The 72089-nt window shown below is 34.8% G+C and overlaps 3 protein-coding genes across 3 annotated transcripts; all 3 read right to left on the reverse strand.

Moving 5' to 3' along the window:
- Nucleotides 1–3704: 3704 nt before the first annotated feature.
- On the reverse strand, nucleotides 3705–5907 carry LOC114304174 (uncharacterized). The gene is made up of 3 exons (XM_028249327.2): nucleotides 5440–5907; nucleotides 5213–5342; nucleotides 3705–4478 (listed from the first exon to the last, which is right to left on the reverse strand). The coding sequence occupies exons 1-3, from the start codon at nucleotides 5573–5575 to the stop codon at nucleotides 3782–3784; spliced, it is 963 nt and encodes a 320-aa protein (XP_028105128.1). The 5' UTR covers nucleotides 5576–5907; the 3' UTR covers nucleotides 3705–3781.
- A 5518-nt stretch (nucleotides 5908–11425) lies between these two features.
- LOC114298721 (zinc finger BED domain-containing protein RICESLEEPER 2-like) lies at nucleotides 11426–13680 on the reverse strand. The gene is made up of 3 exons (XM_082897049.1): nucleotides 13132–13680; nucleotides 11583–12987; nucleotides 11426–11490 (listed from the first exon to the last, which is right to left on the reverse strand). The coding sequence occupies exons 1-3, from the start codon at nucleotides 13678–13680 to the stop codon at nucleotides 11426–11428; spliced, it is 2019 nt and encodes a 672-aa protein (XP_082753175.1).
- A 9522-nt stretch (nucleotides 13681–23202) lies between these two features.
- On the reverse strand, nucleotides 23203–27905 carry LOC145804622 (uncharacterized). The gene is made up of 2 exons (XM_082899194.1): nucleotides 26874–27905; nucleotides 23203–26787 (listed from the first exon to the last, which is right to left on the reverse strand). Exons 1-2 carry the CDS (start codon nucleotides 27277–27279, stop codon nucleotides 25622–25624), a joined length of 1572 nt encoding a protein of 523 aa, XP_082755320.1. The 5' UTR covers nucleotides 27280–27905; the 3' UTR covers nucleotides 23203–25621.
- Nucleotides 27906–72089: the final 44184 nt, after the last annotated feature.

The raw sequence follows: 72089 nt of genomic DNA on the forward strand, positions 1-72089 counted from the left end.
TAATATTCTCAGTTTTATTGGATAGTTGATTCAAACTAATAAGTAGAAGAGCAAAAATATTTATTCTCATATTCTATTTTTTTTTATCAGTTAGTGAAATAATTGTCTAGAACATTACTATGCAAAATTGATAATATTCTTAGTTTTAAAAGTTGAAAATTTTTGATAATATTCTTAGTTTTACTAAATAGGACTTATTGGTTCAAAAAATCTTAAATAGAACCTGAGCTATCATAATAGTTATGAATAAAACTTTTAAATAATTAACTTCAATTTTAATGAAATTTTATTTTTTAATATGTTTTCCTTTTATGTTTGATTTTGTGGTTTAAATTATTATTATAGGCCATATTGTCATAATTTACGCACTTGCAGATACACGAGTCGATGCCTGTTCTTCTCCGACACACATATGTATTAGTGGCTTTAAAAGTGAAAAAAGACTCAAATTTTTAATTAATTTTCGTCTTTCTTAGAGCTTGAGTGAGCAACAACAAAATCCAAAATTTTTATCATATATTATTTTTGACCAATTTACAATTTCCCACCTCTGCCTTGACCATTTCAAATGATATATTATTGTGTGGTGTTCGTAGTTTATTATATTTTGCGAACCAACATCTATTTCGTGCAGATTATTTTTTAAAGTTCAAATTTAATAATTAGAAAGTAAAAGAAAAAATATGTATAATTTATGATAATTTAAATTATTTTTATCTAATAAATTAGTAAGCTGAGATTTAATAATTAAAAAGTAGAAATAAAAATATTATTCTCGATATTCAACAATTTTTTAGTTTACATAAACTATTTTTATTTTATAGACTGCACCATTGTGACACAAGTTTTTAAAATTAAAAAAAAAAGAAGAATTATAATAAATAGCACAAGAAAAAGTTAATATTTGTACCATCGGATAATCAAATAAACCCATATGAGAGGAGTTCGATTGTTCACACACTGAACAATACACATTTTGGTCTACATACAACGGTGGAACTTACCATTTTGGGTAAAATTATTACACATTTTCAGTATAAGATACATATTTTTTTGACCAATCATATTTTGTGTATTACGATTCAATGGTACTTTTAAAAAATAATTTTGAATTTATGAAAAATCTAAAATTTTAATTATTAATATTTGTAAAGTATAATGCTAATTTAATTTTGTAAATTTTTTTCTTAATTTTTCATATGAGGTATGCATTTTATAAAATTTTAAAACAAATAAACAGTGCACATGCTTGACAGTATTATGTTTCAGATTTTTTTTTAATCTTTTTTTTTTTTTTTTTTTTTTTTATTTGGGCGAAAATGAACTTCATTGAAATATGTTTCAGATTTTTGAATGAAGGTAACTTTCTCTAGTTTTCATGACATTTATTACTATACTATCATGAGAGAAAGAGAAAAGAAAATGGTTTCATTCGCATCCATCAAAAATTTCACAACACAACACAATGAAAAGTTTTGTTACTTTTACAGGGTTATATGTTTGTACTCTTCACCAATTATTATATATCATGTCTTTTGTTATTCTTAATTACTCAATTCAAAATTATAAGTCTCACATTCTTTACCTACCTGATACACCACGTGACTAGGGATGGAACCACACTATGGCCGAAGGTAGCCATGGTGCCCCTGTGTTTGCCATAACCTAAACATAGGCTCCGTTTGGTGTAACTGTTAAAACAGCTTATAGATTATAACTTAACAGATTATAGATTATGACTTTAATCAGAAGTTGTTAATCTGTTTGGTGTAGCTGTTGGATTATAGATTTAAGTTGCTGAGTAATGTTTGTTAAATAAGCTGTGAAATAGCTTTTTCAATTAATTTTTATTTTTTGTTTGTCTACATTTCTCATAAAAAAATAATAATAATAATCTATAGTCCATTTGAGTCTTTTTCTATTTTTTAAAAAATAAAAAATAAAAAAATTTAAGAGTATAATCATAAATTAACATGTCCACAGCAGAAGCTGATAATCAGAAGCAAGGAGTGAGTAGCTTCTCAGAATCAGTTTTTTTGAGTTAAAATAAGCTGTTAGAATCAGAAGCTGTTTGAAATAAGTTTAACCAAACAGTTCAAAATAACTTTTTCAAAGCTAAAAGCCATAAGTTGGCTCTGAAAAGCTGAAACAAACACCCCTATAGGTCTCTTTTGGCAAAGAGGTTAAAAATAGTTTTTTTTTTAAAAAAAAAAATCTCTTTTGGGTCATATCATTTTTCTATATTTTTACACTTTTTTTTAAAAAAAAATTCAAAAAAAAAACTAAAATGTTAATTTTTAACCTATGTTCTAAAACAACCCATAGTATATATGTTTAATAAAATATTATTTATTTTAACCAAATAAATATAAAATAAGTGATAAGGTTAGAAGGCAATAACTAAATTCAAAATAAAATTGTTAAATAATTAGTACAAATTCAATCATGATAAAAAAGAATGCCAAGTTCAACTTTGATGGATGTGATTGAAGGGAAAAAAATTATTTAGTTTTGATTTGTGGATTTTTGCTTTTTTTCTAAAATATCTTTATTTATATTGATTATTTGATATATTTTGATACGTTATACTAAAATTTATAAGAGCTCTGCTGGAGACCCCCAGCAGGGAAGGACCCCCAGCACCCCCACCTCCACGTGGGGGGGCTGGCAATGGAAGGAAAATCAAAAAAAAAAAAAAAAAAAAAAAAAAAAAAATTATTTTGGACCAATCAGGAGAGACCCCCAGTACCCCACTGGGGGTCTCATGCATTTTCCAATTTATAAAACGGTAAATGTAACTGAAATTAGATATACATATTTACACTTTTTCTATCTTAGAATTCTAACTCCGTCTCACACACCAAATAACCTCTCCTCCACGACAACACACAACACTTCAGAGACTGAAAGTCAAATCTGATTTCACTCACTGTCAGAGCTGATATCAGTGGTTGAACATGCTCCTTCTCGTGTCATGTCATGTTTTCATCACTGAAGAAGAAGAAGCAGTTAATCCTTGTTTTTTTTTTGACCAAATGGAGGTAGTTTTAAATCCTTCATTTGAGAGGTGAGTTAATCTTTTAATTTTTTTAGTTTTTTTGTTATTTTAATTTAAGATTAAAAATTTTCATTTGAAATGAATTTTTAGATGTTTTAAATTTTTATAAGAGAAAAAATAAAATAATTATAATTTAAATGTGATATTTTATTTTATTAATTTTTTTATTGCTGAATTAGCCAAAACGAACCTCTGCCAAACATAACCCAAATCGAAATTTTTAAACCCAAGCAATTTTCTTTCTGTTATGAAGTCGTGTTTTCAACTGATTAGTGTTTTGAAAATATGAGTTGAACTTTAAAAGTTGTGTTTTTCAAAACAAGATTTCAAAAAAGAATTTCAAATTTGAGAAATATGTTTAAAACATGATTTCAACTAATTTTTCTGTAAATTTTCTTGAAGATATGTTTTGAAAATATGACTTCAACCTCATTGTCACACCATTTTATAAAATAACTTGAGTTTAGGAAATACAATTTTTATTCAATATTTTATTCACAAATATTAATTAATGTGTGATCTAAATTTATCCTATATATTCATAAATTTCACATTATACCAATTCAATCTAACTCACTTTAAAATTATGAATAAAATTCCAGTCACTGTGAGAAATAAATTAAAAATTGCTTGGAGTTGGAGAATCTGTACCAAAAACAAAATTCAATTGGTAAAAAAACTCGTGTTACACCCATATTATTAAGACTGGAGGGTCGTCTAGTCTTAAAGAGACCTAAAAAGCCAGTCATGGCAGCTAATTCCATTACCATTGCTAATGAGTTGCTTAACTTCCTCAAGATCATACTCTAATGGAGGAATACTACTAGAACTATTCCCAAAATACCCATTCGGCTTCTGATCAGTCCATGTACCAAATATGTCATTATCACCTCCATTGTTGCCATAATCATCAGTACCAGCCATGAACTTTTGGTCTTCTTCAAGGTGCCCATTACTTGATGACATGTAACTCTGAAGAACCATGTCCTCTTGTTTGATGCTGATCTGACTACAACTTCCATCAGAAGAGGAACAACTTGCTTGATCACCTCCAAACACTGAGTAGTACTGCATGGGACTGAACAAGCTCTCTTGGCTTTGAATTTGAAGAAGAGAAGAGTTGTAATAGTTGTTGTTGTTGTTGTTGTTGTTGTTCATGAGATTAGGTTGATCATGAAGGCCTGTTATGATTGGGTTGTAATTGTACAGCGGTAGTGGTGGTGGTGGTGGTGATAGTGATGGAAGTTGTGAGTGTGGTGGTTGAAGAGGTGGTGGGGGTGGGTATGGTGGTGGTTTTCTGTGGTGGTGGTGGTTAGAGGGAAGTAATAACCCCATGAGCTTCCTCTTGAGCTTGGTGTTCCAGTAGTTCTTGATATCATTGTCAGTTCTGCCTGGTAAGTGAGAAGCTATGATTGACCACCTGCATTTTGATGGGAATAAGTTCCATAAGAAGATGAAAAACTCTGAGAGCTTCTATTAACAACTGGAAGTGAAATTTGGTGTTAGATCTAAACTGGGTATTCATTCTACAAATGGAATAATTTTAAGTACCAGACATAATCTTCTACTCAAGTTGTATTCCGATTCCTAATCAAATTCTATTTACTTAGAAAAACTGGTACAAAAATAGTAGAATCTCTTAACAAACAACTTGAAATTTTTTGCCAAATGCTCTTGGTTACCCAAGCAGAGGCTGGTAATTTCCCGCATATAAAAGTTGATAATCATAAACGAAAAGCTAAAAACACACTTTCTTAATTTTAAAATAATTATTTTTTGTCTACCTTAATTTAAGTTATTACCAAATATTTTGACACAAATTTTCAAAATTAAAAAAGAGAAGCTAAACGCAGCTTAATAAATTGTAACAAATAAGTCACTGTCGTTAAAAAAAAATTTAAAAAAAAATGCCAAATTTTACTCTCCCTTTTGGGTTCTTTTCTCCTTCTTCAAGATGGACTTCTTTAACATTAAAAAACAGATTATTAAAATGATGAAACATAATACCCAGACCAATTTGGGTTAAAACAAAGGTCTTGTCTTTCCAGAAAGAGGAAAAAAGGAAATTATTTACAAGAATGAAAATTGTACTACTCTTAATTTGAAGAAATTAAAAAAAGAAAAAAAAGAAAAAGAAAAAGAAATTTGAAGTACCTGCTACCAATGTTAGCAAACAAGGTGCAGATTATCCTATCTTCTTCATCAGAAAATTCACCATGTTTGATGTTAGGCCTCAGATAGTTTAGCCATCTCAACCTACAGCTCTTCCCACATCTCTTTAAACCTGATCAAAGACAAAACCAATCAAACACAAAGATGAGAGAGAGAAAGAGAGAGAGAAATCAAATTCATTTTGATTTTGAAATGTGGTTCATCTTTACCAGCTTTTTGAGGGAGAGCAATCCAATTTCCACCAGTTCCATATTTGTCCATGAACTCCTTAAGCTTTGTGTCTTCCTCTGGTGACCATGGCCCTCTCTTCACATTTGCCTTGTCACAGCAGGGAGCCCTCCCCATCTCTCTCTCTCTCTCTCTCTCTCTCTATAGTCTTGTGATTTTCATGGATCTCTTTTAGTTTTTTTTTTTTTTTGAATGGTGGATCTCTTTTGGTTGGTGGTGTGGTTCTAGAGCCTTTTTATCAAGAGACTTTGAGGCTTGTTTGGGATTTTAAATGAAAAATTGTTATTATTAAATAGAGAGAGATACAGAAGTCAAAATGAAAGGCATGTTTGATCAGTCTCTAACTCCTTTTGCTGAATAATTAGCTGATTAGAAGTTTTCAATCTCAACTCAAATACTTGAAACCCTATATCCAACCTTACTCAGTCTCTTCCTTTCAAGAACCCCCAAAGTCTTGTTAAGTAGTTGTATATTAATAAGCAAGCAAATTGATGGCCACATATGGGTCTCTTGAGTTGTGACATTTTCCAAACTATGTAGGCTTAGCTATAGGTGTAAACCTATATACTATTATCAATCAATTGGCTTCAAATCAACATGTTTTTGAATCTTTAAAATAAAAAAACATGCATATGAATTTACTAATCATAAATTTCTAAATAATCAAGAAAATCGTATATATATATATATATATATATGTACATACATTTATAGAAGCATGCATGCATGTGCAAAATATTGGAAGTAAAAATTCTTTTTAGAAGTGATTATAAGATTTTTCTAATTGTTGGGCTCTAGAAGATAAGAAGAATTTTAATGGATACTTGGAAACTAGTTCTAAAATAAGTTTAGAGATAAAATCAACCACAAAATTAACTATATAAAATAATTTTGACCATATATATCACTTGAATCACTATAAAAGAAATAATTTCACTTAAATTGTTTTACCAATACTTTTGTGTCCCAAAACTTATTGTTAGTTAGTTTTAGGAATACAAAATCAACCATAGAACTAACCATATAAATTATTTCTGAGCGATCCTATTTAAAACTTATTGCTAGTTAACAATAACTCTATGGACACAAAGTGACATAGAACCAACCATATAAAATAATTCTAGCCATACAAAAATAGTTTCACTCGAATTGTTGTTCCATCTATTTTCATAGTATTGGTTATGTGGTCAGATCTATGTCTTGAAACTTAATTACTATTAAATTAACAGGAAGTCTAAAGACATAGAATCGAATACAAAACAAAACACACGTAATTATTATCGCCAAACACATCCCTCCAAGAATTATTTTTAAGAGATCCTGGTTCTTTAGAGTACATGGGATGGATGGACATAGTGACGGATGAGAATCATCATGTAGATGGGTCCATTTATAAGATTCTAGGTACCTTGATTCATTTGATGAGGTGGTTTGGATTGACTAATCAATGGCTACATTTTTGAATTGTCATAGCTTGTATGCAATAGGCAAAACTATTTTAATGATCGCTCAGTACATTGAAACATTTTCTCAACAACAGGACATTTCTGCTAAATGTCACAACGAAACAGGGTCCTAAAGAACCAAATTGAAGAGAAACATACCTGATTTGTAGGCCCAATTTAATGTTGACCTTTAATCATCTTCTGGTTTGACAAATAAGCATTGCCAAGTTATTTTAGAAAGAAATTTCTTCTCATTACTACTGAATATGTTGTACAACCTTGCATTGATTGTCATTTTTTAGGGGCTAATTGGACTTTTACTCTTGTGCACTTTGCTTTATTTAGATTCCTAACATTTCAATAATGTTAATTTCATTTTCAAAATATTATGATTGCAGGGATGAAACTACACCCCAGCCAAAAAAGGAAAAGAAAAAAAAAATCCCTTTACAGATCTAATAACTTTTTTTTTTTTTTTTGTGTGCTGAGGTGTAAATTTTTTGTTTTAAAAAAAGGAAGAATTACAGTATAGTGGGACAAAAAAATTACAAAAATATGTGAAGTGCAAGTGATTCGTGCAAGTGAAAAGCTGCTGGAGTGCTTATTTGTTTTAAAAAAAAAAAAATCTGTCTCACTGAAATGTAATTCCCCCGTAAAAAAACCTCATATTCTAACTACAATACTGATGCGTAAGCTATAGAGGCCACTTCAACACACATTTAATACTTTGTGTATAAAATTGATGCTATTGAATGTTAGGGACAAAAATGACGCAAATATATATTTTGGTAACCAAAAGAGTAATTAACCACACATATATTTGTTTCTCATAACACACGGACAGACATAAGCTCAAGGAAAATGCTTATCCTGAATGCCATGGACAGTTATTGTTGATTTGTTTAAAAATCAACTAATTAAACTTCTTGTTGTTAATATAACTAAATTTAGGAGTAATGTTTTAACGGGCTCTAACATTACTCATAAGCTCAAACATTCCTTAATTTGAGGATGAAAAGTATGAATTTTGAATTTTAGTTGAAGCATCAATTTCAAATATGCATGATTTTTACTTTTAAATGTCGATCAAAATTTTGAATCTAATATTTTTTTTTTGATCCCAGACTTAGACTTGGACAAAGTAAAGTAAAGTAAATGATAGAAATAAAAAATAAATATAATGAGGCTATGCTTGGAAGAACCAAGCAGGGACCACATCAACATATATAAACCTTTTTGCATACTAAAATTTTCATCAAAGATAGATATTGACTGTAGCATATTTTTTAAATTGTCTTTGGATTTTGAATTTGAGTAATGAAATGTGAAGAAAAAATATGACAAAAATGGAAGTTAAATTTTTGTCGCTCTTTCTTTTCCTTTGTAAATTACTGCAAATTTAATATTTAAACACAGCTTAAAAAGTGTCATGAAAATAATAAAATAAAGTTTTTGAATGACTTATCCAAAAGCTTTGCATATTGGGGGGATAAAATAGAAATTTATTAAAAAACTACAAAATAGATCATCCTGGGGAGGCAGATTATCCAGATAAATTACTATTAATCTCTACTTTTCCATGCAGTCGCAGATTGAGACTTTAATCACTACTTTTCCATCTCAAAGAAAAGATGACGTATACCGGTGAAAATTATTATTAATTTTTTTAGGATTAATTATACAGATAATCTTTCAATTATCACCGAAATTATTAGTTTTAAAATTATTGTTTAGATTTCTTAATTATTAAAAAAAAACTGTATAAATGTCTTCTTTTTATAATAAAAAAATAGTGAAAATGATGTAATTTTATAATTGTGTTGTGAGGGTTGAAATGTATGGTTTAAAATTTGATGAAAAAACAAAAGAGTGGTATTCAAATTTTGATGGTATGGTTGTAATTATCCTCTTTACTATGTGTCGAATCAACTTTTTGAAATTTGTAGCTAAACCTCACTTAAAAAAAAAGGATAATGTTTGGGATTTTTTTTTGGAACCACTCCTATAGTGATATGGATTAAGGATATATTTGTATTATTTTTTTTTTCTTTCTTACTTGAACCAATCACAAGTGAGTAGGGATTGTAAAGGTGATGTTTTATAAAGGTCTGAATCATTACTGAAAAAAGAAAAGAAGAAAAAGTGAGGTGTGTGTATGAGAGAGAGAATTTGATCTAGAGCATTGCATTGTTAGAGCATTTTCATGTGAATTATATCGTTTTGCTACTTGATGTCTTAGTTAAAAAATTAAAAAGTTATTATCAGGTCTAGTTTAGAAATATATTATTTTAGTATTTTTTTAAAAAAAATTATGAAACAATATGTAAAAAAATAGAGAGATTGATGTGATAACTTATAGTAATTTTTTAATTTTTTAGTTAAAATATGTAATTAACAAACGAAACCTAAGTTATTACATCATTTTCTGTATTTTTTATACATATTTTCATAAAAAATTAAAAAATTATTAAAATAATTTGTTTGCATACCAAGCCTTATGATAAAAATAAAACTTAATTGTGTTAAGATTTGTTAATTTAGTAAGTATGTATGTACTGTAATAGAAATGTTAAAGTGTGTAAGGAAAAAAATATGGTACACTTTTAATATATTTTATAAAAATAAAAAATTTAAAAATTTAATTAAAAAATCAATGTTTTTAGGACACTAAATACGTTAAAAAAATCTAAGAGAAAGTGGGAAACGTTAATGTCTGACTTTTTTTTCTTTCTTTCTTTTTTTCTTTTTTTTCCCCATGGTTGGCTACAATATAATAATGAGCAGATTTAAATAATAATAAAAAATCAGGGGTTACTCCTTTCTTTTGTTCCCCATCAAAAAATTAAAAAAACATTTGTTTTTTCTTTAATTCATTTTTATCTTCACAAGTTTTAATTAAGTAATTTTGTTTACATCAAAACTGTTAAAAAATATTTGACTCATTGGGTAAGCCTTGTACCAATTATTCAGTCATAAGATCAATTATACCACAATGCAGCATGCAATACATTTATTGCTTGCTTACTTTGACAGTTACATTCCCACCTAACAATACAATCTTTTGACTTTCATTTTTTTTATTATTTATATAATTTGATCATATTTATCTTTAAATTTTATGGGTTAATTACATTAACGTGCCTATAATTTGTGACTTATGTCATTTTGGTCCTTGAGATTTTTTAATTTTGATACATTTGATCCTGAATTTTGAATCTTGTTTCAAATAAGAACAATTGAAGATACCATTGCTTAATTTCAATGGCAAAATCGTCAATTTGATAAAATATAAACTAATTTGAAAAAAATAAAATTCAAAAAAATATTTTTGAATTTTTAAAAATTATTTTTATCTATTAAAGATAAAATTACATTAAATTGATAAATCTTTTAGATATTCATTTATTTATTTATTTTATCAAATTAATTTTTATTATATATGTTTGGATGATAAGCATGTAATGGATAGTTGTTTTTATTTTCATTAAATTAGTTTTTATTTTTTCAAAAGTCAAATATGACGACAATTTTGATATAATTATTAAACTAATCTATTAAATCAAAAAATCTAAAACTAAAAAATTTCATGTATTAAATATATCGATTACGCATTAAAATCCTAGGGGTGTCCACGGTTTGGTTTGGGACGGTTTGCGGTTCGGTTTGGACCCGCCCGCATCTATGCGGTTTAGGAAAAAGTCAACCCGTAACCGCCCGCAATGCGGTTTGCGGTTTGTGCGGATAGGATTCGCGGATGTGCGGGCGGTTGCGGGCGGTTTGCGGATTGAACTTTTTTCAAAAATTATTTTTAAACCCTTTTTTTTCCTCCCATTTTGTCAATCTTTATTTTGGACATTTTTCCTCATATTTTATAAAATGCTCCAACATTAATAATTAATGAATTAAAACTTATAAAAAACTTACAAAATAAAAAACACAACAAGTTCAATTCGAAACCTAAACAAATCACTCAAAATCTACATTCATCATTAACATGCATTCATCCTACATTCATCATTCATAACCCAAATAAAAAAAATCTTACCTTGAAAATTCTACATTCATCATTCCTAACCCAAATACAAAAAAAAAAAAAAGAAAAAAGAAAATAATTCTTCATTAACTTACATTAATCCAAAATGCAAAAAAAAAAAAAAAAAAAAAAAATTCATTAACTTACATTCATCCAAAAGCAAAATGCAATTAAAAAAAAAAAATTGTTGTTAAACTTCATTCAATACAAACCCATGAAATAAAATAAAAACATTTCAATTCCAATCCTTCATTCACATGTTGTCAAACTTCATTCACATCCCACCCAACTTTTACCAATTCGAATTCCAATTCCAATTCTATGCATTTGGTTGATGAACCCTACACAAAAACAAATTGAAAAAATATAAACTTTAATCTTCAATTATAGTAAAAAATGAAAAGATAAACAAATGTCTATATATTTCATCTCAATATAGAAAGAAAATGTGTTGAGTATATAAAAAAATTACCAATGATCAAATGGATATTAGAGATCAATTATAGCATCAACATTATAGGTTGAAGTTGAAGATGAGTTTGACTCCAAAGTACCTAATTAGGAATCAACAAGAGAAGATTAATAAAACTTACATTAGAAAATGAACAATACAAATAAAAATAAAGATAAATAAATTCTCATTTACCCGAGTCATATTGCTCAAATTCCTCTAGATCATCCATCGCCTTTCGAAGAGAAATTGGAAGGTTGCTTCGAAGCCAATTTTGAGTACATACAAGAGCTTCAACCATAAAAGGTGAGAGTGAACTACGAAATGGGTCAAGAATACGCCCTCCCGTACTAAAAGCCGACTCCGATGCAACGGTAGAAATAGGCATGGCCAACACATCCCTTGCAAGTTGTGATAACACCCTATATTTGGTTGCATTCACCTTCCAATAATCCAGAATCTCAAATGCTTGATTCTTTGCAAAATGTTCAACCTCGGATAAATATTGTTCCAATTCCGACTTAGATCCACTAGTGCATCGCCCCTCCAAATAGGAATTAAATTGGGAGTCAACTAAAGAATAGGGATCATCATCATCATCATCTTCCACCATATTCACAACTTCACTCACACTTGGAAGTTTCTCATTTGAAGGATAAAGTGTGACATAATGGCTATACAAACGACTCAAACAACTCTTAACCTTTTCTACCATCTCTTCCACTTTCCTATTATCTCCAAGAAATAAATTGGAAAAACAAAACTCCACGTATGTCATTTTTTTGGTAGGATCAAGAACCACTACAACATACAACAACAGATTGATTTTACTTCCATCTCCCCAATACTTGCTAAACTTTAACTTCATACTCTTTGCCATTGAGCTCAAAGTATCATCCTTCTCCAAAATTAATTGGTTAATTTTGCTTTCAATAACAAACATCTCTTTGTAAAAAACATTGGAAGTAACAAAGAGAGACCTCGAAAATTTCTTAGTTGCAACATAAAATAATTTTAAAAACCTCAAAAAAATTCTACACTTTTTCCAATCCAATTCATTCGGACTTCTTCTTATGCCACCATCAACATCCATGACATAAGGTTCAAAGTTGGAATCCACAAACTTCAATCGGTTAAAAGCCTTCTCATACTTTTCGGCGGCCTCTAACATCAAATAAGTAGAGTTCCACCTAGTTGGTACATCTAGGCATACAAGAGCTTTTGAATCAAGTTTGAGTATGGCCGCACATTTCTTAAAAACATCATGGCTTTGAGGAGAAGACCTCACATATCTCACTGCAAGTCTAATGTTGGCAATAGAATCATCCATTTCTTTCAACCCATCACTCACAACGAGATTAAGAATATGTGCACAACAACGCATATGAATAAACTCATGTTGCAAAATAGTTCCCTTCCAATCTTTGGTTATCGTTTTCAAATATTGAATGGTAAGATTATTAGAACTAGCATTATCAACTGTTAAGGTGAATATGCTATCAATGTTCCACTCAATCAAACACGACTCAATTTTTCGACCCAATGTTTCTCCTTTGTGATCCTCAACTTGTTGAAAATTTATGATTCTTTTTTGAAGTTTCTAGTTATCAACAATGAAATGAGCAGTCAAACACATGTAACACAAATTCTGAATAGATGTCCAAGTGTCCGTAGTAAAGCAAATTCTACGACCCTTCATGGCCTTCTTTAACTTATCCCTTTTATTCTTGAATATGTTGAGTACTTCTCTAGACATGGTTTGACGAGAGGGAATTGGTGTGAATTTGGGTTGCATGACATTACAAAATCTTCTAAACCCAACACCCTCCACAAATCTAAATGGTAACTCATCAATGACCACCATCTCCACAAGAGCCCTTTTACAAGTATCAAAATTAAAAATTGTTGCTACAACCTTAACACCCTCTTCATTTTGTTTCGATTTAAGATTTAATGTTTGTTGACCATCTGTATCCCTATTTGGATATTCTTTACAATTGGGTGTATGACTCCTCAAATTGTTAGTCCCATGAAGTCTAGAGTCAACCATATACTCTTTCTTACAATATTTACATACGGCTCTACGTTTCCCATCGGTCCCTACAACCTTGTCAAAATGATCCCAAACTGTGGATGGTGCTCTCCCCCCTCCACCCTCACTCTTTCTCTTTGGGGGTCTAGGAGGCTTAGGTTCAGGTTCAGGTTCGAGTTCGACTAAGAGGGGATTCATTTGAGAATTAGAGGATTCCAGAGGTACAAGATTGATTGCGGGAGATTGAATACTATCCTCCATTTAAACTGGATTACAAAAACAGTCACAGATTCAACAAAAATTAATTTAATCAAACAAATTAATTCAACAGATTTAATCAAAAATTAATCCAAAAAACAGATTTATTTTTAATAACAGATTGAATTCCAAAAAAAACATCTGATTCAAATTCAATACAGATTCAACACATTTCAATTTTAATTTTCATAACAGATTCATCACAGATTTAATTCAATCCAATACCATAGATTTAATTCAATCCAATACCACAGATTTAATTCCAAAAACACAGATCTGTTGCAACAAACAAAAAATGAATAAATAAACATAGACAGATCTATGAACTGATCCAATTTATACAGATCCAATAAATAAATAAACACAGAAAGATCTATACAGATTCAATACAGATCCAATTTCAATACAAATTCAAAAAAAATTAAATAAAAATTAAACAGATTTATGAACTGATTCAATACAGATAGATTCCAAACAAACAGATAAACTAGAGAGTAAGAGACATTGATTTATGAACTGATTTATGAACTAGAGATTAAGAGACATTCCAAACAGATAAACAAAAATTAAATAACAAATTAAACAGATTTATGAACTGATTTCAATACAGATAAATTACACAGATAGATTTAAATCAAAAAATCTGTTACTTAAATCAAAAATTAAATCAAAGATACATTCCAAACAAACAAACACAGACAGAGATCGGGGCGAGAGAGAGAGAGAGAGAGAGGCTTACCTGTGAGAGAGAGCCGATCGGTGTAGATGCAAAACCAGAGAGTAAGCGACTGTGAGATGAGAGAGTGAAGGAGATGAGATAGTAAGGAAGACAGATCAGAGAGAGACAAATCTCATATGTTCGAAAAAAAACCAAAGATCGGGGAGAGCAAGACATAGACAGAGATCAGAGAGAGGGGCTTTACCTATATGCGATGAGGTCGATCGATCGGTCGATCTTGTGAGAGAGAGACTCGATCACTGAGTGCGCAGATGAAAATCGCGAGTGAGAGTGAGAGAGAGACCGAGAGGAGGAGAGGAGATACAGTTCTAATGAGTGAGTGAGTGAGTTTGATTAGATTAGGGTTTTTCTTGTTTTGAACGATTAGATGTGTAGGGGAAAAAAATAGGTTATTTTGAACGGTCAAATGATAGATCAGATTAAAAAAAAAAAAAAAAAAAAAAGAGTTTTATGCGGGCGGGTTGGGCGGGTGCGGGTCAAACCCGCAACCCGAAATTTACATAAAATCCAAACCATACCCTACCCTAATGTGTTTGCGAAACCGCCCATACATGTGCGGTTCGGATCAGGTAGGGCGGTTTAGGCGGTTCGGATGACCCTATGCCCAGCCCTATAAAATCCTAACAACCATCCATTACATGACTATTATCCAAACACATAATAAAACTTAATTTGGTAAAATAAATAAATAAATGTCTAAAAGATTTATCAATTTTATAGAATTTTATTTTTAGTGGGTAGAAACAATTTTTAAAACTTTAAAAATATTTTTTTGACATTTATTTTTATCAAATTAATTTATATTTTATTAAATTGATGATTTTGTCATTGAAATTAAACAATGGTATCTCCAATTGTCCTTATTTGAAACAAGATTCAAAATTCATGACCAAATGTGTCACAAGTAGAAAATCAAGGATCAAAGTGACACATGTCTCAAACTATAGGGACTGTTAGTATAGTTCACCCAAAATTTAATGACAAATTATATTTTAAAAGATAAATTACATTTTACCTTTTTTATGTTTGACTTATTTCTCACTTTGGCCCTTAAAATTTATTTTTTTCACTTCGGCTCTTCATATTTTAATTTTTTTTTTAAAAAAAATTTACTCATAAAGTTAACTTTTGTTCAAAATTAGATTAAAAATGCCACAATAACCCATCACATTACATAAAAAATGTATTATTATATTAGAATTTGAGTTTGTATTAGAAGCGTGAAATATATATAATAAAATATTATACCACGTGATTGTCAATGTATCATTTTTTATCTAATTTTTAATAAAAATTAACTTTAAGAGTAAATTGAGAAAAATTTGAAATATAAAAAGCTAAAGTGAAAAAATAAATAAATTTTAAGTGTCAAAGTAAAAAAATGATCAAATATAAATGGAGCAAACGGTAATTTATCCTATTTTAAAAGTAGACTATTTATTATTTTAAGACAAATATCATGAAATTATTTGACTCCAATTATCAGATCAATTTGCTTCTCTTTTCTTTTTATTTTTTCTCATAAATAATTTACTTAAAAAGCACAACAAGTGAACGGTTGAGATTATCAATGCGTGAATCCACTTTCTTGTATAGGTGATACTCTCAGTAAATTATTGATCCACTTTTATTTGGTAATTGATAAGCAATAAATAATTCATTTAGGTTTTGTTTGGCAAATACTAAATAAGTTAAAAAGTCATTATTATATTTAAGTCATATTATCTTATTTAAGGTACATCACCTCTCTACCACATCACTTTAAATCTAATTTATATTTTATAAAAAATCAAAAAATATACTTATTTAAAATATCAAAAAGTGCACTCATTTTATAATCTTTTATTTATCGAGAATTCACGTAAATAGTACTCGTACAGTTTTTTGTTTGGCATAAAAGGCTGGTTTGAAAACTGGATTGACTTTTTAATTTTTTTGATTTTTTTGATTATTTTAATTTGGGATTAAAAAGTCTTGCTTGAGAAGGACTTTTGATATTTTTGACTTTTTTGTAAGATAAATGATGTAAAGATTATGAATTAGATGTGATATTTTGTTTTATTACGTAAAAAAGTTTATTTTGTTTTTGTGACTAAAATAGCTAAAAAAAACTCCAAACTTAGCTTCCCAAACAAATCCAAAATATATATTTTCAACACACAATATGACTACCATAACACTAAGTGGGTGTTTGGAAAGTTGCTATTTTAGTGAGTGTTTGGGAAATTGTTATTTTAATAAGTTTTTTTAGTTGTGGGATATTATTGGAGAAATTTTTTTTTGTGTTTGGGAAGATAGTTTGATTTTTTGTAGTTGGATGTAATGTTTATGAGAGAAAAAGTGAAATGATTATGGGGTTTGATGTGATATTTTGTTTGGATTTATTTTTTTTTAGTTTTGCAACAAATTTGTCTTTTAGTGAAAAAAAGAAAAAACTAAAAAATTTGTTCCCAAACACCGCCACTGTTATTTTAGTTTTTGACTATTTTAGTAAGTTAAAATTTTTGTGTTTGAAAAAATGATTGATTTTTTTATAGTTGAATGTAATATTTGTGAGAGAAAAAAGTGAAATGATTATGAATTTGATATGATATTGTTGGCTACATATTTTGTAAAAGCCAGTTACAGTTCGACACGTGGCATAGTAAGGGTAATAAAGGAAGGTTATTCAAGCCTTTAATCCTGATCGTACACGTGACAATAAACATTGGTCCTCACATGATCCGAGTAACACTAGATCAAATAAACGGGATGCAAGATGACGTGTCTTCAAACGGTTACTCATATTCAAATCTAAGTACAAGAGGGAAGCTCAACTGCCAGTAATGGCGTAATGGAGCTACTTGTAAGGAAGCATGACCAGCGATCATGGAGGAGCAGTTCGACAGTTCGAAGTGCAGTTCGAAGGTCATCACTGACGAGTATAAATAGCAGGGTAGCCCCCAGAAAGAGGGACGGACTCAGACCATACAAACCAGTCATTTACTTCATATATTTTCTTTCCAGTCATTTACATTTCCAGTCCTTAAATACCTGTTCTTTAAATACCTGCACTTTAAATACTCGCACTGCACTTCGATTCATAGGAGTAGCTTCAAGTAGATTCAAGTAGATTGCTGTTGTAAACCTCTCCGAGGCTGAGTTCGGACCGTTGTAAGTGTTCATTTTTATGAAATACTTCAATTGTTCTTCATATTACTGTTATTTCTCTTAATTTCTCCTAAGTCAAGCCACCAGTAAAAGTCCTCTTCATTGAGGCTGAAAAGAACTAAAACACAATCATCTGATAATTGGTTGGCAATTATAATTTCTGTAAGGACTGATTGATCCTTGCTGGCACGCTCACATTCACAAAAATACCCTTCGAAAAGCCAAAAAGCCAACATATATTTTTGGCACGCCCGGTGGGACTTAATTAAAAATGGCTAGAAGAAGACGACAAGGAGAAAATGAACGCTTCGAAGAAGGCGTGGAAGGAGAGGTAGAAATACCAAATCCAGAGGATAATGTGGTAACACATCCTGTGGAAACTCCTATATTGTCAGAACCCATGGTCGAGCAGACCAGTACTTCTGGACAAGAACCATATGTTCATATTATTGGACAAAACCAAGGAATTGGACCGTCCACTATGCCAACAAATCCATGGGATGGTTTAGTGAATGCCATGGGACAACAACTAATGAACACAATGGAAAGGTGGGCAACATCCTTTTTGGATCGAATGAATAACCACCAACCAACAAACACAAGACAAACGGAGGAAGTTGTAAATGTCCCCCAACAAAGATTGGCTAGAGAAAAACAGCCTATGCAAGTTAATGGTCAAACTAGTACCCAAAACTTTGAAAGACCATCACCTCAGTCTTGGTATGAACCCATTTCAAGGCCTATAGCAGGCCAAAATACCTCAGCACTTAATAATGAAGCCACACAAGTTGGTGGATCTGGCCAAGTACAAGAAATTGGTGTAAGAATGGTTACAAATCCTATGTTCGAAGCCATACCTGGCACAAGAGGGTACACCAATCCCTTATTCGAATTTACACCCGGGGGGTTGGAGGGTTTTCCTACAAATGGTAGAGACACGACACCTGTCCCAGCACCTGTTGCAGGTCCTTTCGCAGGTCATGCTCAAAGAGGTTACCCATACCCTCAACAGCAACCTGCACCGCAAGGACAACCAGCCCCAAATTTACCACCTTATGGACCAAGAGGACCACAAGCACAAGTTTATCCACCAAATCCTGTGTTTGCTCCTCCAGTAGTGGTTCAGCAGGCACAAAATATGGTCCCTAGAGACCAGATTGTTGATATTGTTAGGGAGATATGTGGACCAATGGCTCGGGGGGTCCAGACTCCTATATACAGAAAACCATACCCAGAATGGGTAGATAGGGTACATGAATACCCAAGGGGATTCAGGATACCAGATTTTACCCTTTTTTATGGGACTGGAAATCAATCAACGATAGAACATATTGCTAGATTTGCTGCTCAATGCGGTGAATTCACTAACCATGATTATATGAAATTGAGATTATTTCCAAATTCCCTAACGGGAGGAGCATTTGTATGGTACATCAACCTTACACCTGGCTCCATTCAAAATTGGCAACAAATGGAAGAGGCATTTCATGCCCAATTCTTCCAATCAGAACCAGAAGTATCTATGGCAGATTTGGCTAGGTTGAGTCAAAGGCCTGAAGAAAAGGCTACTCAGTTTATTGCCAGATTTAAAAGGGCTCGAAATAAATGTAGAGTCATCCTGCCAGAGCCAGAATTCGTCAGATTGGCTCAAAATGGTTTAGAATTCAGGCTTCGAAAGAAGTTTGATTCAACTGAATTCAGAGATTTGGTCGAACTGACCTATAAGGTGTCTCGATATGAAACATTATTAGAAGAGGAACAAGATCGAAATAATGCATCATATAAGACATATTATAGAGATCCTAATTATGAAATAGATGCAGCAGAGATTGTAGGCAAAGAACCTGTAATCTGTGAAGCATTAATTCGTAAGGATACAACTATAGACCAGCAGTTTAAAAAGAAAGACTTTCACAGAAAATACTCTTTCGATTTAACAAAAGCAGATGACATCTTTGATCATTTGCTCGCGGCTAATTTCCTTAAGTTGCCTAAAGGAGTAAAACTACCATCTCCGGATGAACTGAAAGGAAAAGTATACTGTAAATGGCATAATTCTTGGTCTCACTCGACTAAAAACTGCATTGTTTTTCGAGACAGGATCCAAGAACAGATTCGGAAAGGAAGTTTGAAGTTCTCAGCTAAAACAGAAAAAGCCATGGGAATTGACAGTGATCCCTTTCCAGAAGTTGGAGAGGCAGCAGCCAATGTCATTACATCAGATTTCCAGAACTTGTCCCTGACAGAATTGGAGGAAGTCAATGTGCAGATGCATGTTGCTAATCAAACCAACGTCAAGAAGAATACTAGAAGACTACCAGTTATTGAACAAGGTTCCTCACACCAGATGGAATGTTCTGATGAAGAGTCACTGGATGATGATTCTTTAGAAGCAGCAGTGATGCAGAGAATGTGCCCCAGGTGCAGACTCAGTTACAAGTGGTTGAAGGGGCTTCCAACTGATGGGAAGCAATACTACAGGGATGTTCAGAGACGTCCTAAATCAACCAATGCTTACAACAAAAGGCCGTATCCGGCTAGTGATAGGCAGAGACCACCAGTGGTTGAGCCTGTGGTAAACAGAATGCATGACAAAGGCAAGGAACTCTTGCATGAATCCAGACCACATAACTATTATAGAATGCAGAGTAGCCATTCTGAAAGAAAGCTGGAGAGGAGTTCAGTCCATGGAATCAAAGCCAGAGATTGGCTCCCTAGATCAGTTTCACGCAGGTCAGAAAATGGTCACCCTTATCGAAGGTCTGAACCAGATTCAAAACATGAGGACAAAACCAAGCACTTACCTTCACGGCCAGTTTCGAAGATGGCTTCGAAGGTGGAAAAAGGCAGGTCAGCTTCTGAATCAGTAAGCTCATGGGTACCTGGGGTCCCGGATTGGTTTGTAATGCAAAACAAACCTAGGGAGGTACGGGCTTATGGAGATACTGTAAACCAAGGCAGGATGATCAAGCCTCCTATGGTGGCTCCGAACAACTGGGTACTGCTTAAACACCCAAAGACGAGGGAACCCGACATGATCCCAGTCATCTCAAGATCACAGAGGAGAAAAATTCAGCGCAGGTACACCCAGTACCAAAAGGATCTGAAGGAAGGTGGAGAAAATTCTTCATCAGTCAAAACGGAAGGGAGGAAGAACCTAAAATCAGACCATGCTCCAAAGCCAGTTCCACAGAGCACAGTGGTTTGCAGCCGAGAACAGTTGGCCAAGGTTCATTCTGAACTGAAAACCAGAGAAAAGGCCAGTTTGGTAGGGTTGGAGAAAGCTCTGATGGAAACAGATAGTGAGACTGAAGAAGAGATTAGCGTGAGTCAGAAGAAAGAAGTTGTGGAGGAAGAGATGTTTGAAGCCTTCATGGCTGAGCAAACGTTTCTGACTAAAGAGCCAGTTGAAAAAAATCCTTCGAAGGGATCAGTTAGTGATGAAATACCAGAATGCATCATGCAGGATGTTTCTGAGGGAGTCAACCAAAGTAACCAAGAGGGGAAACAAGTACAGCCAGCCATCCAGTTTGGCTCGTTTCCCCCAGTATCAGTAAACATGGTGCACATATTGCCACAAGAATTTCAAGCTGGAGATGAGAATCAAGAGGGGCAGGAAGCTGACCCAGTTCAGATCTCCAGTGAAGATTCACAAGCAAGTATGGTGCAAGATAACTTCGAAATGGTCATCCCGATGGAAGATGGATATGAGAGTGAAGAGGTGGTAAGCATCAATCTATCATATCCATTTGAGTACCCCTCGGATTCGATGACACAGCACGTCAGGCCCTTGTACATCAAAGCTTTCTTTGATGGGGTACAGCTGAACCGAGTCCTAGTAGACAATGGGGCAGCAGTGAACCTTCTCCCGAAATCTTCTTTGAAGAAACTAGGGAAAAAGAATCCCAGGTTGATACCAACCAGCACAACCATTGCTGGATTTGCTGGAGATAAACAAATGGCTCAGGGGATTCTACCCATTAATTTAAGTGTGGGAACCAGGGATTGTATGACAGCATTTTTCGTAATCGACAGTAATGCTAAATACAATGCTTTGCTTGGAAGGGACTGGATCCACACTAACAAGTGTGTGCCTTCTTCTTTACATCAGAAAATCATGATGGCCTTGGGCAATGGAGAGACAGAGGAGATCGACGCAGATCCTCAACCCTTCATAGCCTGTGCAGACTTTGCGGAGGCTAAATTGTATATTGAGGGAGTGACACCTCTCAGTATACTGTTGAAAGATGACAATTCAGCCGAAGTGACGGCTGATGAAGAGGTGACACACCTGAAGCACTTAGTCCAAAAAAGTGCTGGTGAAGAGGTTGTCCTTAGAGATGACAATGATGCCTGGTTATAGGCAAAGAGAGGAATCACCAGAAGCCAAGTCCTTGGCTTTGATCAAGTTTTCAGCATTGGACATAAAAGCAATAGTCCAGAAAGTTCAGGAGCAAGAGAGAGAGGCCATGATAATTGGCTGCAAACAGCAGCAGCAACAGGCTAGAGTCTTGACTCTTGGTAAGTACTGTGCCTTGGACATTGAAACAAAAGTCCAAGAAATACAGGAAGAGGAAGCCTTGTGGACAGATTTTGTCTATGAGGAGGAGGGCAGAGATATTGAACTGAAGAACTTAGGGGCAGAACCAAGCTCGAAGATCACTTCAAAGGCAGCAGAAACTAGAGGGAGTTCTCATGCACAAGATCCTTTAGAAGAAGTAAATCTAGGGGAAGGTTCTGTACAACAGCCCACTTATGTAAGTGCTTGTTTGAATGATCTGGACAGAAACCAGCTTTTGGTTGTTCTGAAGAAATACAAAGATTGCTTTGCATGGTCTTATAATGAACTACCAGGATTGGACAGGTCATTAGTGGAACATAGGCTCCCTATGAAGCCTAATTTCAGGCCCTATAAGCAGAGACCAAGAAGGATGAGTCCAGAAGTAATTCAGAAGGTCAAGGAAGAGATCCTTAGACTCCTCAAGGCAGGTTTTATTAGAACAGCCAGGTATGTTGAGTGGCTATCTAATATTGTGCCTGTAGTCAAGAAGAATGGCAAAATGAGGGTATGTATCGATTTCAGAAATTTAAATCTAGCAACTCCCAAAGATGAGTACCCTATGCCTATAGTGGACTTGCTGGTAGATAGTTCAGCAGGTCACCAAGTCTTGTCAATGATGGATGGGCATTCCGGCTACAACCAAATATGCATTGCAGAGGAAGATATCCACAAGACAGCGTTCAGATGTCCTGGGAATATTGGCACCTTTGAGTGGGTTAAAATGCCATTTGGTCTAAAGAATGCTGGAGCTACATACCAAAGAGCCATGAACACTATCTTTCATGATCTTATTGGAGGATATCTGGAATGATATATTGATGATATTGTAGTTAAATCCCAATCCATGAAAGAGCACCTGTTTCACTTAGAAGCAGCTTTTGAAAGGATGAGGAAGTTCAAGTTAAAGCTCAATCCTCTTAAATGTGCTTTTGGGGTATCATCTGGAAATTTCTTGGGCTATGTTGTTCACAAGAAAGGAATACAGATTGATCAGAATAAAGCCAAAGCAATCATCGAAGCCAAACCCCCATCAAGTAAGAAAGAATTACAAAGGTTCCTTGGACAGGTTAACTTTCTTCGAAGGTTCATTTCTAACACTGCAGGGAAAACTAAAATATTTTCTTCCTTGTTAAGGCTGAAAGATGAAGAGGAATTTGTGTGGACAGCAGAGCATCAGATTGCTTTCGAAGGTATCAAGGCCTATTTGGCTAAACCTCCAGTGCTGATGCCACCAAAGGGGAACAAGCCCTTGAAGTTATACATAGCTGCAGCAGAGGATTCATTGGGAGCTTTCTTAGCCCAAGATAATGAAGAAGGCAAGGAGCAAGCTATTTATTACCTTAGTAGGTTTTTAAGTTCGTGTGAATGTAAATACTCAGCTGTTGAAAAGCTGTGTCTTGCTTTGTATTTTGCTGCAATAAAATTAAGATATTATCTTTTGCCTACAACTGTCTTGGTAATTGCAACCACAGATTTGGTTAAATATATGTTATCTAGACCAATGTTGAGGGGAAGAATTGGCAAATGGATACTTGCCTTATCAGAATTTCATCTAGAATATGTCCCTCAAAGGGCAGTAAAAGGGCAGGTTTTAGCCAATTTCTTGGCAGACCATCCATCTCAAACTGAGAACCAGGAGATCATGGAACTTGGTATGACCAGTGTTGAGCCATGGCAAATGTGGTTCGATGGGTCGAAAGCAAATGGGTTAATTGGAATTGGTATTGTAATCAAGTCTCCACAGGGGACAGAAACTACCCATGGTTTTAGAGTGGATGAAGCTACCTGTTCCAATAACCAGGCTGAATATGAAGCCTTAATTGTGGGACTAGAGATTCTTATTGGATTACAAGTACATGCAGTTGACATATTTGGGGATTCTCAATTGGTGATTAACCAAGTGAAAGGAATTTTCAAGTGTCAAAGCATAAGTATCTTGCCATATTATGTTGTTGCATTACATTTGCTTTCTCAGTTTCAAATAGCAAATGTAACCCATGTTCCAAGATTCTTGAACAATAGAGCCAATGATGTGGCTCAAAAGGCTTCGAACTTCAAGAGAAGGGATAATACCCAAAGGGACATAAGCCAAACAACATATCAGAGATTAATTCAACCTTTGAATAAAAGGAATGTGATCTTGGAAGTCAATCATAATGACTTACAAGAACAAGATTGGAGGCATCCAATAATGCAGTACTTGGCTGGTCCATCTTCGAAGGCCAGTAGAAAAGTTAAATTGCAGTCTATGCAATATATGATATATGGTAATGCTCTCTACAAAAGGGGGGGAGATGGCTTATTGTTGGAATGTCTAGGCCCTAAAGAAGCATTAACAGCCATGGCTGAGGTTCATGAAGGCATCTGTGGTGCTCATCAACCTGGTGTAAAAATGAGATGGTTGCTTCGAAGGCATTCCTATTATTGGCCAACCATTCTTAAAGACTGCATAGAATATGCAAAGGGGTGTCAGGCATGTCAAAAGCATGGCACAATAAGGCACGTGCCCATAACTGACCTACATGCAGTAGTAAAGCCTTGGCCATTCAGAGGGTGGGCCATGGATATGATGGGAAAAATACACCCACCTTCTTCGAAACATCATTGTTTCATTCTAGTGGCTACTGACTACTTCACTAAATGGGTCGAAGCTAAGCCATACAAGGCTGTAGACCAAACAGAGGTTATTGGTTTTATTAAAGATTTGATCCATAGATTTGGAATCCCGCAAACCATAACAGTTGATAATGGAACTGTGTTTGATGGGAAGATGGTGAAGGCTTTTGCGGCAGAATTTGGAATTAGCCTTGTTAATTCCACACCCTATTATGCACAAGCTAATGGTCAAGCTGAGTCATCCAATAAGTCCTTGAAAAAAGGAATACAAAAGGTTGTGGATGACAATCCCAGGGATTGGCATAACCTATTGTTGGATGTTCTGTGGGCATATAGAACCTCACCGAGGTCAAGCACAGGGGTCACTCCTTATGCCTTGGTGTATGGACATGACGCAGTCTTACCAGTGGAGATTAATGTCAAATCTTTGAGAGTAAGATGTCAAGATCAATTGAATCCTGAACAATACCATCAAAGTATGTGCTTAGAATTAGAAGGCATAGATGAAGCCAGAATTTTGGCATTAAATAGCATTCTTTTCCAAAAGAAGAAAGCAGCCGAGAATTATAATAAGAAAGTCAAACACATTGGCTTTGATGAAGGTGATTTGGTATGGAAGACAATACTCCCAATTGGGATTAAAAGCCATAAGTTTGGCAAATGGTCACCTAATTGGGAAGGTCCATATCAAATTCATAGGGTTCTGCCTTTCGGAGCATACCATTTAAGAAATTTGAATGGTTATGTACATCCCAAAAAGATTAATGGCAGATATCTAAAACCTTATTTTCCAACTGTTTGGGAGACACAAGGGATAGAGTAAACACCATATGCAAAAACACAAAGCTTGTTCAAATTATATTCAAAATAGTGTGCTTTCATAAAGAATCAAGTACATTATGCCACAAGTTGGCCCAAAAATCATTACAATGCTTTAATTGTTTTTGTACAATAGCTTTCCTATTACTAAGGGAAGGAAATAATTGAATAGCTGCAGCCATGTTTTCTTTTCGATCAGCCAGTCCTTGATTGGTGATGTGCAATTTCTTATCAGTTCGAACCAAGGCTTGGTTTACTGCAGCTAACTCCTCTTCGAGCTGAGCTTTCTTCTCCAGAAGTTGGACTCGAAAGTGGGAGGCAGAAGAGTGTTGTTCTTTCAGAGTTGATACTTCAGTATGCACCTGAGAAACAAAACTCTGGTCCTTAACCAGCTTATCATCCGCAGCTTTAGCAGCATGGCAAATGTTGAGATAGAAATCAATAGTAGCTGCAGCCTGAGATAGATGACTTGAAACACTCATGGCAGACTGCTCAGCAATGTTACAGCATTGAAGGAACCCGTTCCTGATGATAGGCCTTTGTAGAGCCTCGAAGGGGATCCTCGAAAAGGAAGTCAACAGTTGCAAGCATGTGTCCAAATCTACTAAAGGTACAAAAGGCTTGTTGCTGGAGGAAGGAGAACTCTCGAAGATTTCCAAAAGGGAGTTAGCCAAGGCTAATGGCTCAGCTTCAGTAGTAGAAGTAGGAGAGGTAGAAGGAATGTCAAAAAGACTAGCTAGTCTTTCTTCAAAAATGTCTACCTCATCCCTTGACATGAAGGGCATAGAGAGTGTTGTGGTGGAAGACACAAAGGGCTGCATAGGGATGGGAGAAACAGATGGAGCATCTTTGGCAGCCTCTATGGTCTTGGCCACCAGCAAATCAAGTGAGGAAGGGCTGGAAGTAGGCATTGGTGATGAGTCATGAATTGGAAAATTATCGGCATCCCCTGAAGGAGAATCAACTGCCATGCGAGATGAAGTAGCAGTAGGAGGAAGAGTGAGGATCGAAGAAACAAACTGAGGCAGATCAAGAGTCAAGAAAGGGAGGTATGGCTCTAAGCCAAGGAAAAGAGATGCAGGGATACTCGGCCTCGGTAAAGACGTATCGAATATAGGCTTAGGAAGTGGGAGCGTGATTTGAATGGTTTTCACGCGTTGCATCTGATCAACTTCGACTGAAATTGGGGAAGTTTCCGTTGGGAAGATTAATGCAGTGGTCGTTGCTGTAAAAAGAAGAAAATGTGAGGTAATGTCAAGTCTTAGTCTTGAAAAGTCGACAAGAAAAGAATAAAGGCATGCAGAAACTTACTTGTCCCAAGGAATTGTTGCTGCTGCCTCTCCTCAGCTCTTTCAAGAACAACTATGGCTTTGGGATATTCTTGTTCTACAACCTCATGGATGGGATCTTCAAACGAGCTGGTAGCTAGAACAGTGATCTTCCTCCTCTTTTTTATTACTTGAGCAATTGTCTCGGAATCAGAATCTTCGGTAAAATCGGAAGGAGAAACGGTAATTTTTCTTCTCCTTTTCCTTTGAGTTGGAATCATTCGCTCCTCCATTGTCTTCTCGACCTTTTTAGGTTGGGGTCCAGACTCTTCAAAAGTGAGCTTCTCCTCTTCTTCCCTAGCGGCTATCCCCTCTTGAGCCAATTGAGGGTCTCTTTTGTTTCTTTTCAAGGGAGACTCCTGTTCTTGATCATTTTCTTCTTCCTCCATCTCTGGAAGTTCAGTTTTTTCCCTTTCTAGCTCAAAGAGTCTCTTCTTCTTTTGTTGTTGACCACCTTCATAAAAGAAGGATTAGAGATAAGATAGCAAGCATTATATGAAGAGGTTAGAGAAAAGGAGAAAGGGGTACATACTTCGAGTGACCCTGGGAGGAATTGAAGCAGCAGAAGTAAACTGAGTTGTAGCAGTTACTGTAATTGGAATAGTGGAAGAAATGACAGTCTCAGCTTCTTTGGGCTTGGGCACATCCAGCACCTCCAATAGGTTTTGAGAGGAGATGGCCAAATAAACTTCCATGTTGCTCACCCACCAATTTTGATATCTCTTCAATGCAGTACCATGAGGGGAGAAAGGGATGAACTCAAAACTGGCCAAATCATCCATAAACTTGAAGGTTGCCTCTTCTAATCTCGATTTTCGAACCTTCAAATCCCTCTTAGTAAGACTCAGATTGGTGTTGCTGCAAAGAGGTATTGGAACTCCTTGTGTGAGGCCAAATTGTCTAGCAAATTGAGCAGGACAATAAGGCTCAGCTATGCATTTATAGGCTCTGGGGTTGGTGGTCCCAATAAACAGTTCCCTAGGGATCAGTAGGGAAGCCCACATATCTTTATGAATAGGCAAAGCATAGAGCCTATCACTAAGGAAGTGATTTAACCAGGTTGGACCTATGCTAGCTTCGAAGGGACGGAAACGATGATCAGGAAGAGCAGCTGGTAGTTGATGAAAGAAGGAGAAATAAAAGGCAAAAGTAGCTGGATAAAGTGAAGCATTGGCCAGTTTTATGCCATGAGTGAGGGAGTGTAGCCCAGAAAATTTAAGACATTTGGATTGTAGTTCAGAAAAATAGGCAAAGAGCCAAAGCTGAAGAATCCAAAATGGTCCCCCTTGATTGGCATCTAGGGGTTTCTCACAAAAGAGGGAACAAACTCTATATACATGACCCAGAATGTATGGGGCTAAGGCTATTCTTTTCTGCAAAACCAAGGCTTTGGCAAGAGGAGCAAATTCGAGCATGATTCTTTGGGAGGAGGTGCAGAAAAGAAATTTGCAAAGCCAATATAATAAAAAGGAAAAGAATTCCCTATCAGTTACTGGACCCATTCTTTTGTTCTCGACTCTAACAAAATCACTGTAAGATACATTAAGAGAGGGGAGGGAGAAAGGGACTACTAAGTCAGGAAAATCTGGTGTGATGGGGGTACCAATGGGGGATACTCCTAATAGGTGGCAAATATCAAGAACAGTGGGAGCCATCATCCCACACCTAAACTGAAAGAAATTGAAAATAGGGTTCCAGAAACATAAAGCAGCGGGGATTAGAAAAGGGTCTTCTGGGATAGTTACCCTAGATAGTCGAAGAGCATCAAGAAGGCAGAGTTCTTGAAGGTCCAATGTCCTAGCAGGGACAACTCGGTCGTACCATTCTTGCCACTCTGGTCTCATCGTGGGCCAGCATCGGTGAGGACGATTGACTTTCCAGCCTTGCCAGTCGAGACCACCTTCATACAGAAGGCATTGATTCTCCAAGCGAGGATATAGGGCGGGAAGCTCGGAAGGGATCTCCTTGAAAATAGGTCCTAGCACGTACTCTCGCTGCACATGGCGACGAGGGATAAAGAAACGCCCATCGATAGCACTTTTCTCATCACCCTTGTATTTCTCACATTCAGCATCAATAAGCCGCTTCAAAGCCACAGATGAGCTTACGCGCTCTATGGTCGGAACTTTTGATGGGGAAGAAGCCATTGATCGTGGGTTTTCGGAAAATATAGAAGGGAGTAGAGAGAAATGGAAATCCAAAGGGGATTTGAATGTGTAAGCAATTCCGGGGCACAGAGTGAAAAGGTTTTAAATAACTTTTGTGTGCGGGGATACATCTCGTAAGTCATTAAGTACTAAAACGTGCGAAAACAAGGAATCTCTTTCAACATCGATAATTTCTGGAGGGAAAAGCACATTGATGCCAGCTTCGAAGCCACATTTTTGCGCTAAAATTTCAAACAAAAACGGCTTCGAAATGCAGGAGCCGACTTCGAAGCATACTGCATGCTTAAAAATGTCTGAATATTCAAAGTATTGGTCTACTTCAAAAAATCTAAAGACCTGTTCGAAGTGATAACATTCGAAGCAAGCCCTAGAACTCTTTAAGGAAAAAAGGGCATTGTTCGGAACATCCAAACCAGTTATTGGTTTGAGCAAGAAGGAATTACCATAGTTTGCCCTTCGAAGCCAAAAGAGATCAGTTTCAAATTGATTGGCTATATCAACTATGACCATATATTGGTTACAGTTAATATAAAGTCATTAAAATCAAAGTACTAAAATGATATCTGCCAGAATTGTCAATTTTACTCCATGAATTGGAAGAAGACATGATTGGTTCTTTTAGTACTTCATTAAACAGTTGATTCGAAGTATGAAATTGTTCAATTCAAAGTTATGAGTTAGCTTTTAGAGATAAAAGGAAACAGAGTCAAACAGTGTTAAGTACAGAAAGACTTTGTTTATTACATTAAGTAACTCTATCTCGGTACAAATTCAAGCTCATAAAAATAAGGAATAGAATAAATAACAAGGTCATGAAATTTTGTCCAGCAATGGTCAATAAATTTCTGTTCTTTCTTTATTATTTCTTCTATTTCTTCTAAAGTCGATTGCATAAGCTGATGAGCCCTCACTTCATAATAGAGTTCTTCAGCCTTTGCTTCGAAGGCCTCTTCCCTCGATTTTTGTTCCAAGTCATCCATAACCAAACCATCCCAGTACGTAGAATCTTTATTCCTGAAGTCATCGAGCTCTTCGATGAGATTCTCTGCTTCATATTGGGCATGAATTCGGAGAGATAAAAGTTCATCCAGATTTTGGATGGTGATCTTAGAATTCTGATGCCAGTAGAGGAGCACTGGGAGTTGGTCCAAAAACAAATGGAGCTCTGCTTGAGCAAGAGGGTTGAGGACATGACCCCTAGTGAGGATATCACAAGCCCATTGGAAATTCTTAAGAGGAATATCATCCTCAAGAACATTGAAGGGCAGGTGGGAGAAAGCCGCAAGCAAAAGTTGAGCTTGCTTTCGCTCGGCTGGAGAAGGGGGTGACGGAGGTTGGTAAGGTGGAAAGACTTTGTCCATTGGAAGGGCAAGTCTTAGTTTTTCTGTCCAGGAAAGGATGGGAGGAGGAGAAGGAGAAGATGATTCTGCTTCAGAAGACGAAGGGGAAGGAGCAGGTGTTTCTATCTCAGAGGATGCAGATGCAGAAGAAGGTGTGGATGCTTCTATTATGGGAGATGGCACGGGAACAGAAGGAGCAAAAGCATTAATATAGTCAAGCCAATCAGAAGAACAAATCTTCGCCTTTTTGGCTAAAAATGAAGGGGTATACCCTTGTGCTTCTTCTGAACGTTGGGCAGGATGCATTATCTTCGTAGGCATGGAAGAAGTATACCAAGCCACAAGCAGATTCTCCTCCAAGCTACGTCGAAGGTCAATGGGCGCGTAAGGGTAGACCACTGAGCTTCGAGCGTAGGAGGGAAACTCCAAAGGGTCAGTAAACTCAACAAAATGATGATTGATTCGCTCCCTTAGATCATAAGTCTCAGGAGAGGACCAGATTGTCCAGCCAGAAGCTCCAGAGGATGAAGAGGTCACAATTTCATCCCATGCAGAGGTCTGTGAAGAAGAGTTTCCTAGATCCATATTTTCAACTTGTCGAAGCAAAGGCTCGAGGGTAGTTCGGTCAGAATACAAAGGGAGCTTAGGGGAAGAATTCTTTGTATCTGTAAGTTTGTAAACCAAGGGATTAAAAGCAATGTGTTCATAATCCAGAGGTTTATAATCTACAAAAGCCTCCATTACCTGAATATAGAAGGGCGGGTAAAGGTGGCTAATGAATGCGTGGAGGTTCTTTCGAGGGGGAACAACATCACTCAAAGGCTCTTCATATGCTTGATCAATAGAAAGGGAAGTTGATGCAGCCATAACCTGTTCGAATACTAAGGTATTGGGATGTTCGACGAGTTAATGTAGATGATCTCCAAATGGATGACGGTTGTATTTCCAGAATATGGACTTCATACACGTTCTGGAAGCGCGGGAAAATTGCAATCCACTAATATCACCAAGTATTGGGTATATTAGTGCGGGGGGTAATGTTGGCTACATATTTTGTAAAAGCCAGTTACAGTTCGACACGTGGCATAGTAAGGGTAATAAAGGAAGGTTATTCAAGCCTTTAATCCTGATCGTACACGTGACAATAAACATTGGTCCTCACATGATCCGAGTAACACTAGATCAAATAAACGGGATGCAAGATGACGTGTCTTCAAACGGTTACTCATATTCAAATCTAAGTACAAGAGGGAAGCTCAACTGCCAGTAATGGCGTAATGGAGCTACTTGTAAGGAAGCATGACCAGCGATCATGGAGGAGCAGTTCGACAGTTCGAAGTGCAGTTCGAAGGTCATCACTGACGAGTATAAATAGCAGGGTAGCCCCCAGAAAGAGGGACGGACTCAGACCATACAAACCAGTCATTTACTTCATATATTTTCTTTCCAGTCATTTACATTTCCAGTCCTTAAATACCTGTTCTTTAAATACCTGCACTTTAAATACTCGCACTGCACTTCGATTCATAGGAGTAGCTTCAAGTAGATTCAAGTAGATTGCTGTTGTAAACCTCTCCGAGGCTGAGTTCGGACCGTTGTAAGTGTTCATTTTTATGAAATACTTCAATTGTTCTTCATATTACTGTTATTTCTCTTAATTTCTCCTAAGTCAAGCCACCAGTAAAAGTCCTCTTCATTGAGGCTGAAAAGAACTAAAACACAATCGTCTGATAATTGGTTGGCAATTATAATTTCTGTAAGGACTGATTGATCCTTGCTGGCACGCTCACATTCACAAAAATACCCTTCGAAAAGCCAAAAAGCCAACAGATATTTTGTCTTATTAATTATTTTAATCTATTTTATTTTTTAGTACTATTTTAACCAAAAAAACTTCTTCCCAAACACCCCCTAAATAAAATTTTAAAAGCTTGGAATTTGTTGTGATGATGGGAGGGATTCTATGGCTTCGTTTGGCAAGTGGGTTGTTTTTTGACTTTTTGACTTTTTTGACTATTTTAGTCTGGAGTTAAAAAGTCTCGTTTGGGAAGGGCTTTTGACTTTTTTAATTTTTTTAATCTTTTTGTGAGAAGAAGAATGTAATGATTATGAGTTGAATGTGATATTTTGCATTATTAAATTAAAAAAATTATTTTATTTTTTGTGATTATTTTAATCAAAAAAATCCAAAAATTGGTTTCCCAAACGAAGCCTATCTAGATTGCTTAAAACGCATTATTGTTATTATTATTAATTTTTTGTGTGTGGAAATAAACATAATTTGGTCCCATTTAATTATTATTAATTTGGGGAAATGAGGTTGATTTGGTCATCACAACGTAATCGGAGTTTATTTATATATGTAAGCCGCCAACATCATGCCCAATAGTTTTTTTGACTTCTTTAAGGCTGTACCCATCTTTAAAAATAATAATAATAAATAAGGTTGTAACATTTGATTAAGGGGGATAGATATAGAAACCAAATTTTTACACAAAATTTATGTAATACAATCTTTTATTTTCATTTTATTTTAAACTAAAACTATTAGAGAAAATTGTTAAAAAATTTAAGGTAAAGAGGGTATAAAACATTAAATTCAGTGAATATTTTTTATTGGTGAGAGATTTACCATGTGTGAAATAGTTTTATGAAAAGTCTTTTTGTTGGTTTTGGAGGACATTTTGTTTTTAATTTTATCCCTTAATTTATCTGTTGATTTTTTGTTGACAATCTATTCGAATTAAAATTATATCTACTCAAATTTATATCTATTTGTTCAATATTGTTCCCTTATTAGGTCAATTTTTTTACCCTATATGTTCAGTTTTTTTGCCTTATCTGTTCAAATATTTATCCAAATTTTATTAGCATAGTGCTTTGTAGCTCGAAACCCAGCGACTCGAATGGCCCGAATTCTGAGTTATATTCTCTCTCTCCTCTCCTCTGACTCCAAACCAAACAAACCAAACCAGGTGGTGTTTGGCAAGTGGTTTTGAGGCTAAAATAGCCACAAAAAACAAAATAGGCTATTTTAGCTACAACAAACAAAACATCACATCCAATCCATAATCATTATACTCTTTTCTCACAAAAAAAAGTCAAAAAAATCAAAAAGCCAAAAAGTCATTCCCAAACTAAACTTTTTAACCCAGGCTAAAATAGTCAAAAAAACCAAAAAGCAAACCCACTCCCCAAACGGAGGCTGAAACCTAGGTCCCTCTCTAACCAAAACTCCCAATCTAAAACCAAATTTCAATCACATGAAATTAGCATATAAATTTTCCAAAACACCCAATCTGCAACCAAATTTCAATGACATGAAATTAGTATATAAAATTAGTTTATCTTCTTTGATTGATATTATGGAAATTTCAAACATGAAGATTGAAATTAGTTCATCTTCTTGATTGCAACAAAACATGAATTTCAAAACATGAAATTCATGTATATAAATTTTCCAAAACTCCCAATCCGAAACCAAATTTCAATCACATGAAATTAGCATATAAATTTTCGAAAACACCCAATTTGCTACCAAATTTCAATGACATGAAATTAGTATATAAAATTAGTTTATCTTCTTTGATTGATATTATGGAAATTTCAAACACGAAGATTGAAATTAGTTCATCTTCTTGATTGCAACAAAACATGAATTTCAGTCGATGCTCCTCTCTCTACGTCGTCGTTACCCAGTCGATGCTCTTCTCTTCTCACTATTTAGGGGTTAGTCGGTCTCCTCTCACTATTTAAAGCTTAGTCGTCCTCTCTGTCTCCTTTCTCTCTACGCTATGTTCTTTCTTGTTTTTTTTCCCCTCCAAATGAAAGGTGTGGCCAAGTTGAGCAGTACAACGTTATACGAGATGTGGGTGTACAAAGAAATTAGAGGTGTACAAAAAAATCGGGCCATTCGAGCTACAAAGCGGTACTGATTTTATTATTTGTTCAATTTTTTTCACGGAAAATGCCTCGTAGATCGACTTTTAGAGGCTCGAAACGGCTTGAAATGGAGAAAGAGGGAGAGAAGAGAGGAGAAAGAGGGAGAGAAGAGAAGAGGAAGGGAAGAAGCAGAGGAGAAGCAGAGCCTCGCCACCGCCACCGCCGCCGCCGATCGTCGCAGCAGACCGTCGCCTCGCCCAGCCCCGGTCGTCTGCCCAACCCCACCGACATCGCAGCACCACCGTCGTCTACCAGCCCCGGTTGTCTGCCCAGCCTCCCCTCCTCCTCCAACCGATTTTTATAGCTCCCTCCCCTCCTCCTCCTCCTCCTCCTCCTCCCTCTCCCTTCTCTTCTTCTCCCTTCTTCTTCTTCTTCTTCTTCTTCTTCTTCTTCTTCGTTCTGCAACAAAACCAGGGAAGAAAGAAAAAAAAAAAAAAAAACTCGACACCAAAACGACGTCGTTTTGGTGTCGAGTCAGATTTCGAGCCGTGTTATTCGAGCTACCAATTGGAACCGTTTTTTCACTTATCATTTTAGACTATCTTTCAAATCTTAAACATATGTTATTGTCTGTCTGTTTGTTTGTTTGCTTGCTTGTTTGTTTGTTTTTTTTTTTTTTTTGTTGACTTTCTTCATTATTAAATGTTGCTTATTTGTTCAAATATTTCCTTTTCTTATCTGTTCAGATCTATTTTTTTTTTTTAATTTTTATCTATTCAATTGAATCTGAATATAATTCAAAATGGCATTCCCAGTTCAAAAGAAAATTATAAATAAATTCATAGAACTAGCTTCATTGATCACACCCAAACAAAATTAACAAAAATCAGTGAATAGATCTGAAACAATATCATTGACAGTAGTGGCGGAGCCACATAGGGCTCGGGGGGCCGGGCCCCCTAAGTTTTGAATTTTTTTTTTAAAATATAAAGAAAATATTTTAAATAAAAAAATTTATAAAAATATTATTTAAAATAAAATGTCAATGACATTTTTAAAATTATGAGAACAATAATGATTATTTTGATTGAAAATAAAAAGACTATGATAAGTCATATTATTATTTATGAAAATTTCAATATAATGGTGATGTCTATCATTATTGACATGTAAACATAATTAATTTCAATGAAGATATGAAATTTATTAGATTGTTAGTTACATTTGACTTGTGGAGTTTATCCACCATGTGTTTCTTTCCATTCATTACTAAAATGACCACTATGTAAATTATAATCAAGCAACACATCTTCAATTATAAAAAAATAAAAAAAATTACAACAAGTCATTATTTATATCAGAATGAGTCATAACTAACTATTACTTGATATATAGTCATAACCAAAACAACAACCACAATAAGTTATAACTAAATTATATCTAACACTATAATGTGTTATAACTAAAGATTACGAAGATCATAATTATGATATATGATAGACACTTTTTTTGCGGTATGTTTTATAGAATTTCTCTACTAAAATATATCATTTATGTCTCAATGTATTTTTTTTTTTTTTAAATTTTCCAAACCACCTATAAAATAGTTATTCCCCAATATTTGTATAAAATTTAATCTCAAATCCTTTAATTTAAATTTCACATTTATTCAAATGAACTCTTAACACTTAAGTTTAGTAATACCTCATTGTTGTTTATTATGAAAAAAAAATATATATATTGTCATTAATTTGTGCCCCCTCTTCACTGAATTCCTGGCTACGTCACTGATTGACAAGCCTATGGATCACATCATAAGACTCTAACAAGCATGAAAACAACACCTAAAACCTAGAAATGAATTTCAAAAAACAAGAAAAAAACTAAAGAAACAATCATAAAATCAACAAATTCGCAACATATTTACAAAAAACAAATCATTACAAATCTAGATGAGAAAAAAAAAAAAAAAAAACTTCGAGAGGTTTGAATCAATAACATTTCAATAGATAAAATTTCAAGAAATATGAAAGAGTTCTCATCCTCCTCAATCGCCTCATTCAATCGTCGATTTAGAGCTCAGAACTCGAAGAACCACCGTCCCCAAGGCGGTTGCTATGCCGATGCAAACGCCGTGGCCGAATCTGTTCAGATCAGCAGTAATTGTTGAGCTAACATACCAGATTGGGCCTTCTACTTCTTCTTCTTTCTCTCTTCGTCGGAATGAGGATTTATGGTCACTGAAACCGTCAAAACAGTAAAAACCCTAGCAGTGGTATGGATGAAGTGTTAGATCTCAGATTCAAGAACCACGACATACGCAAACCAAAGAAGAGAGTAAGGGTGAGTGAACAATGAAGAGAGTCAGAGAAAAAGAACAGATAAGAGATCTGTTATGTTTTTTGTTGACGACGCGGAGCCGACGAAGCTACGGTGGCTGTTGGATCTTGAAAGAGAGAAGAAAGAAAAAAGAGATGGGGAGATCTTATTCTTTAGGCCTTTGGCGGTGGCAGACAACAAAGGATGGTGAGAAGAGGTGCTGTGGTGGTACTAAAGTCTTTGGTGGTGATGAGAGTTCACCGATGGTGTGATCGCCGGTTGAGCTCTCCGTCGGCAATGAAGTCAACATCAATGGTGTCAGATGCAAAATTGGCGGTGATAGCGCCACCACAACAATGAATGAGCGGCGACAAATGAACTGTGTAAGAGAGAGAGAAAGAGAGATTTGATGAGGGTGATAGAGATTTGAAAGCAAGATATAAAACGCGTAAGAGGGGTATTTTGGTCCTTTTGCAGGAGCTTGCCCTTATGGGCAAAGTGTTTTAGGGTGCGTACCTTTGGATAAAGAAAATTCAAAATCGGATTTATGAACCGAGTGCCCAAACTGTTATTATACAGTGAATTGTAATTTTAAAAATAAATTCACTTAAGGAGTGTTTGATAATATAATTCAGCACTTAAAACTGAATTGATTAAGTAATAATCAATTAAGTTTGTTTGATAATCATAATTGATATCATTAAAAATTTAAGTCTCTCTTACAACATAAACTAAAACTTAAGAAAATTTTAAGTCATATGAAACATACTTAATTCTGATTGAATTTATAAATACTAAACATAAGTATTGATATACACTATTATAAACTCACCGCCGCTACTGCTACTGCCACTACCTCCGCCGTTACTACCACCTCTGCTACCACCACCGTCATGGCACTGCCATTACTGCTACTGCCACTGCTATCACTACTGCTACCACCATCACCACTACTACCACTATCGCCACCACTACCACTACTACCACCCCTATCACCACCACCACTACCACCACCACCACCACCACCACCACCATCACCACCATCACAATATAAAAATTAAAATATATAATTTCAAAATAATAAATTTCAAATTTGATCTTATGCATATCAAACAACTTATTTTTAATTCAGCACTCAAACAATTTCAACTTATTTTAAATTTGATCTTATACATACCCTCCCCACCACCACCACCGCCACTATACTAACTATTTAGTTTCAAAAAAATAAAATAACATGGTACTTCTTTTGAAAAAATATTATTTTAATTTCAAATGTGTTCGCATTGCACTTCTTTTTGATATTGATAGTATAGATTTGCTTAGCTTTTGGAAAATTCAAAATTAAAAATGCTAAGTTATTATTTAAGATTAATTATATCACAAGAAAGAAACTACAATATCAACTGAAAAGATATGTTAGAAAAACATGAATACAAAATTTTAATTAGTAATTTTACATTACAAAAATCTATAAAAATAAGTTCTAAATTAAAAATAATAATAATAATAATAAAAATTCTAGGTTTGAGTCTTTTAACAAAAAAAAAAAAAAAAAACCCCAAAGTTGCACGTGTTTTTAACTTTAAATACCAGTATTTCAATTTCGATAAATTAAACCCTGGAGTTCCATCCGTGTTTCAATGTGCCCCCTCCATCTATGTAAGGTAACAGAGGGAGTTTAAAATGAAAAACACTAGAGTTTAAAGTGAAAAACGCGTGAAATCTTGGGGTTTATTTTGTAATTAACCCTATTTTGTTTTTAGTGATTTTAATTTTAAAAAATGGTTAATTACACACAAAAAAAACTCTAAGATTTTACGCATTTTTCACTTTAAACCCAATCTGTTATCTTACACAGACGGAGATGGATGGAGGGAGCACATTGAAACACGGATGGAAGTCCAAGATTTAATTTGTCGAAATTAAAACGCTAGGGTTTAAGTGAAAAATGGTTGAAACCTTGGAATTTTGTTTTGTTTTGTAATTAATCCCAAAAAAAATCATGAGTTTTAATTTTATCAATTTAAACTCTAATTTTCAGATTTATTTTTATTCTAAATCATTTGCCTATTTTCATCAAATAAAACTAACTAAAAAATAGTATTTTAGTCATTAAACTCCATAAAAATGACATTTTAAACATTTTATTGAGTTTAATGACTAAAATATCTTCTATTTTTTTTACCGATTTTACTTAACAAAAATAAACTAATTGTTTAGATTGAAAACAAATCCAAAGTATAAGGTTTCAATTGACAAAATTAAAAAAATCAAAATTTATTTTGTTACATGACTCCAACTCTAAGTTTTCTTTTTGTAATTTTCTCCCCCCAAAAAATTAAGATGTAAATGTATAAAAATACCTTATTTAAATTTTTTGCCTCAAGTCCCATAAAATGTTAAGCCGCCTCAGATTAATTGTAAAATGAGTGAGGCTATGGTGGAGAAAGATTAGGAGTTGAATAGGGTGTACTAAAAAAATTGAGAAAGTTACATATATTTCAAGGCAAATTATATTAAATTCTCTTAAATTATAGATCATTTACATTTTACTTTTCTAATATTTTAAACTCAACAATTATTCCCTCAAACTATTTGAATTTGAACATTAAATCTTTTTGTTAGTCACTTGCTAGATATTTGGATGAAATTTGTCAAGTCTTAAGCATATGATGATTATATTAAATTTTTACAAACAATAAACTAGGATAATTTGGTCATAAAATTTAATATAATTATCATGTGTACAACACTATAAATTTTCATTTAAATATCTAACAACAGACTAACATAAAGACTTTAATGTTCAAATTCAAATAGTTTGAGGGGTTAATTGTTGAGTTTAAAACATTAACATGGTAAAGTCTGTTGATAATTTGAGGGGATTTAATATAATTTGCCTTATATTTTATTATTCAGGCTTTTAGAAAAAAAGACTGCACAAGTAGTTGTTGGAAAAAGGGTGTTTTATAAGGCTTATTTTGGGTCAACTTTGAGTCCAAAATTGAGTGGGCTCCAAACGTCTTTTGGGGTGGGTCCGAAGAGGTGAAGTGTTCCTTGCCGCGTGGTAAATCACACAGTGAAGATGGTTCGTCAAAACCATTTATGAGTGAATGGAAACATGACGTCGTTTTCAGGTTCGTGAAATAGGAAATTTAAGGAAATAAATGTGGGTTTCTTTGGAAAGGGTTGTCCCACATTAAAACTTTAAGAGAGATTATTTATATATATAAGCTCTAGCCTACAATACTTGGGTTGGGCCCCAAGGGGCACCCCAAGTTTGTAGAAGGGAGGAGTTATGGACAAAGTGAACCTTAGCCCAAACCACCACCATACGCGCGCCATCATCCAGTCATGCCAAGTGTGGGTGGTGGGTTGAGTCGATTCTAATATTATTTTTTTGGACAAAAATTCTTTTGAATTTTTTCAAAAATTAATTGCAGGAAAATTTAATTAAATTCAAATTTGAATTCCAAACTGTTTTCCAGACAGATTCAAACTACTGGGCAGTTATCTGTCCAAAAAACTGCCACAATTTGAAGCCGAATCTGTTTGTTTGAGTTTTGCACCTGTCTAGTTTGAATTCATACCTTTTAAGGTTTGAATTCATACCTGTTTGGCCCTATAAATACATACCATATTTCAGAGTTTTATAGATCCGAAAATCAGTCTGCTTTTATGCCTTTGCTGTCCAGATTTTGCTCTAGTGCATTTATTCTTCATATATTAGTTTTAGATTAAATAATCAGAGAGTTAGAACACAGGTTTGGTTCGCTGAACAATTTGTTTTAGAGTGCTACTACAAATTGGTTAAGATCATTGTATCTTGGGAGATAGATGCCACTCAACCGTAAGCACTGTAGCGGGGCGAATCTATCTTAAGGACAGAGTGTCACACACTCGACTTGGTCTTTTGATTTTTAAATTCGGTTCGACAAAATAATTTGTGTAATTTTTATTTTATTTTATTTGGCTTCGTTTCTATTTATTTCATTTACACAGAAGATTGTTCCAACAATCTTAATACAGATTTGAATTATTCTGTTTACATAATTTTTCGTTTGTTTCATTTTTCCTTTCTTCTTTTAAGAAAATTATTTTCTGTGGATTTACAAAATAATATCCTGGTTAGAAAAACAAATAATGATTTTATGCTATTTGACAGATAGTAGTAATATACTGTCTATTTTCTTTGACAACTAGTAATATGATACTTGTGTCATTAACAATTCAGAATATATTTTTGTGGAATTTTTTTTCAGAAATTAATTTTGGGTTTTACAAATTATTTTCTGAGTTTTCATTACTTAAAATTCTGTTTTAATATTTTAATTATTGAAGTGTTACAGAAATTAATTTTCTATGTGGAATTAATTTGGTTAAATAAAATTTTATTTTATTTCTAAATTAATTGAAAAAATAAAAGTTATTTTCTTATTTCCTTAATTTTACAGAATTTAATTTCCTGTGTGGAATTAATTTGGTTGAATAAAATTTTATTTTATGTCCAAATTAATTGGAAAATAAAAGTTACATTCTTGTTTCTTTTATTTTTACAGAATTTAATTCTGTGAATTTGGTTTAATTTTCTATGTAGTGTAAATTCTAATTATAATTTTGTTTTATAAATTAGAATTGATGGCTACTGAAACTAATGCCCAAACAAGTACTACTGTGGTGGCTGCAATGACGCCAACCCCCTCTCCTGTTGTAACAGTACCGGTAAATCACGGGGAAAAGCCAGAGAAGTTCTCAGGAACTAACTTTAAAAGATGGCAACAGAAAATGTTGTTCTATCTTACAACTCTGAACCTGGCTCGTTTCCTCCGTGAAGATGCTCCTATCTTGAAAGATGATGAAACCGACTGGCAAGTGGTTGCTGCAGTTGATGCCTGGAAACATGCCGATTTCCTTTGCTGGAACTACATCTTGAACGGACTTGACAACACATTATACAACGTCTACAGTCCTATCAAAACAACAAAGGAACTTTGGGAGTCTTTGGAGAAAAAATACGAAACGGAAGATGTCGGCTCTAAAAAATTTGTGGTAGGCAGATTCCTGAATTTTGTAATGGTTGATTCAAAAACTGTGATCAGTCAAGTTCAAGATTTCCAACTCATTTTGCATGACATCCACGCAGAAGGCATGTCTCTCAGTGAATCCTTCCAAGTTGCAACCTTAATTGAAAAATTACCAAAAGGCTGGAAGGAATTCAAAAACTACCTCAAACACAAGCGCAAAGAAATTTCTATGGAAGAATTAATTGTGCGTTTGAGGATTGAGGAGGACAACCGCAATTCTGAAAAGCGGCCTGGTAAGCATCCTATGGAGTCTAAGGCAAATGTGGTGGAACATGCTTCAAAGACCAAGAAATGAAAGTCTTCTGGAGAAAGTTCATCACAAGGCTCTAAAGGGGGGGGAAAATAAAAAGTACAAGTATAATGGCAAATGTTACATCTGTGACAAAGAGGGACATCGGGCGAAAGATTGTCGTAGCAAAGGCAAAAGCAAAAGAAGAACAAGCAAGAAGCATGCTCAAGCTCATATGACCGAAGTGGACAATATTTCCAATGGTATAGATGATATCAATCTTTCTGCAGTTGTTTCCGAGGCAGATCTTGTCGGAAATCCTAAAGAATGGTGGGTGGACACTGGTGCTACTCGCCATATTTGTGCCGACAAAAAGATGTTCAAATCTTATTCTACAGTGGACAATGGTGAACAATTTTTAATGGGCAACTCCTCAACTTCCAAAGTTGAAGGACAAGGAAAGATTGTTCTCAAGATGACATCTGGAAAGGAACTCACTCTCAACAAAGTGCTGCATGTACCGAACATTTGCAAGAATCTTGTTTCCGAATCTTTGTTGAGTAATAATGGGTTTAGGCTAGTATTTGAGAGTGATAAATTTATACTTACTAAGAATGGGATGTATGTAGGAAAATGTTACATGTCTGATGGCCTTTTCAAGTTAAACGTAATGACCGTTGTAACTCCAGTTATTAATAATAATATATCTTCTTCTTACTTGCTTGAGTCTTCAAATTTATGGCATGGTAGACTAGGACATGTTAATTATGGATCTTTACGTAGATTAATCAATATGGAATGTTTACCTAAATTTGGCATTGATTCAAATCATAAATGTGAAATTTGCGTTGAGGCAAAATTATCTAAAACTCATTTTCATTCAATTGAAAGAAGTACGAAACCACTTGAATTAATTCATAGTGACATTTGTGATTTTAAATCAATTCAAACTAGAGGTGGGAAAAAGTATTTTATCACTTTTATAGATGACTATACTAGATATAGTTATGTTTATTTAATTCGAACCAAGGATGAAGCTTTGGAAACTGTCATTCAATATAAGAATGAAATTGAAAATCAACCTGGTAAGAAAATCAAGAAAATAAGAAGTGATAGAGGTGGTAAATATAAATCACCTTTTGGTGAGTTTTGTAAAGAACATGGAATAATTCAGCAAACCACCACTCCTTACTCACCTCAGCAAAATGGAATTGCTGAAAGGAAAAATAGGACTTTAAAAGAAATGATGAATGCCATGTTAATAAGTTCTGGATTACCTCAGAACTTGTGGAGGGAAGCAATACTTTCTGCTAATTATATACTTAATAAAGTACCCCGAAAGAAAGTGAATCAAACACCTTATGAATTGTGGCATGAAAGAGTACCATCCTACAAATACTTAAAAGTGTGGGGGTGTTTGGCTAAAGTGGCTATTTTTAGTCCTAAAAAGACTAAGATAGGTCCTAAGACAATTGATTTCATTTTCATTGGTTATGCTAAGAATAGTAGTGCATATCGGTTTTTGATTCATAAATCAGAACATATCGAAATGTATGTAAATACTATTATTGAGTATTGGAATGCATCATTCTTTGAACATGTATTTCCAAATAAGACTAGACAAGAGACTAGTAACAATAAGAGATCTCATGATGCTATTACTAGTCAGGATCAAGAACATGATCAAGAACAAGAGTTAGACCAAAATAAGGAAGAAGAACCTAGGCGTAGTAAATGTAATAACCCCGATCCGTAATTAGCTACTAATCAGTAATTAAGGATGCTAACTAAGCGAATAGAATAGATTATGAGTTTATTATGTAATTCTTCATGATTTGGCTTTCTATCTGTTATTCATAGAATTATCTGTTATGGTTTCTACTTAGAATCTGAAGTTGTTAGCCTAAATACTCTTAGAAACCGAATTTGAGTTCATGGATTGACTGACTAGAATATTTGGAACTAATTTTGATTAATTGAATTGTGGGCTAACCTTGACTGATTAAGGTTACTTGTGTCTAACTAAGATGATGCATGATTTATCCCTAATCTACTCCTATTCATGATCCTAGATGTGATTAAGTGGGTAGTGTATGAAGGCATTTTGTGAAGCGAAGTGTAGAGGATTGAAACCCTTAAGTGAGTGTGTGCAGAGAATCTGTGTGGGTGTATTGAGAAGTTTGAGTTTGGCATCCGGTGATATTGAATGTAGGGAATTGCAACTCTTGAGGATGTGTTGGATTGATGCATGTGTATGCACGTGTAGTGTATTCAAAGTGTGAGAGTGTGTGTCGTGGTTGTCTAGCTGAGAATGTGAGTGTTTGTAGCATTCTTTTCTGTATTTCCTTACTGAGAGAATTCAGCCAGAGAGAGAGGATTTGGCTTTAGAGTGAGAAAGCTCAAAAGTTTGAAGAAAAGAAGAGGAATAGGAAGATTCACCTCTCATGTTTTGGGAACAAGCTCTAGGTAAGGATTCTATGTCTGAATTTTGTAACTAATCCTCCATGCATCACGATTTCATGAGTCTTGAGCCACTTTCTTGAGAGTACAAGAAAATGGGTCTTTGAGCACATAAATAGCTTTCATGAGCATCCATGGTAGAATCATCGTTGATTTGATCATTTTGGGTTTGAGTTTTAAAAGTCCTTGCATGTATGTGAAATTTAATCACATTCATGGTTTCAGAATTCGTGAGTTTGTTGATCATCATTTGCATGTTTTGAGAAAATCAAGAACATAGTTTGAAAATCTTTCATGCAAGAGTTTTTGAGTTCAAAATTCGTAAATTCATGAGCTTTGAGCAAAAGAATTTGTAAACAACCAGGTGTTCATGTCTTAGGAAAGTTTTCGAGCTTAAAAAAAAACAGGCCATGCATGAGTGTAACCATTGGAATCGCATTTTGAAGCTCAAGCTCTGTTTTTAGAAACCCAGAATTTCACAGTCCGCTCGAGCGAGGAAACCTGCGCTCGAGCGGAGAATGCGAGCTCTCAGTATTTTTCTACAGTCATGAGCTCTTCGCTCGAGCGACCACTTTGACGCTCGAGCGAACCCTTTACATGTTGTTGCTCCGCTCGAGCGTGGGAGTTGTAGCTCGAGCATGGATTGTGACCAACCAGTACTTTTTCCCAAATTTACAAGTCGCTCGAGCGAAGGAAGTCACGCTCGAGCGACCCGTCTCATTTTGCATGTCCGCTCGAGCGAGGAAGTCTTCACTCGAGCAGAGACCTTATTTTCAGAAATTTTGACTAAGTGCTCCAAGGCATGTTTTGGCATCCTCATTGTATCTTAGGCATTCCTAAGCCTTAATTAAGCCATAGTAATGAGGTTATGGATTAGAAACACACTAACAAAGAATGTGCTAAGTTCCGAGACTACAAGTGTGTGTGTGCTAGGCATTGTGATAAGAAAGAATAAGAACCAATGTAATAAAAGCTAAGCCTTAATTGCCACTTGAATGTGTAATGATAAAATGTGCTTGTGTTATGTATTTTTTGATTGTAGGTCAAGACTCGAGGATTGATTGACCATTACTGGAACCACTGTGAGTAATATTTCTGTAAAGATGTGTTGATATGAATTATGTTCCAAATGAAATGTGATAAGCTATGATTTCTGAAATGATATCTGTTTACGTGAACGAACATCCCAAGTTTGAAATCTATTATGGCATCCATAGATAGTCCCAAGTCATGGGAGACGGCATGAAAATGCGGGTCCATGACATACAAGTAATTCCGAGATCTCGTTAGCCACTTCATTGCGGTGATAGGTGTTTAATCGATATCCGGAACCGATTACTCTAGTCAGAAGATGTTCTGTGATGTGTTCTATGGGATGTACCATTATTATGTTTTGATATGAGAATGATTATGCTATGATCTGTTTTACGCTTATGTTATGTTCAGAATTCGTTCATTAACCCCTTTACCTTAATGTTATTCATTGGGCTTTAGCTCATTGTGTGTATATATATGTATAGGTGAGCATTCTGGAGCTCGAGCCTGAAAGCTTTTGTTTGGATCTGTGTTCTGTTGTCAGCTAACCATTGTGCCTCATGTGGAGGTTTCCGTAGTGTCTTGTGTTCAAGTTCTGTTGGTTTTATGTATATGTATGACTTGATTTAATTTTGTTGGTTGTACTTAAAATACTGTAATGTGTGTGGGTATAACGTATGGTTGACTACCGATTATGTATATAATGTTTTAAATATTCTGTTTCATATAAGTCAGCACAACTCATTGGACAACTATATTTATGTATTAGCTTCCGCTAGCCCCTTAATCTTGTTAATCTGTTCAGAGGCCTTCGGTAATCCAAGGATTACAAGGCAAGACTTGTAATCAAAGGATTTAGACAAAAATGAAGTCTTGATTACTTTGATACATACTCGCCGGTTACTAAAATAACATCCATTAGAATGCTAATTGCCATTGCATCTCTATACAATCTAGAAATTCATCAAATGTATGTGAAAACCGCTTTCTTAAATGGTGAGTTAAATGAAGAAATTTACATGGAACAATCAGAAGGTTTTTCTGTTCCAGGAAAAGAAAAGAAAGTGTGTAAATTGGTTAAATCATTATATGGTTTAAAACAAGTGCCAAAGCAATGGCATGGGAAATTTGACAAAGCAATGATGTCAAATGGATTTAAAATTAATGAGTGTGACAAATGTGTTTATATTAAAAACACAGACAAAGGTTATGTCTTTGTATGTCTTTATGTAGATGATATGCTCATCATAGGTAGTAATAATGATATGATTAAAACTACCAAGAAAATGTTAAATAAACATTTTGACATGAAGGATATGGGCATTGCTGATGTAATTCTTGGTATGAAAATTACCAAAACATCAGAAGGTTATGTTTTGTCACAATCTCATTACATTGAGAAAATACTTGACAAATTTAGCAAAGATGATGATCATCCTGTTAGAACACCTGTAGATGTTAATTTGTATCTTTCTAAGAATGTACAGGACAGTATTTCTCAATTAGAGTATGCCCAAATTATTGGAAGCTAAATGTACTTGATGAACTGCACTCGCCCGGATATAGCTTATGCAGTAAGTAAATTAAGTAGATATACGAGTAATCCAGGAGTAGAACACTGGAAAGCAATTATAAGGGTTCTAAGATATCTCCGATTCACTCGTAACATTAGGCTGAATTATACTAGATATCCAGTAGTACTTGAAGGATACTGTGATGCAAATTGGATATCAGATACTGGAGACTCGAAGTCCACCAGTGGGTATGTCTTTACTCTTGGTGGGGTGGCTGCATCTTGGAAATCTTCCAAACAGACTTGTATTGCTAGGTCTACTATGGAATCAGAATTTATAGATTTAGACAAAGCAGGGGAAGAGGCAGAATGGCTTCGCCACTTCCTTGAAAATATTCCAATTTGGCCAAAACCAGTGCCTACTATATGCATACATTGTGATAGTCAATTAGCAATTGGTAGAGCACAGAGTCATATGTATAATGGTAAGTTACAACACATTCATTGTCGACATAACACCGTGCGACAACTACTCTCTAATGGAATTATTTCCATTGAATATGTGAAGTCTAAAGACAACATAGCGAATCCACTAACCAAAGGGTTCGCAAGAGAGTTAGTTGAGAACTCATCGAGGAGAATGGGACTAAAGCCTATTAAATAAGAGTTACCACAACGGCAACCCAACCTAGTTGACTGGAGATCCCAAGATCTAGGTTCAAAGGGACAACCGAGTTGTGAATGACTCAGAAGGATCACTGGGGAGTCTAACTCCTACCCATTTATTTGATGAAATAGTGATGTTTGTAGCGTTTGAGGTTAAGTAAAATTTTAATGATTCTTATATCTAGGTAAACCTAGTGGAGTATGGCAGGATACTCTTCATAAGCATCACCTATGTGAGTGTGAACTGGGCCGGTTCTGTGAGATTTGTGAAGGGCTACAATTCTCTAAAGTACTCAAGAAAGACTAGGTTGTTCAGGACCAAAATGAACACAATAGTGAGAACTAAACTGTGTTTGGGAATATATTTTGTGAGTTCTATTGTCTTGGTTTACACAAACGACTGAACAGTTCAAGACATCATGTTTACTGGTTAGCTAGTAAATTCGATAGTGTCTCACAAGGGAAGGTTCAAAGCCAAAAGCTACCTATTATTTGCAAAATATTTCCAATTTCTGTACTCTCTGTATTTAGATCATGTTGTTGTATTTTCTTTCCATCAAATTGCATTCATGTGGGGGATTGTTGGAAAAAGGGTGTTTTATAAGGCTTATTTTGGGCCAAATTTGAGTCCAAAATTGAGTGGGCCCCAAACGTCTTTTGGGATGGGTCCGAAGAGGTGAAGTGTTCCTTGTCGCGTGGCAAGTCACACAGTGATGACGGTTCGTCAAAACCATTTATGAGTGAATGGGAACATGACGTCGTTTTTGGGTTTGTGGAATAGGAAATTTAAGGAAGTAAATGTGGGTTTCTTTGGAAAGGGTTGTCCCACATTGAAACTGTAAGAGAGATTATTTGTGGATATAAGCTCTAGCCTACAATACTTGGGTTGGGCCCCAAGGGAAACCCCAAGTTTGTAGAAGGGAGGAGTTTAGACAAAGTGAACCTTAGCCCAAACCACCACACACGCGCGCCGTCGTCGACGTCCGGCCGGCCGGGCCGAGCCATGCATGGTGTGGGTGGTGGGTCGGGTCGGGTCTAATATTAATTTTTTGGAAAAAAATTCTTTTGAATTTTTTCAAAAATTAATTGCGGAAAAATTTAATTAAATTCAAATTTGAATTTAATTTGTGTCCTAAATTCTTTCCTTATTCAGTCCATGACAAAACATATTCAATTTTCAAACATATATTAACTTCCGTAACTGTCCAGCAGTTCCAAACTGTTTTCCAAACAGATTCAAACTGCTGGGCAGTTATCTGTCCGAAAAACTGCCACAGTTTAAAACCGAATCTGTTTGTTTGAGTTTTGCACCTGTCTAGTTTGAATTCATACCTGTTTGGCCCTATAAATACATACCATATTTCAGCATTTTATAGATCCAAAAATCAGTCTGCTTTTATGCCTTTGCTGTCCAGATTTTGCTCTAGTGCATTTATTCTTCATATATTAGTTTTAGATTAAATAATCAGAGAGTTAGAACACAGGTTTGGTTCGCCGAACAATTTGTTTTGGAGTGCTACTACAAATTGATTAAGATCATTATATCTTGGGAGATAGACGCCACTCAACCGTAAGCACCGTAGCGGGGCGAATCTGTCTTAAGGACAGAGTGTCACACACTCGACTTGGTCTTTTGATTTTTAAATTCGGTTCAATAAAATAATTTATGTAAGTTTTATTTTATTTTGTTTGACTTTGTTTCTATTTGTTTTTATTTATTTCATTTACACAAAAGATTGTTCTAACAGTAGTATCATTGATTTGCGGATGTTTGTTTAATATTGTGATTACTTTGACTTTTACTTATCCTTTTCTTTTTTATTATTATTGTTATTATTTTGAAAGTGATAGCTGAAGCATTCAGCCAACGAATAGAAATATACGACCGTAGAAATACATGGAGCAATGGTATTCAAAAAAAAATATTCAGCATTGTTTCCAGAAAAATAATACATGGTTCAAATTCAAGTTGTATAATACAATTCACATTTATAATGAATTTGAAAATTGTGAGATTTTCAAATCAAATTTAAATAATTTACTACTCAACTTAATTTGTCCACAGCTCTGTATATCAACATACACATATGCACATACACTCATGCAAATTGAAATAGCATATATAGATGAGCATGAAAGTGGAAACCCAAACCTCAAATCTCATCTGTGAAACGAAAACATACAATAAGAAGTTAGAGAAAGAGCATTTTTTTTGACATTTAACAGAAAAGACACTGAATTTTATATATTTATTAGGTGTGGCGTCTATAAACTAATCCTATTTTTGTCTTCTTTTTGCAAGCATCGAATCTTTTACTAAAAAAATAATAAATAAATAAATACTCCTAATAGAAAGGGTCTTCATATAAATATAAAAACATAAACTAACAAATAAAGAACTAAATTAATAAAATAATGATGGATTAAATACATAGATAAAAACGAAAAGACACAAGTGTCACTTCCATTGACTCTTTAGAGGCGAGAAATTTAGACTTGTGTTGCTCTCAATTATCACATTCTCAACGGTTGGCAAACTAAAAGCTAGAAAAAGTTCTCTGCAGGCTGTATTTGTTTTATTATTTTAAAACAATTTGCAGAAACTATGAGAGTAACCCTAATAAAAAATCTAGTAGAAAAATTAATTTTGTTTTGTGTCGTTTGGGGTGTCGTAAATAAGTGTATATTTTATCTTTTTAGACTAAAAAATTGAGAAAAAAAATATGAATGTTTGGATTAATTTTTTAACTTTTTATGAAAAAATATGTATTAAAAAATTGTATAAATTAGTGTATAGGAAAAAATTAGAATTGAGAGTTGTACAACCGTAATTTTTGACTTTTGATGAATAGTGATAACTTTTTAACTTTTTTTTAACTTGTCAAACTTTACCTAGTTTTGACCCCCAAAAAAAAAGGGTTACTTTTTTGGCTATTTAAATCAAATAATTAGAAGGTAATGCATCCAATATTTACGAAAAGGTAATGTATCAAATAATTAGTAACAATCTTATTTTTAAAAAGTTACTAAAAATAATTACAGTAGTGTCAAGAGTGCATGTGATGTTTCTGATTAATGAAGTCGTCTGGTGAGATCAATAAAGTCAACTTTGTCTCTTACCTAACTGATTTAGGTAGATCAAGTCGACTTCACTTATCTTGTAACTATTGTTCTTATTAGTTTGGAAATACTATATCAATGCGTTGAGTTAGTGCTTTGATACTATTGAGTAATTTCCTAATGAATTAATCCAATATTTTTTCTTTTTCTTTTTAGCACTTTTATCTCCATCTTAGGCCCAATTCCTAATATCTCCAAATTTGCGATGATACAAATTAGGACTTAATTTGATCTAAGATGGCTTGAGGAAGACTTTGGATCAATTCTAAATCTGAAGGTCTTCAACTCGACTATCATTGAACATCTTGTTCTATTTCATACTTTTGATTTGCAGGTAATTGCAAGTATTTGAAATAATTCAATATGACCCTTAAAAGAATTTTTTTATTAAGAAAAGAAGAAGAAGACAAAACATTAAGGGAAAAACATGAAGTACAGTTACAAATAGAAATTAACTGAAGATGCTGCTTTCCAAAAAATACAATAAGAAATAAATAATATATAATTGACTTGGCTATTGTTGACTTTAGTAGCTGATATCCATATCTTGTAAAGCGAAAGCTTTTAAAATTAAGTGTTGTTATTAAGTGTTTTTCACACAAAAGACAAAGACACACAGTAAAAAAACAAAAAAACAAAGAACAAAAACCAAAAACCAAAAAAAAAAACACCAATTTAATAGAACTTTTCATCAATTTTATTATATTTTTTTAGTGTCTTATTTATTTTTAATACAGTTTTCAGCACAATCTCAATGTAAATGGGGTAATAATTAGGTTAAGTTGAGACTAACAGTAGCTCAAGTTTGCACAGGCAAAATATTTGTAGGCAAGTGTTAAAACACCACATAAAAATTTTATTTTTTTATTCAAACAAACAAATATATTGTATCATATATATATATACTAGCGTATGCCCGTGCCTAAAGACACGGTGTAAATAATATTAAGATTAAAATGTTGTTATAAAAATATATTTAACAGACTGTACTCTACAATTCCAAACAAATCAAATATAAAAACATTGAATATCAAATGAAACAATTGAACAGAGTACTTAAATGGTTGGGTTTCACAGAAAATGAAGTTGATTATCAAGTAAAATGGGCTGCTGTAAATACTCTCTTAATATTAGTTCGTCATCAGGAAGCTCGATCCAGAGTAGTAGAAGCCATGGCTTTGGGAAAGTCCGTTGGCTCTTGCATTGATATAATAGGGAACACATTAATTGACAAAGAAATATAGATATATTATTACCTTTTGTTTCTGCCAAAACTATGTGTGTGTTAGACAGATCAAAGAAAAATCTTTCAAAGTCTTCTAGTCACAGTTGAAAACTTGCTCCGTATTGTGCAAATTTTATGAGAAGTCAAGAACCCTAACAGATTACTAATGTAATTCAATTTCCTTCAAACCTGTTTTAAGACTTCAAATTAATTACATACATTCATTTATATGTTTACTCTCTCTGGTATTGTTTAGAATGTTGGGGCTAGTATTGTCGAAAATGCTTACTCACCCATTTCTTGGTGAGTTTTTCAGATACAGATGGAGCTCAAATCTAATTTTAATTTAAGATATTGTTGGTAGCTTAATAACACTATTGTTTATATTCATCTATAGTTGTAGACTCCTCTCAAGTCGTTTTGATGTTGAAGTGCGATTAAGATGATTAACAAATATCATAATGTTTTACTTTATCGGTCCCTCTTAAAAGATATATATTTTTTTTAATTCTAAAATTTAAAAAGTTAAAATAAACTTTAAAACGTTCATTATTTTTTTCCTTTAATAAAAAACGTTAACTATTTTTAAATATTTCATTTAAAAAAATATATATATTTTTTCAACTTGTCTTGTCATCCAGAAACTTGGGCACTCTTATATTTTGGTCTTGCACATTTGAACTTGAGGATCTATAACCAACTTGTATGTTTGTTTACAGTATCTAAACAAACTTGATTTCCAAGTATTGTTGATCTAAAGATTTGGTACATATTGGATAAATTAATCAATTGACATAAAGCCATCAACCACAAAATTCCCCAAAAGAGAAAAAAAAAAAAAAAATCACAATTGACATCAAACTTCACCCATTAAAACTGTAGTAACTTTGATTCATATGCCCCCAAAAGGAGCTATACCCATAAAGCCACAATAGATTTTTAAAAAGAAAAACCAAAAAGAGAAAAATCATTGTACATCACATAAGTTTGGTTAGCTCCTAAAACTCCTGACAAGCATAACCAATATCCCCTTTGCCTTTACCCACCTTCTTAGGCAACAAAGTCTGGTGAATGTGGTTTGTGGGTTTCTACACGTTTGAGAAAATGTGGGTGGTCATAGATTTTTTTTTTTTGAAAGAGTAAGGAGTGAATACACCAATTTATAGAAAATTCAAAAAATTTATATAAACATTCAGCGAAACATTGGAGTGAATTCACCACATTTGAAACAACACATGACAAAAAATAGTAAAAAAGTGAGCAAACCTTTACCTATAGTTTGAGAAGAGTGAGCGAAGTGATCTGTTTGAGGATCGAAGACGAAACAGAATGTGTTTTTGTGATCAATTGAAAGTAAAGTGATAGCAATCAAACATAATAAAGTAAGCGTGTCTGGGACGCGCTCTGCTAGAGAGTGATTGAGCAGTAAAAAAATAATTAATCCATTCAAGTTTGGCTAATAATATTAAATGGTTTGAAATAGATGCAAGTCACACAACAATTAAAACCCCACTACACACTTGCCTTGATTCTCCTAAAACATAGAAGTCAAGTATGTGTTCCATCTAAGCTTCACAAATTGCAAGTACCTACTTTCATGTTCTCCCAAGTGATATAAATCAGAATTTTTGCGAATCCATCAGTTTCTCTATGGAATTCTAACTCCTATCAATAATTTTTCAGATATCTTGCAGATTATAAATTACTGTGATGCCAAAGAATTCCCTGAATCTCTTGTCACTGTGTTTTCAGATCAACAATTTAATTTAAAAATTATTTTAAAATAAATAAACAAATAAATAATGCGTCTAATTTCGTACCTATCCCAATTTGAAACAAATGAGTTAATATGTTAAAATTATTTTGGTGGGTTTGGACCCTTCTCTTTCCCCACTGACTCCAATTTTATAAAGATGAAATTGAAACCAAAATCAAAACCCATTATAATTATAGGTATTTTGATTTCATCATAGACATATATAAACCCATCATATTTGCAACTCCAAAAGACTTGTTTAGATACCCCAAATTTCTTTAGTTAAACAATTATCAACCAAATGATGGTTTAAAAAAAAATGGCATGATTTCAATTTCTTTAATTAAACAATTATCAACCAAATGATGGTTTAAAAAAGGAAATAGCATGATTTCATGACAACCCATAATCTGCCACTATCTTTTCCTATTGATCGCTCGATTCAGTAACTACAATGATTATCAAACTTTTTTATGGATAATAGGAAACTCTACACAACTTTGCTCCTAAATAAATAAATACTATTTGGAATAGTTAAAAGAAAACAAAACACTCATAAAATACGCTACAGTCAAAAGCAGATTTATAGAATTTATATAAAGATTAAAAAATTAAAAATAAACAATTTGAGATGCATTTTGATACTAAAAAATAAATAAAAAATACCATTAGCAGCCCAAGCGATTTGTCGGTGGAAAGAAGTGGCCACTCAATCCTTTGCAGGCTCTGTCTTTCACATATTATTTTTTGCAGTCCTATTGAAAAAAATAATAATATATAAAATACAGAAAGATTGAATATATAAAATCTATAATAATATACATAAAGATTGATTATTTTTTGCATTCCTTACTATGTTTCTTCACCATGTCTTCAACCAAAGATGAAGAAATAGTTTATGAATTTCCACACTTCATTCAAGTATACAAAGATGGCAGAGATGGCACCAATACAATCCAACACTGGTGTCCAATCCAAGACATTGTAATCGATCCAGAGACTGGCTTATCTATAAGGCTCTACATCCCCAAAAATTCTAACCCACATCACAAACTTCCTTTTCTTGTCTACTTCCATGACGGTGGCTTCTGCATCGAAATTGCCTTCTCTCTCAGCTATATATCCATCTCAATTCACTAACATCCAAAGCCAATGTTGTCGTTGTATTGGTTGATTACAGAAGACCCCCGGGGCATAAAGAAAATTCTTTTTCTCCTCAGTTACTCCACCATTCCAGATCTGGATGGTTGGGTTGTAACGGCGATGGCAAGAGGTGATAGCGAGAGGTGATGAATAGCGACGGACTGAGAAAGTTGTTCTTCGTGCGAAGCTCTTTCATTGCTCTTTCGTTTTTCGAATCCAAAAGTTGTTCAAATCCAAAAGTTGATGAATAATCTCCGATGCTCTTTCATTTTTTGAATCCAAAAGTTGTTCTTCGTGCGAAGCTATATCGCCTACCAACTTGAATGGTCTACACTCCAAGGGGAGAGAGGGCAACTGGGAAAGGTCGCCTTTGGAGGAAGAGGGTTGGGGAGGGAAATCGGTGGTCGGCATTGGCGATAGGATAAAAGAGAGATGAGTGAGAAGAGAGAGGAGAGAGAAGCGTGAGTAGGTTCTGTTTTGAGAGAGAAAGAGAAGCGTGAGTGGGGGCTTGGGGCAAGTGGTATGTTTTTCAAAAAAAGTTTTGAGGAGAGAGAGAGAAAGTCAAAAGTGTATGGGCGGGAAAAAAAAGTAATCTAATCCGTTAATTTTTTGTTTAAAAAGATCTATACCATTGAATCAAAATGTATCTCACATACATTTTATATATTTTCAAAATCCTTCCTCCCTTATTATATATATATATATGTGTGTGTGTGTGTACATATAAAGTGTTTTTCCATCGCTTAGGTAACACATTTTAAAGGCTTATTTTAAAAATAAAAAAAAAGTCGCACTAAACATACTTTTTTCCATTTACATATAAAATTCTACAAAAATTCAATTTCAATTATAATAATCAATTTTATATGGATTCTATTTAAAAAATATTTATTTTTCATATATTTTTCATCGTGTATTTAGTTTTGTCGTTATTAAATTTCTTTTATATAGTTGATATCTTAATTTAATTTTTATGATATTTGAAAAAAAATTATCTCGATATACAAATAAATAAATAAGACAAAATATGCTTAATTATGTGCATCGCATGGACCAAATTAATTTTCTTTTATATTTTATATTTTTTTTATCTATCTTATTGATGTCTTCATATTAATTTACATTTAATCTTTTATTTAACATGAAATTATTTATTACAAAACATTTATATTTAATTTAAAATTTCTATACCTATATACAATATGTATGAATAATTCAAAAAGAATATTAAAGAAAAAAAAATCAATACTCTACATATTTAATTTATGTATTTTCTTCTTAATCCAATCACAACATATATATATTTAATATTTTAAATAAATCTTGTGTAGCTCTATTTCTACATATTTTTATTTTTAAAATAAATATAAAAATAAAAATAAAATTAAATAATTAGAATCACTTTTAATTTTATATTACTAATTCTCATTCTCATTTAACTATTATTTTTAATATCATAATGAATGTTTACTATCTTATAATTTAATATATATCATATAAAATCATTATATGATAATTACACTTTTATAACACAATAGAATTAAAACTATCAAAATAAACAAATAATTTAACTACATTTATTATACATAAATATTCAAGTAACACTTTTATAAAACCACAAGACTAAGATTATTAAAATAAATAATTAAAGTTAAAATTAATATTATTCTTTTATAATATATATCATAGTATAAAATATCATTACATTAATTAAAGTTAACTCTATTGTGATTTTATGTCAGATATCATATTTCTAGAAGTGATTTACATACACATGTAGTTTCTTGATTGATATTGATTTATTAAAATAATAGAACTCAACACTTTTTTTTTTTTTTGGTTAAGTTTTTAGAAGATAGATTGACAAATATCAAATAATAACTAGTGCGGAGTATTATTAAATAATAATGATTCATAAAAAATGGTAGTGTGGAGCTTTTAATTTTTTCCAGAAAAAAAATATTTTGATACAACTGGAATGCATGATTTTTGGTAAATTTAATTAATACAAATGGCGATTTGATTTCAGGTTGATAATACACTCTTTTTAAAATACTTTGAAAGAAATTATTTTTATGAGCCTATTTTACATAGGATTATACACAATGATAACAATTTTCATCAGTCATTAGCAAATATATTTGTATTTAGCTTTCAGTTGTTAAAATTTTATACATATAAAGTATTAAGACTTAAAATTAATTTTTATTTTAAAAATAATTTTTCGTGCATTGCACGGGTCACCTACTAATATAATAATATAACTCAATACTTTTTTTTTTTGTTTAAGTTTTTAGAAGATAGATTGATAAATGTCAATTGATAAATAGCGCAGCGTATTATTAAATAATAATGATTTATTGAAAGTGATTGTGTATATTTAAGACACTATTGATGTTTCTTGAATAATTTTTAAATAAAAATTTTGGATTTAGAGTATTGATAATGCACCTTCATGAGCTCTGCCATAAAATATATCCGAAAATAATTAGGTTGGAATAAAATTTTTGCAATTATTATGATATGTCACATAATTAATCAGAACTCCTTTGAGAATTGAAATTATTAAAGTTATAGAGATTTTGTGTCTAATTTCTTTCGATGACATTGTTTATGAATTGAATTTAAAATTTTTTATTCATCAATGTGAATAACTCTTATGATCTTACCGATAAGTATAAATCATACTTTTGAGTCAACCCACCTTAAACACTTTTTCGTGTAATAAAATATTTAAATATTGTCATATAAAAATATTATAATAGATCATAATCAAACACCACTTGAAGTACAATTAAAGACTTGATACACCAGTTTATACATAATGACCTTTTCGATTAATAATCAAAATAATGCACCATAAGTTATAACCAAGTTATAATTTGTATATTATAGAATTTTTCATTTTGTTTTTCAAAAAAAAAATATTTGATACAAGTAGAATTCATGATTTTTGATAAATTTGATTAACACAAATGAAGATTTGATTTCAGGTTGAAAATATACCATTTTTTTTAAAAACCTTTGAAAGAAATTTTTCTATAAGCCTATTTTATATAGGAGAATACACTGATAAAAATTTTCATTAACCATTAATAAATTTATTTGTATTTAACTTTTAATTATTAAAATTTTTTACATATAAAATATTAAGACTCAAAATTAATTTTTCATTTAAAAAATAAATTTTCATATATTGCATAGGTCATCTACTAATTATTCATTAAAAAAAATCTCCTCTCTCATGCCATGGACAGGCCTAAATTTACAGCCCACAATTCCGCGGCAATTGATAGAGCCTATACCAATATTACTTTGAAAGCCCGCCCGATTACGGCCCACCCAATCTGGTACAGAGTCTCACAAGCGGCATTCTATTTGAACTTAAAAAATATCTCAGTACACCTAATTTAAATTTATAAATTTTAATTTCTATTATATCCTAATATAAATTTACCAATAAGGTAACACATATTAAATCATAATTTTATTTTATTTTATTTATTTTTTTCCGACTCATGGTATACCCTAATCTATTATTTTTATTCAAATCTCTATATCTTCTTCTCTAAGAGATCAAAGTTATTTTTTATTCTTCTTCTTCTTGTTCTTCTCTCTCACTCCAAAACTCCAATTCACGCTATCAAAACTCACCATTAACATTAATATTATTATTTTTTTATTATTTTGAAATCCTAAACCCTAAAAGAAAGTTTGAACAATCAAACAATGAATGAAAGTGATAATCAAGATAATTTTTGAAACAACCCATCAAAGAGGAGGTAAGCATTCATATAAAAATTAAAATAAAATTATTAATTTCTGTATTGTTTCACATGTTCCATTACGATATTAAATCTATCAATTTTCAGAATCATATAAATAGCACTACAGCTTTTAATAAAAAATTCTTTGAGATAATCTTTGAACTCAATGATCATATTAATATCCTTCACACAAAAACGAGCTATATCCTGCAACACTTTTTTAATAATTTTTTTTTTCTGTCCTTTTACTCTTTCTTTCTGTTGAACTTTATGTTTGTTCTGAAAAAAAAAAAAAAATAATTATTGTTTCTATTATTGTCTTCTTACGTATTATTTTTTTTTATACACATACTCTTAAATTGTGAAAAAATATAGAAACAAATTCAATAAAAGAGGTAAGCCAAGCAAGGTAGTAGAGTATTTTTCGTATTCAAGCATTTTATCAAACACATAATAATCAACAAATTAGAATAGCAAATCAGCAATAGAATTGTCAAAATAGCAAGAGAAGAAAGAGATACAAAAAAAATAGAGGCAAGGAGATGAAGCTTGTCAATGGTGACTTTGATTATGGAGTCCTTTGCCGGTGTCTTCTGTGTATCAGTTTGAAAGGTTTTTCAAATACTTTTTATTTTGATTTTTAATTTGATTATTATTTATTATTTGGGTTTATTAAGGGCAAATTAGGAAAAATTATAGGGTGTACTCAGAGTAATATAAAATTTTAAATAATTAAAAAGGGTGTATTTAGACATAGGGAGTGCTTAATGATTTTTTAGAGGTAAATAGAATCCCTCGTCTCACAATGATCAAAACACGCCTCAATTATAGCCCAACACCTATAGCTCTGTTGATTTAGGGATTTAAAAAAAGGATTAAAAAAAGAAATATTTACCAATAAATCTTATCTCACAAACTGTTATATCAATCAATCCCACTTTTATTATTTTGTTCCGTTAAGTCCTGCTAGTGGGGAGATTTGTTCATTTGTGGTTCTATTTTCCATGTTTGGTTTGATTGTGTGGACGATTGTGCCCTTTGTTTGATTGGGACGTGTTTTGCGGGACCACTTCCGTGTTTGGAAACGTTGCAGATTTGGTTGTGTGTGATGTGGTAATGGGGTGGTGTGTGATGTGGATTGGGTGGTTGTGTGTATGGAAATACTTGGTCAAATAAGTTGTGTGAATGGACCAATGAAGGTGGGGACCACAGAAAGTGGTAAATAATGTTTTGGTGTGGGGTTAGGTATGCAGGGGTTTGGGCTTTATTTCTTTTTTGTACTGACATTGCACGAGTGTGGGTATGTGGATGTTTGTGTGCCATGAGACAACTAGCAAACACACAAATATAATACAAAATCCCTTAGTGCGTTTTACCACTGTGTGGCACACCAATTATGTGTCACGTGGCACACATACAATACCTTCCTCTCAGATTCACAAGCATGTGCCACACGTGCCTAAACCTGATACCCTCATATACAGTTGTACCGCATATATTAATATGTCAACTAAGGGCATTCATGTTCTTCAAAAAAAACGACAGGACTAAATGGATCATTAGAAAAAAAATGGGACCAATTGGATCATGAGATCAACATTTGGGATTTATTGGTAAATCTCTCTTAAAAAAATAAGAGAAAACATGTGTAAAATGTAAGCAAAATATAATTATATTTTATTCACGTTTTACTTATATTATTTTTGGGTACTCGGACAAAAAATTCAATTTTGAATTTTTCTTACCTAGAGGTCTGGGCACTAATTTAGTCTGTCTATAAGAACAAGCTAAGATAAAATGATCAAAATACCCCTACATATATATCATTAACACGGCAATCAACACAAAGTCACACCATACTTCACCGAGCCCGGATCCTCTGTCGTGCCTTCTTGCGGTGTTCTCTGCCATGGTTCAAAACGACGTCATTTTTTATTTTTTTTATTTTCTTTTTTTGCTTATTTTCTCCATCCCCTTTTCTTACTCTTTAATTTGCTTGAACCCTAACAAGTTGAGAGAAGCACAAGTAAAACAGAGTAGTAGGCGCAAGTAGGGCAAGTTGGCTATGAGTGAGGCAACAACGAGGTCTTGTAATATTCATTCTCACCTGATATTGCAAATTGCTAGCTATCTCAAGCAGCAAAATCAATGGAAATTCAAAACCCATTTTGGTTCTTCACTCATTGAATCACTTGATTTGTCAAACAACAAAATGATTGATTTTTTTAATAAACTTTTTGCTTAACAACTTCAATGGTCAAGTGGGTCAAGAGATTTGGAAACGTTGTTTTTGTTGCCGGTCGTCCATTGCCGGTTGTCGCCACTCGTCCTTGTTTTTTCGTTACTATTGATCCCAATTCATGGCCTCATAGATCCTTTTTTTAGTTTCAAATTTTTTTTGTTTATTATTTTTGTTCTCTTAGTGGTTTACATTCTTGGATTTATATCAGTTTTAGTAAACCCCATTTTGATGAGCCGATCATTAAGTTGTTGGAAAATTGGTTTTATTAGGCTTATTTTGGGCCATCTTTGAGCCCAAAATTGAGTGAGCCCCAAACGTCTTTTGGGGTGGGTCCAAAGAGGTGACGTGTTCCTTGCTGCGTGGTAAGTCACACGGTGAAGACGGTTCGTCAAAACCATTTATGAGTGAATGAGAACTTGACGTCATTTTCGGGTTCGTGGAATTGAACAAATTCAAGAATTAAATGTGGGTTTCCTTATATGGGTTGTCCCACATTGAAACTTTAAGAGAGCTTGTGTATATATATAAGCTCTAGACTACAACACTTGGGTTGGGCCCTAAGGGGCACCCCAAGTTTGTAGAAGGGAGGAGGTATGGACAAAGTGAACCTTAACCCAAACCACCACACGTGCGCCGCTATCCGTCCGGTCGAGCCGTGCCGGGTGTGGGTCGGGTCAGTTCTTATATTAATTTTTTGGACAAAATTTATTTGAATTTTTTATAAAATAAAATTCAAATTTTGTGCCAAAAATTGAATTTATTTTCTGTTCATTTCCAGTCCGGAATTCAAACAGATCAAACAGTTCAAACGGTTTGAACCCCGGATAGATTCAGTTCCAGCCAAACAGATTTAAATATATCCAGCAGTTACCAACAGATAGAAACTGCTGGGCAGTTATCTGTTGCACCTGTCCAATTTGAAATTGCATTTGTTCACTTCAAATTTCGTACCTGTTCAAGTCTATAAAACCAAATCTGTTCCAACAGATTTTATATTCGAAAATCAGTTTGAAAAATTCCTTTTGCTGTCCAACTTTGCTCTTTTGGTGCATTACTCTTCATTCTAGTTTTAGAGAAAACTAAAGAGAGTATTGAACACAAGGTTCTAGTTCACTGGACAAATTTGTTTGGAGTGCTACTACAAATTTATGAAGATCATCGTATCCTGGGAGATAGACGCCACATAACCGTTAGCACTGTAGCGAGGCGAATCTGTCTTAAGGACAGAGTGTCACACACTTGACTTGGCCTTTTATTTTTCATTCGGTTCGATAAAATAAATTCTGTAAGTTATTTATTTTATTTTGTTTGATTTAGTTTCAATTTATTTATTTACATAGAAGATTGTTCCAATATAAGTTCCATTTGATGCATCAAGCCTGATCTAACCAAACGAAATACTTTTGATTTTAGATTGTTTGTATCAAACCCCATAAATGTGACCAGGTTAAAGGACAGCGACGGCAGCGAGAAGTCTAATTCAAAGATTTGCCATTGAATTTGATTTTGAATATCAATCAAGAAAGGGAAATAAACCCAATCTGAGATTGAAAAAATATAACCCAAACATGATAAACAACAACAGTTAATCAAAAGTGTTTGGGATAAACATGATAAACAACAAATTATCAAATAGATAGGTATATTTATAATAGAATAATGTTTGAGAGCCACAATTTGTGTGGCTCAAATGGCTCAAAACTGCCAAAACGACGTCGTTTTGGCATGTTTTGTGCTCAAAACGACGTCGTTTTGATAGTTTTGAGCCATTTGAGCCACAAAAATTGTGGCCCTCTACCATTGCTCTTATTGATAATATCACTGTAAAAAAAAAGAAAAGAAAACCAAAAACCCAGATTGTCTCCATGGGGGTTCAAGAGAGAAAGCCGAAACAATTCTGAAAAGCCTGGTATTTGTAGAGAGAGAAACAGAGAGGCCTGCAAAAAGAGAAATTGAAGAAGAAAAACAGGGAAAGATGAGAGGGTTTAGGAGTGTTTATGTGGTGTGGTGAGGAGAGTATGAGATATACGATCCCGGATCATCTTCCGTCGCCATCGCTTGGCCTTGCTGTTGCCGTCGTCTAGCTTCGCCTCGTCGCCGTCGTCTAGCTTCGCCTCGTCGCCGTCTCTGTGGCCTGGCCTCATCGTTGTTGCCTTAGTGTATGGGTTAGGTTCTTAGCTTTCAATGAAAATTAGAGAAAAAAAAAAAAAACCTCAAAACGATGTTATTTTTGAACTGTGGCAGGGAATGCTGCAGGAAGGCACGATAGAGGATCCGAACTCTACTTCACCTCTCTCTCTCTTCAAACTCTCTCCCATCCGCTATTTTATTCTCTAGCGTCGCCGATGCAGCCACTTTCGCCACAGACTTGGTGTTCTGATGTCGTCACCGTGGTGTTTCAATCTCAACGATCTTACCGTCGTAGTGGTCAGGTCTCAGATCTCTGTTGAGGATAAACAGTGCGTGGACTCGCAGAAGATCTATGGCAACATCAATGTCACCGACCTCTAATGACCGTCTGATTTAGCGAATGACCAATCACGAATGGTAAGTCATCTAAATCTTTCAATCTACCTCGTTGACATCTAAATATCGCCTTAAGCATCACATCCACTCCATTTCATTCTTTTTGTGCGCCGTCCAGCACTACCTCTGCTCCTATCAGCTAGTCATTTGTTTGGGTTCCTTCAACCACTCTGTCAACTCACCACCTTTGTCATCACCGACACTACTATGCAAAGCAGAAGAACCAAATCTATGAGTGCAACCGATGTTTTGTTTGGTCAGATTCGACAAATGAAGCTCTTGACACTACTTCTAGATCTAGATGAAACCAAAATTGAAGGCAATTGCGAGGACGAAGAAGCTAATGAGAGGTTTTCTGAGAGTGAAATAGCAAGACGTCAGTAGAAGTACCAGATCTATGTAGTGGTGTTATGGTACAATAGAGTGTAGAGATTAAAGTTTCGATGCCAGCGACCAGATGTTGCTACCTCACGGCAAACCTTGGTGAGAATAAACATTTTGGAAACCTTAGAGATAGAAACGGAGAGGGATCTGTGTTGAACAAATTTGTGTGTGAATTGAACAGATTTGTGTTAAAAAGTTGAATTTGAATAGATTTGTGTTAAATGTTCATTTGTTGTTGTTGTTGATGATGTTATTATCTTTTTTTTTTTTTCTCTTTTTTTTGTTGTTATTGTTCTTGTTTATTGCAACAAATAAAGAGAGAAAAAAATGATAAAAAGAGAGAGAATTTGAACCGATTACTCTCTCCTCTAACTCTTTCCACCCATTTCAATAGATCATCACTTCTTGTTTCAAGTCTTGTTTCAACAGATTAAAAAACAAAGATTGTAATTGCTTGTTGAATTGTTATTGGAGCAGATAAAAAAATTGAATAGATAATTTCAACATATAGGAAAAAAAAAAGAAAGAAATTAAATAGATAAAAACTAGAATAGATAGAAAAAATAAATTATAAAAATTCAACAGATGAAAAAAATTCAACAAATAGGTTAAAAAAATTCAACAGATAGTCAAAAAATTTGAACATATAAAAAATTTTTTGAACAAGTAGGGGGGAATTTTTGAATAGATTAAAAAAATTTGAACAGATAGTCAACAAAAGTCAACAGATAAAAAAGTCAACAGAAAAATTAAAGGATAAAATTAGAAACAAAATGTCTTTCAATACAAGTAAAATGACTTCTCAGAAAACTATTTCACAAATGGTAGACTTCTCATCAAGAAAAAATATTTATTGAATCTCATGCCTTATACCCTCCTTAACTTGGACTTTTCAACAATTAACCTTTTTTTTTTTTTTTTTTCTATTTTTAATTTTTTTTTCGAGGAATTCTAATATGCACACCCTTAAAATAGATGTACTATATATACTGTAATTATGTTATTTTTTTAATTATAATATTATTTTAGTTATGAATGGTAAAATTTTTAATTATAATCTCCTATTGTATATGTGAGGAAGTGGTTTGGAAATACTCCTTGGATCTAATGGGACGCTCGAGATCCTCAGCTAAAAACTTAAAAAGGAATGAACACTCCTGTCGGGGGTGCCAGAATTAGCACCCCGACAAACAAGTCAGTGTATGCTCTCTTTGTTACTTGTATCTTAAGTAAAACGTACTAATTCTCACATACCTCTCTTTGGTTGTTGTTCTTCTATTTATATACGCTCCTGGTCCTTAGGGTAGGGCCCACTCTTGACCCATCATGTTATTGTTCACTCGCCCCCTCCCTTTTGCCGTATTCTAACTTTTAATCGGCCCCTCGCTCAACTGATCTTTATGGCCGATTACGTTATTCGGCATCCAGAACGTACGAGACGGGAGCGAGTATAATATATACCGATTAGCCAAATGTGTACTCGGCCTATCTGCGTCTCCTATTATTCGGCTTCCACAATTGCCTCCCAAACTTCCCACTAACACTGTTTAGTCGGCATGTTTGGTTTCGAGCTTGAAAAGTCAAAAATTCGGCAGTTAACCTCATTCCAAAGCGTGTCAAAGCTCACACGTTTCCTGGTCATCATTACAAGTTCCCACCTCTTCGTACGCTTCCTCCATTTAATGTGGTTTAAAACTTTGTCTCTTTAAATGTATATTTTGAATACTTGAAGTTTTTGGCTCGCCTTCTAATACAACTCATCCACTTCGCGACCTCTGCAACTTCCTCCTGTTTCTCATTATCCCTTCTGCTTCATGTAAGTTTTCTTCTCTTTCACTCCTAATACCATTTCCTTGTTTACTTTTAGTTTTGCATAATCCTTAGGCTAGCTACGATGGCAAAAAATTTGAAAGAGCTCCTTTCCGTGGATCGAATTTCCGGCTTTCGACGCCATTATTCCATCCCCGATGACGTCCATCTGTCACTCGTGGCAGACAGCACCACTGATATGCAGAGGACTGATGAGAGCACAATCATCTTTCCTCTCCTATCGATTGCTGATGGCAGAGTCCATTTTATCCTTCATCCATTTTTAAGGGCCGTCCTTCGATATTAGGGCCTAATTCCTTCCCAGCCTAACGTGAATTTTTTCCGTATCATAATGGGGATTATAGAGTTGAACCGTCATCTTAGGATTAACCTAGGCATACCTGCAATTCGGCATTGCTATGCCTTAGCCAAGTCTACTGGCCGGCTGGGACGCTATTTTCTTAGGGCCAAGGACATCGACCATTATTTAGTGACTATGCTTGCCAGCTCTGGCAAGCGTGTTGACGACGTGATGGTCGTTGTTCGAGGCAACTGGGAATTCGGCGAGGGTAAAGATCGCCTAGATCCCGTGCCAAGGCGAAAAGGCGATCTAAGTGGCCGTATAGCTCACTCTAGTTGCTTCTATTTCCATATACGTATTCGGCTCTCCTTCCATGTACTTACCATTTTGTTTGTGCAGGCAACGATTTGAATAAAGTGTTGGTTTCAGCCGACGACACTCTACTTGCGGAAATTAAAATCGCTCTGCAGTTCGTTGGCCGTCCAAATCTTCAGAAACAGGGAAGGGCGGCTCATATTCTCTTGCGATACGCACCGTCCTACGCAACGTTTTCGACGGCAGATCATATTCAAATTCCGAGAGGTAGGGATGTAATCGGTTCGGTCCGGTTGGTATTTAGATAAAAAATTACACCGAACCGGTAATGTCGATTTTGTTATTTTGAACACCGATACAGACCGTTTCTGTCATCAAACTGCACCAAACCAAACCGATTGAAACGGTTCGGTTTGGTGCGGTTTAATCGGTTTAAAATTTTTCAAACTTGAGCCACTTTTAAATATAATCATTAATCTATCTAAAAACATTAAATTAGTTATTTGTCTACCATTTCAAACATATCTAATCCATCCATTTAATACATACTTTTTAATTCCTAAATTTACCAAAACCAAAAAAACAAAAAACAAAAGAAGTTTAAAAATACTAAGGTTTCAAGAATAATGAGTTAGAGTTAAGATTATATATAATAAGAGTTTACAAACTTAGATTATAAAGATGAAAAGGTTAATTAATTAAGGTTAATAATTTATTGTACTTATTAATATCATTATATTATTAGATTATATATATATTATAAATACAATATATGTTGAAGCGGTCGGTTTTGGTTTAGATCGGTGCATAAGGTGCTTAAACCGATACCGAACCGAAAATCGAAAAAAATCAAATTTAAAAACCGCACAGACCGATTCTTGTTAAAAAACTGACCAAATATAGCCGATTTGGTCCGGTTTAATCGGTTTGGTCGATTTTTTCGATTTTTCTTGCATCCCTACCAAGAGGCGAAGATCATCTTACAGCCCTTATTTTTCCCAGCTTCAAAAGCCTAAAGGAGATTGGTTTGGAAGCCTCTGATTCGGAACACGTGGAAGAACAAGTAACCGATCAGATCGCCGAGGATCCAAATCAGTTGGAAGCCGAGGTAGACGAAGCCCTTAACTCGGCGTTTGAGGAAGCTGGGCTGAATTTGGCCGACCCTCCATCCACATTAGGCCGAGGGGACGTCTTCTTTGAAGACATTTTTACGAACTTAGGAGACCTTCCCAGCACTTACCCTGAGGATATGGTCGGGGAATCACTCTCACAACTTGCGCGGAAGAAAAACGCCGAGAGGATGGCCGCTAGGCGGAGAGCCGAGGGCTACGATTGGGAACTCCACCCATTACGGTTGCTGAGTCTTCTTCGCCTGTTATTGCGGAAGAAACGGCTCAGCTCGAAACGGCCGAGATGGAGCAGGTGGGGCAGGCCGACGAGGTTGAGCAAAGGGGAGAAAAGCGCTTCGCCGAGCAAGAGGCCATACACAACGAGGACCAAAGCGATAAGTGGCTATGCGTTGAGGAATCGGACTTGGTTCTTCCGTTCATGATTCAACCAAGGATAAGAAATATGCCGATTGCCTGAAATTCGTCGGCTTTGACAGACCTGGCTGTGGCCTTGAGCATGGCATCCTCAATATCCCTGTCGGTCGATAGAGCCGTGTTTCGCGCGGAGCCAGATTTAATGTTAATTGCTTTGGCCGCTCAATCGGCCTTATCGGTATGTTACTTGTCTTATCTGCAGTCTTTCGTCTAATTACATATATATTTATAAATATTTTTTTTATTATTTGTTTGCTGTAACTCTGTTTCCTTGTTTCGTAAACGGTGGGCAGGATAGTCGAGATCGGCCGTTGTCAACATGATGCCATAGAACAGATCGGCCTCTTGAAAGTCGAAATTGATAATGAAAAGAACAAGGTTGTGGTGGCCTCACAAAGGGCCGATTATGAGGCAGCGCAAGCGGTGGAGGAACGAGCGAGAGCCGACTCTGAGGCCGAGCGAGCTAGAAATTCTGATCAATTAAGGCTTGCCGCTGAGGAAAAGGCAAAGGCAAGCGAGGATGCGCTTAAGTTAGCCCAGGAGGCAATCGCCAAGCTGGAAGTCGACTTGGAAGAATCGAAGAAGGCAAAGGAAATAGCCGATTCCGAGACTTCCAAAGCGTTCGAAGCTGGGAATGAGGCCGCCTTGGAAAGCTACGTAGAAGAAGTGCCGAAGTTCGAGAATCGGGGCTTCAAACATGGCTGGGTCAAAGCCCTCATTGCTACGAATATGACATTGGCACAGTCGATTCCATACGAGCCGGTGGACGTTGAGCCTCTGACGTCTGACCCTGAGGATTGATTAAGGCATATTTTCTTTTTGGTAGGCATCTTAGATGCACAATTTTTGTAGGTTTTTGTTAGTAGATTTTCATCTCTTTGGATGTAAGCCGATTTTCATGTGTAAAATGGCTGCTATTAGCACCCAATTTATTAATAAAATTTTTCTATACTCTCGAGTTTATTGCATATACTGTTTGTCTTTTTAGTTCATTAATGACAATTCTTTATGGTCTTCTATTTGTTCTACGAGTAAATAATTATAAGAATCAGCAGTTACCAATTTGTAAACGTGCATCAAAATTCAAGACTAAGTGAGACGGCATAAGTATTCGGTGTCTAGCCGATTATAGCCGATTAGATTAATGAAGTTGCCCTTGACCTGGCTAGTTCATGAACTGGAACGCTGAATATCGGTGGCTCATGGAGTAGCTGGGGCACTTAAACCGATTAGATTGATTAATCTGCTCTTGCACCAGCTGGTTCATGAACTAAGACGCCGAATAAAATAAGCTCATGAATATTGTACTGATAAATCTATTCATGGAGTGGCTGTGGCACTTAAGCCGATTAGATTGATGATTCTGCCTTTGCCCCAGTTGGTTCATGAACTAGAACACTGAATAAAATGAGCTCATGAATATTGTACTGATAAATCTATTCATGGAGTGGCTAGGGCACTTAAGCCGATTAGATTGGTGAATCTGCCCTTGCACTGGCTGGTTCATGAACTTGAATGCCGAATACCGGTGGCTCAAGGAATGATCGAGGCACATGATTCAATCGGCATGGGGCTCCTGAAGGGTAAGCATTAATGAGATCGCCTCGGAGGTGCTACACTCATAGGGAATGAATAGGGTGAGTGCTTCGTGTGCGTAGGTCCCATTAGTGTGTTTAAACTCGACTTACCCCAGTCGATTGAGGAAGGCTAGATAACTGTGAATGTCAAACAGACTGTTCTTCAACAGCAAAGGAGAGGGAAGGACATTGGCTGATCTAGACGCAAAGATGAATCAAAGTGGTGAGCTTATGCGTACGGGCAATAGGACGTCGAGGGAGCGAGAGAGGTGCCAGTCCCACGTCGTCGACGTAGGTCACCCAAAAGGGAAAAACAACAACGACGCAACTCCCCTTAACCACACTCGAGGGGAGAAGCCGGTGCGTCACCGCGCTCGTTGAGTTATGCGGTTTTTATGGGGAACAAACCGATGACAGAAGCGGATTCAATTGTGAATGACCCAGGTGTGGCAGTTGAGTTCGCTCGACAAATTTTTTAACCAGAAGTCCACCAATCGATGGTCGGTCGGCAGGACTTCGAAGTGTTTCGGGAAGGAATCCATGGAGCGGTAAAAGGGCTGTATACCGCCTATGAAATCGGCATGCGTCTACGTGCCGCGCGGCAGGAGATAGAACAGAAGGACGAATGCATTCGAAATTTAGAAGCTCGTACGGAGAAGGCTTAGCGTGAACGGAGGAAGGCTAAGACAGCCAAGACACATTCGGCAGGCCTAGCTAACCCAATTGTGGAGGAGAGGGTGACCCAACGGTTGATAAGTCATACAATTGCTGATCGAGATACGACAAGTATGTTTGCCGTAGAGAATGCGAAGGCCGCGGCTTACGAACGAGGCTTCCATAATGGCCGAAAAGTTGGGATTGACAAGACGAAGGAAAAGCTCACCGAGGAGGTTTGCCGATGTGAGAACCGGGGGTTCAAGCACGGTTGGGTTAAGGCCTTTTGTGTCATGGAGGCTCTCTAGGCAGCAGGCATTGACTCAGCGTCGCCGTTATACCAGAGCAACGATTTTCCTTTTGCGACTTACAAAATCGAAAAGAGTGACGACGAAGGTGATGCCGAATAAAGATGAAACTATTGTAGCGTTTTTAATGCAAGTTAAATGTAAATTATGTAGTTTCGATCAATTTAATAAAACGTATCATTTTAAATGTTGGAATATTATTTATGCTCTTTTACCGTTCTTCGTCTATTGCATCTATGCTTGTTAATCATAATACAAATAAAAGAAACACCGAGTTCCGAGGGGTCTTGTCTCGCCCAATAGTGGTTTCTACGAAGGATGCTCCGAATCAGGAGATTTATTCGGCCCAATCGTGGTGTCCACGAAGTGCACTCCGAATCCGGAGGCTTAGTCAGCCCAAAAGTGTCATGTACTGATAGGGCTCCGAATTCGGAGACTTATCTTGGCCAATCGTGATATCCACAAAGGGCGCTCCAAATTCGGAGGCTTAGTTGGCCCAAAAGTGTCATGCATTGATGGGGCTCTGAATGTGTCATGCACTAATGGGGCTCCGAATTCGGAGACTTATCTTGGCCAATCGTGATATCCATAAAGGGCGCTCCGAATCTGGAGGCTTAGTCGGCCCAAAGGGGTCATGCACTGATGGGGCTCCAAATTCGGAGACTTATCTTGGCCAATCGTGTTATCCATGAAGGGCGCTCCGAGTCCGGAGGCTTAGTCGGCCTAAAAGCGTCATGCACTGATGGGGCTCTGAATTCAGAGACTTATCTTGGCCAATCGTGATATCCACGAAGGGCGCTCTGAATCCGGAGGCTTAGTCGGCCCAAAAGCGTCATGCACTGATGAGGCTCCGAATACGGAGACTTATCGTGGCCAATCGTGTTATCCACGAAGGGCGCTCCGAATCCAAAGGCTTAGTCGGCCCAAAAGCGTTATGCACTGATGGGGCTCTGAATTCGGAGACTTATCTTGGCCAATCGTGTTATCTACGAAGGGCGCTCCTAATCCGGAGGCTTAGTCGGCCCAAAAGAGTCATGCACTGATGGGGATCCAATTTCGGAGACTTATCTTGGCCAATCATGTTATCCACGAAGGGCGCTCCGAATCCAGAGGCTTAGTTGGCCCAAAAGCATCATGCACTAATGGGGCTCCGAATTCGGAGACTTATCTTGGCCAATCGTGATATCCACGAAAGGCGCTCCGAATCCGGAGGCTTAGTCGGCCCAAAAGGGTCATGCACTGATGGGGCTCCGAATTCAGAGACTTATCTTGGCCAATCGTGATATCCACGAAGGGCGCTCCGAATCCGGAGGCTTAGTCGGCCCAAAAGTGTCATGCACTGATAGGGTTCCGAATTTGGAGACTTATCTTGGCTAATCGTGTTATCTACGAAAGGCGCTCCGAATCTAGAGGCATAGTCGGCCCAAAAGTGTCATGCACTGATGGGGTTCCGATTTCGGGGACTTATTTTGGCCAATCGCGTTATCTACGAAAGGCGCTCCGAATCTGAAGGCCTAGTCGGAAGACTTGTTTTAATAAGCTGATTTTCAGTGAGGAAACAACGAACTTTGTATTGCAAAAAATGAAACTTGTACACTACGAACATTCAAAACAAGTATCATGCCCCACAAGTTGGGTTAATGATAGAATTTATGCAAATGCGTGAAATTCCAAGGCCGTGGCAGACTTCTCCCAGACATGTCTTTGAGCCGATATGCCCTTAATCCCGCGATTGAGTCGATCTGATAGAGGTCGTCCCAGTTAGGACCCAATTTTCCATCAGTCGGATTCTTGGCAGCTGGAAGCACTTTCTTCAGGACCAACTCTCC

This window comes from Camellia sinensis, chromosome 12, assembly GCF_055761805.1.
Source record: "Camellia sinensis isolate YWXY chromosome 12, ASM5576180v1, whole genome shotgun sequence".
NCBI lineage: Eukaryota > Viridiplantae > Streptophyta > Magnoliopsida > Ericales > Theaceae > Camellia > Camellia sinensis.

What these genes read in the sequence shown, in the direction of transcription:
- LOC114298721 (XM_082897049.1), bottom strand. Translation starts at nt 13,680, where the DNA reads ATGGAGGATAGTATTCAATCTCCCGCAATCAATCTTGTACCTCTGGAA. An exon ending in GTCAAACCATGTCTAGAGAA is followed by an intron (nt 12,988 to 13,131) that starts GTACTCAACATA and finishes GTTGATAACTAG; the next exon opens with AAACTTCAAAAAAGAATCAT. An exon ending in ATTTGAGCAATATGACTCGG is followed by an intron (nt 11,491 to 11,582) that starts GTAAATGAGAAT and finishes ATTCCTAATTAG; the next exon opens with GTACTTTGGAGTCAAACTCA.
- LOC114304174 (XM_028249327.2), bottom strand. Translation starts at nt 5,575, where the DNA reads ATGGGGAGGGCTCCCTGCTGTGACAAGGCAAATGTGAAGAGAGGGCCA. An exon ending in TGCTCTCCCTCAAAAAGCTG is followed by an intron (nt 5,343 to 5,439) that starts GTAAAGATGAAC and finishes GTCTTTGATCAG; the next exon opens with GTTTAAAGAGATGTGGGAAG. An exon ending in TTTGCTAACATTGGTAGCAG is followed by an intron (nt 4,479 to 5,212) that starts GTACTTCAAATT and finishes ATCAAAATGCAG; the next exon opens with GTGGTCAATCATAGCTTCTC.
- LOC145804622 (XM_082899194.1), bottom strand. Translation starts at nt 27,279, where the DNA reads ATGGAGGAAGAAGAAAATGATCAAGAACAGGAGTCTCCCTTGAAAAGA. An exon ending in GCAACAATTCCTTGGGACAA is followed by an intron (nt 26,788 to 26,873) that starts GTAAGTTTCTGC and finishes TTCTTTTTACAG; the next exon opens with CAACGACCACTGCATTAATC.